This window comes from Seriola dumerili, unplaced genomic scaffold, assembly GCF_002260705.1.
Source record: "Seriola dumerili isolate Sdu_G_001 unplaced genomic scaffold, Sdu_1.0 BDQW01000088.1, whole genome shotgun sequence".
Lineage (NCBI taxonomy): Eukaryota > Metazoa > Chordata > Actinopteri > Carangiformes > Carangidae > Seriola > Seriola dumerili.
In genome coordinates, this window is record NW_019174343.1 from 6,708,164 (window position 1) to 6,765,378 (window position 57,215).

At 39.0% G+C, this 57,215-nt stretch overlaps 3 protein-coding genes across 3 annotated transcripts; 1 reads left to right on the plus strand and 2 right to left on the minus strand.

Annotated features, from left to right (window-relative positions):
• Window positions 1–1,653: 1,653 nt before the first annotated feature.
• Window positions 1,654–14,854, minus strand: LOC111221906. The gene is made up of 11 exons (XM_022745500.1): window positions 14,804–14,854; window positions 10,981–11,170; window positions 10,804–10,895; window positions 10,483–10,715; window positions 10,001–10,237; window positions 9,843–9,917; window positions 9,504–9,720; window positions 7,223–7,431; window positions 5,935–6,007; window positions 3,374–3,491; window positions 1,654–1,849 (listed from the first exon to the last, which is right to left on the minus strand). The coding sequence occupies exons 1-11, from the start codon at window positions 14,817–14,819 to the stop codon at window positions 1,654–1,656; spliced, it is 1,656 nt and encodes a 551-aa protein (XP_022601221.1). The 5' UTR covers window positions 14,820–14,854.
• A 5,447-nt stretch (window positions 14,855–20,301) lies between these two features.
• On the plus strand, window positions 20,302–24,870 carry LOC111221586 (2-epi-5-epi-valiolone synthase-like). The gene is made up of 5 exons (XM_022745039.1): window positions 20,302–20,444; window positions 22,672–23,305; window positions 24,056–24,295; window positions 24,410–24,662; window positions 24,782–24,870. Exons 1-5 carry the CDS (start codon window positions 20,302–20,304, stop codon window positions 24,868–24,870), a joined length of 1,359 nt encoding a protein of 452 aa, XP_022600760.1.
• Window positions 24,871–28,475: 3,605 nt separating this feature from the next.
• Window positions 28,476–52,386, minus strand: LOC111221523 (microphthalmia-associated transcription factor-like). Its single transcript, XM_022744951.1, has 10 exons — window positions 52,361–52,386; window positions 47,013–47,262; window positions 33,597–33,809; window positions 33,390–33,485; window positions 33,146–33,254; window positions 32,652–32,735; window positions 32,241–32,297; window positions 31,887–31,962; window positions 31,495–31,642; window positions 28,476–29,911 (listed from the first exon to the last, which is right to left on the minus strand). The coding sequence occupies exons 1-10, from the start codon at window positions 52,372–52,374 to the stop codon at window positions 29,507–29,509; spliced, it is 1,452 nt and encodes a 483-aa protein (XP_022600672.1). The 5' UTR covers window positions 52,375–52,386; the 3' UTR covers window positions 28,476–29,506.
• Window positions 52,387–57,215: the final 4,829 nt, after the last annotated feature.

The window sequence follows — 57,215 nt, forward strand, 5'->3', positions numbered from 1 at the left end:
CTAAACTTTAAGAACTATTCCAATCTGCTCTTGAAAAATGATGGATTTAATTATATTTTTAATGCATTTGAAATGTAACTGTCCACTATCAAACCACATTTAATTGAAAATATATTAGTATTTATTTAGCATTTCTCTGTCTCTCGTGTTGAGCTGTTTGCATACTAGAATTGGAGAGGTGTTCTTATTTTATCGTAATCTCCTCACATACACATAAGGCAGAGTTCACTGTTATTACCTTTAGATAATAGCAAATAATGTGATAACCTCTTGTTGTAACTTTGTGTCAGTGCTGAAGCTGCCTGTCTTTATACTGCCCCTCAGTGGCAAGTCGGGGGAAAATGCCTACAAAAAAAGACAAGTTGCCTTCTTCTGAACAATTCTGCAAAATCTTGCATGCACACGTTGTGCCAAAGTTCGATATTTCACCATAAAATATGAGGATAAGAATCCCAATAATTCCTAATGTGCCAATACAGCTGGAGATAAATAGCAGAGAGCAGAGGAGATGATCAGATCTCACTCCATATCTTAATGGGATCCTCTCACAAGCCATCCCCCATTAATGACCAATCCCCCAATTATGTAAATCAGAAAACGGTCACTAACAATGAGAAATTGAAGTTGCTCACATAAACACCAACAGTGTCACATTGCACAGAGTGCTAATTGGCCACTACTTTTCACATAATTGCAGTGACTGGGGTTACGTCCTCAGCTCACCTCTCCTTTAAGTATTGTTTTTCAGCACACAAACAGTTAATGGAGCAATTAAGATGGCACTCACAAGCACCACTTGTGGGGACCATTTGGCAAGAAAGAGCTGCAGAGAGGTGGACTGGGATGCTGTAATCCTGCATATGGTACACAAGAGTCCAGGGGGAGCGGTAAGTCAAGCTGGAGACAGTGCACAATACAACTCGCTGCTATCCTGTGCTGGTGGTGGTCACCCCTGAACCGATCACTCGCTATTATAGGCACTGTCTGTGACATTTAAAGCTAATAAACAAGGTTTTACTCCTGGTGCCAATATATACTGTGTAACATACAGAAGATACCACAGCTTAGATGTGTTAGTTTATTTGGTTATGTAAAAATCACACATATAGTCAGTCATGCACTGTACTCATGCACAGAAGCCTTCGTTCATTGCAACTGTCATTCCTTTATTATCCTCTAAAGCACTTTGAACTGCATTTGTATGAAATGTAGTTATAAAAAGATAAGATAAAAAAACTCAACTTTTCCATGATACAACAGAAAAATATCAATTTCTCTCAGTGGCATTTAAGACACTGACAGTCACATTCAAAAAAAACTGTTTAAACAGACTTCAGTGGATAAAAAATGTCAAGAGAATATGCAGCAGAAGTTGTGACAAAACAATTGGGACGGGTTTTAAAGAAAAGTTACAGTTTTCCTTTTCACTCTTGGACTTTTCCCCAAACAAGTCAGCAAATATCCACTGTGTGATAAGAAGACTGATGGCTGTTGCACCGCTATTATTATGATACAGTTTTTTTGATTGCTGACCAAAAGTTAACACTGCCGTGAATGTGTCAGAGGGAGATAATGTGAATGCCACCTATTTCTGAGACTAATCCCAGGAGAGTGAAGAGGAAAAAAAGTTTTCATCTCTTCATCTACCCCCCTCTACCACAGACTTTGCCCACCCTCTATGACTAAGTTATGCCCTGTCATGTAGTCGGAGGCGTCAGATGCCAAGTAGACCACTGCAGCTTGCAGGTCTGTCACTTGAGCCAGTCTACCAGCAGGGATATCTGACAGCCAGCGCTGCACCAGAGGCCTCAGACTCTCCGAGTGGATGAGAGGGGTGTCAACAATCCCCCTGAAAAGAGAGACAGAGAAAGTGCGCAAGAAAGAGGAAAGAAAAAAAAAAAAAAAAAAAAACATGCATACAATGAAATCAGAAGGCATCACAGTTCAGAGCCAGGAGTGACAGCGTTGTTTCAGAGCCACCACTTTGGTGACAAAAATAAACCCAATTATCCTTTGAAGAAAGGGCATGGCATGGCATCTCTGATATTTACTGTGGAACTGGTGGCACTTTAATGACTGGCACATCTCAGGAAGAGCCCACGGGTACGAGGGGACGTCTGGCATAATTTGCTCGTAGCCTTTGGTTAACTACTTATTATATGCAACTCCCTCATATTCCTGATTGAAATGTGCTTGAATTACCTTGCCGAGCTGATGTTGAGACAGATGAATTCAAAAGAAAACAGGTGTGCTGCTTTTCGTTTTGTGTGCGGCTGCATTGTCGTCCAACATCTCCGTGTCACAACAAATGCAGTTCCTTCCACCTCCTCCAGTAAAATATCACAGAGCTTACATTTGAATAAATATGTCAACATGCCCGCTTGTTCCTAAAATGAGACAACTTCTGACTTTCTACATAATCGACGTGACAGTGACTAAAAGCCGCAAGGTCTGAATCATTGTTCGATGTATCCCGGCGCCTTGATATGGAATTCCAACATTTGGCTAAATTAGCACTTCCAAGGAGCGTGTGACACCTTGGTTAACATATTCCACCTCAATTATATTTCTCTTCAGCTGCCCTGTTATCTGGAACCTTTCCTGGCAATCAGAGGTACTGTTTTCCCTCAGCCAATTTTCTAGATAATGCAGCTTATCACCGCTGCGGCTAAAGTTGCCAATGGAATCAGGCTCCAGTCAACCTCGTGAGCGCTAATTGTGTCCCTTTTTTATGCATATTTACCGACTGTCACTTCAAAGAAATCAGCAGCCCATTGAGACACCCAGTTAGCGAGGGGAGAGAGAATTGCTTCTTTGCAAATTAAAATTAGCAAACAAGCTGCCGATAAATAAGGCTGAGCGCGGCGCGTGTGTGAGGGCTTTGTTCTGGGGCTGTGACTGGGCCTGGCTCGCCCGGTGCCACCGGACGGATTTGCTCAGGGATGGCTGGGGCTAAGGGATGCTCCACTTAACACACACACAAACGCACACTCCCCCCTACACACACAGACACATACACATACAGCCCTTCCTGTGTTCTCCTCTTTTCTTCCCCATGCTCAGCTTCACAGACAAATAGATACAAACAAGGCGCTATTGTTGCAGCGACACTTGGAGTGAGGTTGCAAATTTGATTCCCTAATTGAATAGAACAATTAGAGCAAGTGTTTGGTTGATTCATCCCTCAAGACGTCATCTAATTAAGCACTGATGCATTGTTTGAGGACTTAAATTAGTGCATCATTCTCAAATGGGGCTCTTCATATGAAAGCAAACACACTAATCACCACTTCCTTTTGCAGCTCAATCCCTTCACCACACTCAAAAAGGTGGACCACAAAAGAGAAGACGGCCAGGAATAGACAGCACTTACGGTGAGATGCAGTTGACACGCACTCCTCTGTCAATCCATTCGGTGCCCAGGGTCTGAGTCAGTTTGACCACTCCAGCCTTGGATGTGTTGTAGGAAAGCTGCTTCTGGGGATGTGGGACTGCAGGGTAGAGGTGAGAAAATCAGTTACCCTAAATGGACAAAAGCACAGCGACTCACAAAGATAACATTCACTGCATCATTAATAACAGTATGTACTTTTCTCAGGTAATCATTAAAATGTTCTGTTTCATTTTTTACCCAGGAAAAAACGAGAACAACAATAGTTCTTCTCTCAAGGGGGCGATCAACCTATACATTTTACTGTATATTGCAGCCCATGCAGCTTCTTGTGGGCACTACATAAAAGCTCTTCCATTAGCTGCTGGTGGGACTCTGCGGATAAAGCCATGTAAAATTAATTGCTTATAATGTCCAGTTATGCTCTGTCCTCAGCAACAAAGGCAGGGAGCCATTTGTTTGCCTTGACCATCACAGATGCTGCACACTGCATGGGATTGCCGGGACAGGGGCTCATTTTCTGCTGGTTGATTAATCATCACAAGGAAGGCTCCAAGTTACATACAACTTTAGTAGTTAACCTCATCACCTGCCGATCTGACTGCCAAATGGCTTCAGTGTGAGACTGGGATGATAAATACTGGCCAGCTGCAAAGAGGCAGGGACCGGTCCTGGGGAGAAAAGGCCGGAGCATCCTGCATACATTGCTGGGATGGAAAAAAAAAAAGGAGGAAAATGTGCAGGACAACAGGGGTAGAAGTACTGAAGAAATGAGATGTAAAGGGTAGGACAACAGCATCATAGCTGAGTGTGGTTGAGTGGGATTTTGTAGAGTGTGGCGAGATAGCAGAAGGTAAGGTTGGGCAGGGCTGGATAAGGGTAGGCTAGGACCTCAGAGGAGCAGGCGAGGAGGAGCAGAGCCCAGGGCTTACACGCAGATTGAAGGTGAAATCCGACTTATCAGGACAGGAAACACAGCTCAAAATGCCTAACAGCACTAATCCTCACTCAAGACCTGATGATACGGCCCCCAAATACCATTCAGAAAATGCCTTCATCCTTTAAATAAACCTGCATTGATGTTTTCGCCGTCTTAAAGAGCAGTAATCCCCAGAGAAGGAAAAAGGAGGTAGAAGGAGAGCATTCTCCAAAGCCCTCTTTAACATTCACCCTGCTACTTATTGCCCATTTCAAGTGGAAGAAAACATGCTCTTTATCAGACGAGCCTTTAAGTTTTGAATTCTTCCGAGCAGATAAGGAGTTCAAATGATGCACTCTTTTCCCATAAAAGATGCTAATGTGCGTTACCGGGCAGCTGAGATCTGCAGGTGTGGGTGTGTGTGTGTGTGTGTTTGTGTGTGTGTGTGAGTCACAAATCCCTCAGTAAGGTCACCGTGCGGTGTGACCATATCAGCTTGGATATTTCCTGTCTGGGTGTCATTCAGAAAAAAAAAAAAAAAAAAAAAAAAATTTGGGTTGATGTGTGTGTGCGCGCATGTGTATTGAGGTAGTGTTAGTGGGCTCACACACACACATTGTATTCAGCAGATGGACAAAAAGCTGTCATTGTGCATTTTAATTGGGCATTTACTGCTGCTTTTTGGGCTTCCACTTGGCTTGAACAGGTCCCATCTGATTACACATTATGACAATATTACAACAGATGTCCAGACCAATAAAGTAAATTCCTGAAGGACTGTACGTAATGTGAGTAATTGATCATTTTTTTTATGCCGGCCTCTATTTACCAGCATGCTCCTGTTTTACAGATTGCCCCCGCAGTCGGGACTGGGGCCCATATGGCACAGCGGGTTTACTGGCGATTTGACTATACTGCTGATGAAGTGTTGCCGTTCCTCTGGAGGAACCTGTTGGAGGAGGAATATTACACCAGTGCTGCGAATTACAAGGCTTTTACTAGGCTCTCACTAGACTCTAAAAGTGTCTTCCGCTGTTCAAACAAGGCCGCTGGCACAGGCTGAGGTTTTGCCGTTGCACAGGAACCCTCCCTTCCCAAGTTGGACCTCAGGTTGCCTTCCACATCCTCCAGACAGCTCCGCAGAGAGGGGATGTTTATTATGATGCAAAACCGCCTCAGCGAGACGCAATCACAACACTTTGTATTTCCTGCTGTGCTTACTGTATGCAGGAGTGGATGCATCGCTATAGAACAGTTTAACTGGGGTAAAAGTTGCAAAGAGAAAAGCTGCCTAATCCTGTTTTAAATGCGCAGGTTCACTTTAAGTTTTCTCGCAAACACGAAAACTGTAAGACGCACTTAAAGCTGATTCTCCTCCTTGTTTCAGCTTCCTAAATGTAACAATCTAAAGTCAGATATGACGACTTTCTGTCTGATGATAAAAACTATTTAATGTGATGTATACTCCCACACATAGCTGTACAGCACAAATGTATTTAACTCTCTTACTTCCTCCCCCTCCTCCTCTCAGCCTCAACTCTCCACGCCAAATGGAGAGATTAAAAGCAGACATGGAGGGGCTCCAGAGAGAGAGAGAGAGTGGGGGAATAGAATCATCACTCACCTATTAGACTGGCCATGGAGGCTGTGTTGATAATCTTGCCGTATCCTTGCTTCAACATCACTCGACCTGCTGCCTAAGGCGAGGATTCGGGGAAAAGAGCCACATTAAACACCTTATTATGGCACTGATATGCTACCCACAAGCATGAGTACAGATCAACACAAAAACATGTAGTTTATCCTTGGAGACAGACATAGTGGTTAAACAACATTTGGTGCACGTTAGCAGATTTTAAAGCTGCACATAAGGGGTGGTGGGGCAGTGGGGCATATATACACAGACACACACACTAGATAGTAAGGAACTAAATCTAGTAGCTACAGAGTAGGTAAAGCTGGTTGGACCATCAGTAATAAGTCAAACTCTGTAACTAGTCTTGACAGAGATTGACTACTGAAGCAACATGTCATCAAGAATCAGTTTGGTGCTTTCAGCATATTTTCACTAGAAAACTGATGACAGAAATATTTCTAATTGGTGACCAAAATTAATCAATCATTTTTAAAGTTTACATCACTAAAGATCATTTTATAAGTAGGAGAATTCTGGTTTTCATTCATCTGTGCCTGCTGTACAATGTGTCTGAGGAATCATTATTTGTTGCTTTTAAATGTTTCAGATAAAATTATGAGCGAGTGTTCCTTTATGTGACGAGGACATTCTCCCTCTAAAGCCGTTTAAAAATCCATTGGTATATATGAGGAATTGTCACAAAGCTGAAAACAGGGCTGTTTTTTCTTGTGTTGAAAGTTACTGCTGTGGACATACATGCTTTTCACAGGACAGACACATAGTGCCATAGTAGGAAATTTGATTTTTTTCCCCCCAACATGTGTGTATGCAAATAACTACTTTCCCATGACAAAGTTGATATGATCTATAAAAAAAAGACATTTATTTTAATTGATTCTGATTCTGTCTCTGTTGTTGTTTTATTTCTGTTGAGTGAATCTCATTGTTTAGTGAATTGTGGCATCAAGCACTGGTGATTTTTTGGTACTATATCATAATTATGTTCCTTTGTGTTTTATTCCAAAAACCTATAGGTATGGTGGAAAAAAAAAAAAAAATTCTTTCTACAGTGTTTCACAGTAACAGTGAAGAGTGAAATTCTTCTTCTATTCATGAGTTGAACAATTAACATAAATGTAACTTAAACCTTAATTTACTACATTTCATATGTGTATTTTTGTCACATCACACTAGTGCAATAAGGTGAATAAACTGTCAGCAACAGTCTCACACACACAGTCCCAACACTATGTCTTTTCCATCCAGTGATACACACCTGGCAGCACATGAAAGTCCCCCTCAGGTTGACGTTAAAGGTTTGGTCCCACTCCTCTAGACTGGTGTCTTCACTGGCTGAGTTCATGTTGATGCCGGCGTTGTTACAGCCGATGTGGATCGCTCCCCATTTGGAGACAATGCTGTCAATCATCTTCTGGACATCATCTGACTTGCTAATATCAGCTGTGACTGAAACAGCTTTGATGCCTGCATAAAAAAACAACAACACTATGTTATAACACTATGTATACACTGTACCTTTAGTAATGCATGATATAAACAATTTATATCATTGGACATTTTAGGAGTTTGTTTTTGATTACATGTAGAAAAATAAAAACATGAAAAATAAAGCACATGATATAAAATTAAAAAAATCTAATTTAATTAAAAGTACTAATGAATTGTATTTTGCTTCTCTTTTTTTTAATGTGTAGGACCTTTCATTCTGAGGAAAGTAGAGGAAAGATCACACATACAGAAGTTAGATGGAACATGTTTGACCAGGCAGAGTGTATCTTCTCCTGTACTATGCTGCCATCTGCTGGTCACAAACAAAAAACTGACCTCAGTGACAGTTCATGACGTTTGGCACAAATTTAAAGTGTTAGAAAGAATTCATGCAGAAGTACAAGACGTGCCAGTGTTCGTCCCACTAAAGCTTCTTTGCCGAGAGGTACCTTCATCAGTGTGACATTTAATGCTACTGACACTGTAGACTGACCTGTTTCACCAGTCATGATGCTTGAATTCTTTTCACAGGTATTTCATTTTGCCTTGGGACTCTCGAGATGTGACAGATCTTTTTCTACCTTTTGCATCCTTCCTTTGGTTACTGACTGTCATGTGTTTCTGTGAATTTATTGCTCTTTCTAAAGAGCCGCTGAATGAACTCTATTTTATCTGTGACAGGTTAATACATCTGTGTCAATTTCCTTTGGACCTATGTCACAATCCAGGCTGATGTGTGTACATTACAGGAGGAGGATAGAGCTACTGTAGGTACATGCATTGTTATTGTAATTATTATCATCATTATTATAGCCACTTGTAACAACTGTCATTCTCAATAATTAGATGATTAGAGAGGCACTCCCAGATTTTGTTTCAGCTTCAATTAGATCTACAGCTGTTAGTAGAAAGTATATATTTTCTTTACAGTAATCAGTGGTCAGTGGATGTGTTGACTGATGTGACTGTGAGGGGAACAATTATTTTGATAATCAATGAATTGTTTAAGTAAATTTTCAAACAAACATGCCAAATATTTGTTGTTTCCAGCATCTGAAATGTGAGAATTTCCTGCTTAAATAACTTTGAGTTTTAGACTTTTGGTCGGTTGGTGGAAATTGTGATCGGCATTCTTCTGTTTTCTCGTGTTTTACATATAGTGTAAAACACGAAGCTGTATAGTGTTTTACAAGAAGCAAATTAAGCGATCATGAAAAAAATGGTTAGCTGCATCTGCACTGGTTTCTCAAATGAAGAAGTGAATGTAGAGTCATAGTAAAACTAGCATGTGGAAGTAAACTGAAAACATAGATCTGTTTCAGAGCCTGGTGTCTTGGGAGCTGGGGATTTGACCAGCTAGTCTGCACACAATATGGCAATCAAGTACAGTTTCGTTTTCCCTTTGTGAACACACCAAAGTCAGTTCCATTTGGAATATACCACTGGCAGTTTGGAGTTCAAACTAAGATATGCAGTTCATGCTATAAAGTCTATACTTTAGTGATGCATTGATCGGCTCTGATGTCATCGGAAATCTGCATGTTTGCATAAATAATCCACCTGAACAAATTATTTTCATACATTACCATTATTTCTCAGTGGGATATTACGTGTGATGATATGGTAACATATTACACTGAAGTTTGGAGGTTTTCAATAAATACATTTAAAAGTAAAACTTTTTACAGTTTTGGTAAAATGAAATGGCAACAGGTGTTTCCACAATAGCCTGAACTCTGAATTCTGAATGTCTCTGCTACTTCCTGAACATGAACAGTTCAAAAGCTCATAATAACGCCTGGCTGCTGCCCAAAATAAATAATAAATCATAATGAGTTCAGCAGTCCAAACACAGAGTTGAATTTGTGCCTGATGAAAAATGAGGCTTAAAATATGTTACTTAATATTATTTCACCCACCCGAAGCCCATCCACTGTTAATCAGTGTTCATTTTTATGACTCGGCCAAACTTACATTAGCCGCAGGTCCCGCGTTTATAGCTACGATTCACACTTCACTACTATACTTATTGTATTTACATGTCATACCTTTGAGTGAGAGCTCTTTAGCCACTGCCTCAGCTTTAACTTTGTCCAAGTCCACCACAGCCACCTTTGCACCAGCCTCCCCCAGGGCATGAGCGAATGCTCGGCCTATACCCTGACCGGCACCCGTCACGTAAGCCACCTTTCCATCAAGACGCATCCGATCGAGGATGGGGCGCCCCTGGACTCCACGGAAAACCTCATCATCTGTTACTTCACTCTGACAAACAGAAACAAGATAAGCAGACATGATCAGTGACAATGATGCTATTACAAAGAGACACTTGTGCATGTCAGTACGAACACTGGGGGTTATCTAAATAGTACCTATCTAAATAGTACCTGTGTCCTTGTGCACTCAGAGGCCACAGAGACCTGGCAGATAACACTGATGCCATCTCTGAGGGGGATGATGACCTTTAAACAAGATGGAAATCGTTTACATGAAAAAAGGAAAACTTGTAAAAACAAATACGAGCATGTAAAGGTTTGAAACCTACCTGCTCCACACGAGGGTCACTGGAGACAAACTGGTTGAATTCACGAAGCGCCAGTCCGTTGCTATCTGTGGTGTCTTTCAGATAAACCTTGGCCTTGAATAGTGAGTTATCTACACATATGACCCCTCGTAGTTTCAGCAGATTGTTGTCCAGGATGAAGTTGTAGTAGTTGATGTAATTATTCTTGTCAGCATCGATGAAGACCATGTCAAACTGCTCACCTGCAGCAGCCAGTTCCTGGAAGGGACAGATGCTTATTAGAAAACCTGTCATGGGCCCCACAGTTGAAATTATTAACAACGCAAAAAGAAGAGCCTGTGTTGCTGCCTGCTCTGATTATGCAAAGCACCTAGCATAACACCGTAACTACAATTGTAAATGTTAAAAAGGGAAAAGCGCTAGATAAACATGTTATCAGTTTGCGAAACAGTCCTCTTAATCTTCTAAATAGTAAAATCAGTGTTTGGTTTCTTTTCTCTCACTTTCAAGGTGTCCATAGCAGATCCCGTTTTGACAGTAATCTTCTTTCCATGCGGAGACTTGTCAAAAATGGGCTGAGCAAACTCTTTGAGGTATGGCTCTAACTCGCAAGCAACTAAGCAACCGTCCTCAGGAAGCCCCTCGGCCATGGACAGAGCTCCGTAGCCAGTGAACATCCCAATCTCTAGGATCTTCTTGGCTTGACTCATGCGAACCAGCATCTTCAGGGTCTGGCCTGCCAAAAAACACACCAGAGAACATGTTATTAAATGGTAAATGTGTGAATACAACAACAGTAAGCAGTACATATGTAAATGTCCAACCTTCAACATGTCCAGTGATACACTCCTTGGGAAGCCGGAACATAGTTTTGCCGTCCTTGTGCACTTGATCCCAGTCATGAGAAACTGTTTTTCTACAAATAATGATATTAGCAAGAGTTACCTCATGATTCTTATTTCGAGCTGTGGATGATTAATGTATCCAAAGTAAGGACATACTCATATAGCTCTGCCAGAGGTTCACTTTCCTGTGTGGTCATTTTCTCCAGGTAGTCATCCAGGCCGCTGGCGATGTCCACTGCCTTCTGCAGGTGACTGGTCAACTCTTCTGGGACATTACCACTTGATGCAGCTATCTCTCTGGCTTTTGTCAGGAGATCCACAAGGACCTCCACTGGGGTGTCAGGAACTAGTGGAATAACAGAGAGTAATTTTAGTTTGGTAATTGTGAAGGAATTTTTCCTTCTTTAGGTGATTGTTTCCACAGGTCACTTAACACTAAGCCCTAAAAGCAATAGTTAACCGTCTATCTCAAAGATTGCCCTGGAGACGCTGATAGAGTCAAACTGGCTCATAACCCAACAGCAGCTGCCATAGCAACCAAGGTTGTAAAGATATGATGGACAGAGTGTCCGGTTGAAGGAGTGAACAGTCATAATACTGGAGCCCTTCAGGGTCACAAGATACGCAGTCTGCCAGTGGGACGACATTGGTATTGAATGGAATATACAATGTGACTCAGGCGAATATGAATTATTGCTTAAAATCTGGTTCCCAATGGAAACTTCACCATGTATGAATAGGTGCTGTGGTCCAGTGAAGAATATCCTTGTTTGGATATGTAGTAGGTTTTGTAGGATTTAAAATACCCCTTGCAAGGTAGATGAGGTAGAAAGATAACATTCAGAACTGGGCGGGATTACATAGTGTTAACTTGTATTGCTAATGTCAACCAAGCTTCAACAAATGCTTCTGTGCAAGACATCTAGGAGGTCTCCCATCACAAGTTAACCAGCTTGCAAGAGTTCAGGCTGCAATAATAAATTAATAAAGTATGTTCATTACCCGGTGATCTGCGGATCATTTTCTTATTTTTTTCATTAATTGTTTGGTCTATAAAGTTTCTTTTTGACCTGTGACCTCTTATAAAAAAGCAGTGCCTAGCTGGGGCCCCTTATTATGTTTATGGTCCATCCATGTCAAATCAGATAAGGTTGTGTCTTCAAGCCTTGTCTATATCATGGATGATTGTATGACAGAAGATAGTTTTCTGTATGCCAAAACCCTTTAAAGTCTATGCTGGAAGCCATTTTATTTTTATTCTAAGGCCCTAGATCTGGTAAAAATGCAAAATTCCTAAACGAAAATGATATTGAGGGCATTACAAACCCACATTTTTGTGTCAACATGATATCATTTTTTCTTATACAATATTTCATTAAATTTGTGCCAATATGTGAGGCTTCTACCACCAATGAACATGAAGATATGAAGAATAAAACAAGGTGTAGTTGCATATTTTGGTCAGTTTCATAGGACCAAATGTGGTATGTGGTAGCTGATAGGAACATAAAAATGTACATGGAGATTGCTTGATGTATGGTTATTAAGAGTACAAAGTGTCCTTCTGTTTTTCCTTCACATAAAAATAGACATAGATTTGAGATATTTTGCCTGTGGCAGAAAAGCGTCCATTTCAGGACTTCATATTTTGGCATCCTTCATGATACTGAATTACAGAGGATAAAAAAGAGAGGATAAACATGTTTTCAGTATGTTCAACGGAATAGAGCATTTGAGAAACTGTGTCTCGGTAAGATCCTGAATATTATCAAAAATAAGTGTCTTGTCCCCAAAATGTACTGCTCAAGGTATGATCTAATGAGGCCCTGGTAGTAAAGAATATAGCTTGCATTCAAGTTCCCATATTTTACACTTTGCCTGTCTTTTATTTTAAGTTTTGATATGAGAAGATATAGTTGTGGTTTTACACACCCAAAACCATCTCTTAACCATAGTTTTACATTTCTTCTCTCATTGCTTTGCTCCAGAGCATTTTGGGTCTTTTTCTGAGCTTCTCTTCTGATTGGCTGACTGTTTTCTGAGTGGCGCACAGCCAGACCATGCATAGGTGAGAGACTGTAGCCTATTGCTGTAGCTTGGTAAAACTCACCAGTAAATGAAAATGGCGATGGTCAGTCAGCTAAAAATGAACTGACAGTGAAAAAAGACAGTGAAAATCTTACTAAAATACAATGAAATATCACCTTACTGACATCCAATGGATGTGCAAATGGATTTTTCTGTCTTGCAGCTTGCTAGCCCTCCATGCTGGGAGCATGGCTGAGGGTAGTGACTGTGACACTGTGACATCACAAAATTGCGTAAATCCTGATGGCTCTTTTTAAGGCTCAGTTTCTGAATAGAGGCTGTGTGCATTTCTCTGTGGACTGAGCTTCTGATATTTTCACAGTATTTATACGTAACCTATATCTGCATTAAAAATAAAAAGATACATGGAAATCTTTCTATGAGCAATCTAATTTTCTATAGTGAAATGAGCCTATACGGTGGAAACCATGTGTGAGTGTGTGTGTTTAAGTACATGTGCTTGCTGTGCGCACTCATGCACCATGTGACATCTTCACCTCCATGACACAGTGAGTTATTTTTCCCTCCCATTCCTGCTATGCTCACGTTTTGAGACTTTTAAAGTGTGTAATTATTGCCCCTGCTCTCTGACAGCAGCAGGTATGTTACATGAGTGGAGGGTGATGCTTTCACCCTGACCATCCAGACCAGGCTTGGGCCAGGAGAGGACCAAGGTGCAGTTTAGGTTATTTTATCTTTAAATCAGTAAATAGCAAAGCTGTCAGTTTCATAATTAGCATTAATTTAATAAATATACATATACCAGTTAGATGGGAATCTGCATGAGAAATAAAGAAAAAGAAACATAATAATTATCCGCTTACAGTGATCAATTTGTCCTAGACAGATGTGATCACTATAAGAGGTTTCCACTGTAATACTTTAGATAAGATCTATAAACATGGCTGCCCTTATAAGGCATTTTAGAGAGTATATATAAAAAAAAACATCATATAAGAGAGCCAAAAACATATATACAATAATAAAAAATATTATAATACAAACTATTATTTGTATTAGTATACAATAATACTATTACAAAAATATTTTACAGACCTTGTTGTTGAGGGCCAAACATTATACACAAACTCTGAACAAAAGCTGAGATGTTCACTTTCCTGGATTCTGTCTCACTGACACAGAATGACCTACAGTTGTGAGCTGTGAGCAAACATGTCCCCATAGGTTCATTTCTATACATTTTTGATGCCCAAAGATACACAATTGTGAAGCAGAACTTAATTTTTAAAATGTTTTTTTATATTTTCACTCCCATTAATCATCTCATGACCGCTCAAATGTATTTATATTCTTCTTGAATAACCCCTCAGACTTATCTTCTGACTCCTTCAGGGGTGCAGCCCCTAAATTGGAACCACTGTACTAAACAATCTAAATTTAAATTTAGCAGTGAAAACTAGCTCCACCTAAACCAGCTACAACAGTAAAATGGTCTTTACACATTGATGCACACATTTTTTTCTGCAGGACCTTTTTTTTTTTTTACTTTCTATACTGTAAGTGCATTTTGTTGCAGTTTGTTGTTTACGTTTCCACATTTTGGTGTCGTTACTCAATGAGGGGTCCAAAGGTCTAAGACCAGTGGTCTCAAACTTTTGGACCCCACCTTATAAACACAATTAATACTTAGAATAGTACATATGTATTCTGCATGCAAATGTTTTCCTAAGACCACGCACAAGACAACAGGCGTCAGAGCGGCGATAGGAAGCTGCCTGTTGTCAGACACGCGACATTTAGTCTGAAAAATGGGGCACAGATACAAACTGGACTCCAGCGGAGTTTGTTTCCCAAAGTTATAACAGGAGTTAAGCTCTTACGATATTTTCTCTGACCCCGCCACAACTCAACAATTGAGCAACAATCTTACCTTTTTCGGCGGGCATGGTGGCGTTTATGGGCGTGACGAACTCCGGCAGCTGTCAGCCTCGGTGGACACACTTTTAAACGTGGTGGTGGAGTTTCTGTTATATCACAGCAACTATGCAAATTGTTAAGTGAGGGGAGTAACTGGTGACTTACACAACCCAGAGCAAGGGCTCTGAGACAACCTGTCGAATTACATATTATCCAACGGCACGTGGCAAATGTACGGCGTCTCCATTCATCGATTTCCAATACACTGCAGAAAGACCGACAGATAAGGTGGAATGACCACAGGGCTAATAGCAAACGGGGTCCCCCGGTTAAATGTGCAGCTATTCAGGGAGCATCAAAGTGAATTTTTGTAGTATACTGTGGTGCCTAGAGGGGGCACAGCTGCTGGGGGGTGATGGAAATAATGGGTATTTATAGCTCGGACCCAGTGCCCACAGAAAGAGAAAACTGAAAATAGGGGGAGGAGGATACTTTTTGATTTTAACATTTTACTAATGAAAAATTTTGTTTGTGTAGCTTTCAAATTTGTAAAATAGACAACTATAATATTGTAAATATAAAAAAGTGCATGCTGTTCCTTTTCTTTGCCAAATATTTTACTTCTCTAGATAAATTTGACCATTAAAATAATTAAAATGTAACTTTTTTTATACATAAGATTATTATTACAGTTATTTACAGTTGCGAACTCACTTTTTCAAAACTATTCACCCAGTCAGCAAAACAGAAGTCATTGTGGACCAAACTGTGGATCACTTTTCATTGCTGTGACACACTGTGTCCAATGATTACATTCAAAATTCCTAAATGAATTTCAATTAATGAATACATTAATATATTTTGTTTTATTTTCTCACTACAACTAAACCACCACCAAAACTGTGTATATATTTTCCATGTCTACCCACTGTTGTAAAACATAACACATTACTGTAAATGAGACTGACATTAGCTACATTAAATAGAATAAAAAAGAAATTACCTTAACTCCTAAATGAGTTTGAGCACCTGTTTTCATGTGCCGGGAGAGGAAAGGCAGCAGGCGAGGCTGAATCCAGACTGTTTTGTAAATCTATAGGATGACGTGGTGTTTCCCTGTTCTCTCCAGGTAACAGACGGGTTTACAGCCCATCCCAGCATGGTGTCACTTCTCTTTCCACCTTATTCTTCAATTCCTCATCCCCAAAGAAGAATTCTTCTTCTCATAGAGGTGGAAAGTTTTGACCATCAGCCACATGATCAGTGCTTCATGTGTGGACATATAGTATCTGCAGAAGGTTTCCAGGGATGATTCACAGAAATATTATTTCCCAGGTGTATTACATATGAGGACAGAAGGTGTGAACCTGTGGCAAAAAAAGCAGAGGACTGGGTTGACTAGTACTGATGTGTTTCTCTATGGTACACTATGTAGCTGTCCTGTAGATGTATAGTGAATATGTATGGTTTCAGGACCATATCTCAGTGGCTTACTGGGATATCTAAATTCTTAATTTAATCAGCTCCACTTGTGATTTCCTAATAACATCTAATGTGAAAAAAACTAAACTATATTATGAAATGTAAAATATGAAATTTACTAAATTCTTAATATTACCTGAACAGCACTTTCACTGATAAAATTTCTTAATTGCTGAAATTTGGCCTCATACAATTTTGTTTCTCAAATGCAGCTAATTGTTAGCTGATTTGTAGCCTGTATTGTAAATCTGAATTAACACCTTAAAAGCTATGAAATAAGTTAGCAAACAGCTGCTTGTTTGCACATCCAGTTTGGGCAAGTTTATTTATATAGCAACATTCAGACACAAAGCAATTCAAAATGCTATGCAGAGACATTGGAATACATTAAAGTAAAACATTAAGATGACAAAAACAATACAAACAAATTTGAATAAAGAAAAACATGTAAATAAGACATACTAAGAATTCATAAAATCAGATAAGGAACTTTCTCTTTATTACAAAAACTTTTCTTTTTCTTTATCACAGGACACAAATACACCACAAGTTTTGATTACACCCAGGTCAGCCTCTTCGGTGTACATGTGCTGCATTAGCTGTAATCTTTTCATTACTCTGTATGAAAATAAAAGTTGAGCATTCAATGTCTTTTTAGCTCTGTTTTGGTGTCAACTTACCAGCTAGTCAATAAGATTTTAGTCTTTCTGTGTTTTGGTGCTAGTGTAGTGGACTGAAAACCAAAACAACAATAAAGAGTAGCTGATGGGGACTACAGACAGGTGATAATTCTCTTGTAGTGACTACTTTCACATTATGCACATCATTTTGTCTGTTGTTATAAAAAATACAGATTTTTGCAGCTGTAGCCAGGTGACATCTAGGATCATTTACATTCCCGAGGAGGTAAGGAGAAACTGGGTTATAGGGGATAAACAGTGGCATCACACTTGGTGGTGACCTTGTTCTACAATCTCACCGTACTGCGTCAGAGAGAGCTCTTTGTTAATGAGACATTTGCTAGAAGGTCAGACTGTATGCTAGCACCAAGCACTGGTCCAACAGTTATGTCCAACTAAAAACAATGTAATTTAAAGTGATGTCTAGCTCCTCCAAGGTTATTATAACTGTCTTCTTTGTGCTCACCATACCCTCAAATATATGAAGTTATATATTCATGTTATACATAAAATCATAGGTCTGTATACGTGTTATATTTATTGGCTAAAAGGATGAGGGATGTCTGGTGAGGATAGGAATAGATAATGAAATGAAACATTTGATGACCTTGTTCCCCCTATCAGTCTCAATAACCGGGTGAGAGAACTGTTTTCAATTCCCGTGGTCCTTGTTAGCAGCATTGTTATGTAAAATTAAACTGGAACCCGCGCCAAATGTTTGCACAGAGTAAACTGACTTTAAACAACCCGACCTTAAGTCCTAGAAACCTTAACAGAAACGGGATGATGTGAAGCATCTGATTTAACCAAAGAATAACCATTGTGAAGTGTCAGGCTGACAAAAGAGTCAGGGATCACATTATAATAGTTAAAAGTGCTAAAAAAAAATCAAGCAAATATAGGTCTGCTTCAGAAAGCAGCCATGTGTTTACACTGAGCCTCAACTGATGAATATTTTTGAGATGACTGAACACAAAAAACAGTTGGTTTTTTTTTCTTTTGTTTTTGTGTGTGACTTTTGCCTCCCAGCAAAAATGTACTCGGTTCAAAGGCGCCGTTCAGGGGGGGTGGTGTTCTTCCACAGCAGAAACACAGTGACACAACTGACAGCTTTAAATCGCAAATAGGCGTGAATGTGGTGCTCTGTCTGTTTGTGATAAGCAGAATTTATACTTTTACACTATAAATGCATGTTGGGCTGGGGAGACGTCACATGGGGACCTCAAGATTAGTGATTGGTTAGCCTCAGCAGCTTGTTTGTCCTGCAACACCAGTATCTCAGTAAATACTTAAAAACTTAAAAACCTGTTGAGTCTGCAACCCTTCATTGGTCCATGTCACAAAGTAAATGAAATTATGTAAACATAATTACTTATGCTAAAATTTGTATTCAAACAAAAACGGTACAGGGCTGTCTCTATGTTATTTAGTTTAGAATGAGTTCAACTACAACAGGAATGTCAGGAGTTTAAAGCAAGACTCAGTTTTGTGACCGCTGTAACAATTACAGGATAATGGTAAATGCTAAAACATGGCATAATTACATGGCAAAGTTTGCAAACATTAACAATCACTAATGGGCACTGGGTGTATTAAATTAAGCGGGGATGTGTTTTATTTCTAAACTTTTCATTTGTAAGAAAAAGCACATGTCAATTCTTCTTTCAAATGTTACGCATGTCTCACTTCAACTCGTGGCTGTGTACTAACTTGTGATTCCGCTGAACCACATTAAAACTGCAGTTAAACTGGTTGTATGGCACCATAAGTCATCGCTCACACGTGAGTTAGAGAAACAAGGAAAGAGTTTAGCAATGCCACTGGAATAATATACAATATAGTCTAGTTGTACGTTTGATTATCACAAATATATACGCATAAACTATTAATCTTTTTACCATCCTATACTTTTAATATTTTTTTTTGGCCCTACAATGGAAACCCTACAGTGGACTGCATGAGACCGTAGTCCACCAATGAAATGTAAAATGTGTTTGCTTACATTACACGTGTAGCGAAAATTGGTTATACGTCAACAGTATGCTTTACTACGTGTGACTTATAGCCTTCAGTTATAGCAGCAGTTCAACAGGTTTCTGTCTTGTCTTGTCTTGTCTTAACATCTTCACTTATGGATTCTTATAGATGTTTTCACTGTGAAGTCAGAAATCACCTGCGGCACCTTTTGAAATGTAACTTTACATTTTTATTAGTCTCATACACATGATAGTGTTGCCTTCATAGGATCATACATGAATGATTCAATCTTAATTGCTTTAATTATTTTTTTTAAATCAATTTTTAATTGAGAAATGAATAAAATGACTTGTATATGACTTGACTTGTAGAAATGACTTTTAGAAATCTGTCTGTATAAAGAAGTCTTTGATTCACGAGGTACACTGCAGAGTTTTTTGACCACTAGCAGAGCTATGGATCAGTGTTCTTACAGATGGGCCCCCGTTGTGTTTGGGCAAATAGATGTGGTGACCTGAGACACTGATCATGAATTGGTCTGAAGAAAGGCTCAGAGCCTCTCCTCTGATTGGCTCATCGTTAGAAGAGCTCCAGAGAGAAGCCTGAGAGACGAGATGTAAAACTACATTGAGACATTAAAAAATTAGCCACACTGTTGCACGAACCTTAAGCTGCAGCTAAGCTAAGCTAACTGCAAATCTCATAAGTACAGTTTTGGTATCATGTTTCCACACCTCGAGGAAAACCAGGTCAAACCTGTTGGAAAATACATGTAGAGACAACAGCAAGAGATCTGTGCAGAATATGAAATTTTGAAGCTTAAAGATATTTTCACCCAACAGCAACAACATGTAAATGCTGTTGTACAGGTGCTGATAGTTGATTAATGTCATATTACTTTGTGAAATTCCACTTTTACAATCCTGGATTTCTTCTAATCTCACCATATAAGGATTTTGTAAAGTTGTGGATGAAGGAGTCTCCAAATTCAAGTTGAAGACCTTTTCCTAATGTATTACTAAAATTACTAATTACTCAAATTACTAATGTAATTATTAAAATAAGAAGATGTTAAGATGTTATGTCACTCTCTTTCTCTCTCATAACCACATCTTCATTTAATGATTGACATGTTATGTAGTTAGGTAATGCTGAGCATTTCTTCCCCAGGTGTTGCCTCACTGTTACACAAAAATTGTATAATGGTAATAACACGTGATGACATGTGAAGAATACTGTAAGCAAATGCTCCTCCCTTGTCTCGGGGGCATCCTCTAAATTCTATACTCTATTTAAAGACTCCACGAATGGGAGACTCATTAACAGTTACTAGCTCTGTTCACATCTGTAGCCTACAGTCATCACAGCAAAAATGGGGAAAGTTCATTTTGAAGGCAACAATACCAAAGGAAAGAAAACTGAGTTTAGCTTAGTGCGGGTCAAAGGTACATGGAAGCGTAAACTGGGAAAGAAGGTCAATAAGGACACAGTGGACTGTGTCTCTGCTGCAAAAATGTGAGTATAACATTGCTTCCTACTCACACTCACCTGAATTACTTACAAAATGAATTACAGAGAAAATGTGTAATACCAGTGGCAGAGAAAATGGAATATATGAGTTCGTTTATTTCCTTTTTTGTTGGCTTTTATTTTATATTTGTTTAGATTTGTCATTCAAAAGGTAGGTTTTCTTCTACCTCTTCGATGCAGAATTTAAGTTGAGTTTTGAAAAATTATGCCTGACTTATGACTTAATTATTGTTTGCGATTTTCACAGACAAATGGTTCAAGGTGTGACATATAGTGGGTGCAAAGATTTTTGATATAGAAAAAAGAAAATGAATGCAACTGTGTTTTATGTGTTTTTTCCCTCTTTTCTGTAATTTGTTTTTCCAACAGTATCTTTTTTTTTCCAGTGAATTTTTTCTCAGTCACAGTCCTCTCTCACTCTTTTGATGTTGCAGGATGGGGTTAGGGGGGTAAGGGCAAAGAGGCAGTTACACAAGGGTTAAGTTTAGGCAAACACCTGGTTAATGTTGAATACCAGTCATTTTGTTTAGTATGATTTAAATCCCAGTCAAATCTGTTGGAAAATGACTGTTACAACCAAGCTGTTCAACTGCCTGTAAATGCTGTATAAACACTGGTAGTGGATTAATGTATCATATCAATTTCTCCAACAATAAAAACACATTTAAGAGCCTTGTGTTTTTTCTTCCAGTGACTTTTTTTTTTTCACAGTCACAGTCCTCTCTCATTCTTCTGGTATGCAGTTTGAGGGGAAGGGCAAAGACGCACTTACACAAGGGTCAAGTTTAGGCAGCTACTTGGATAATGTTGAATTTAAACTATTAACCTGGTGTTAATAGAATTCACATGAAGAGAAATCATGGAGGATCAAATAAACTGACAGCTGGTGAGAGTGTCAAGAAAAAAACTCTTTTCTAACAGGTAGAGGAGCTCAAGCTGGGGATGAGAGAGAAAGGCAGAGAGCAATGACTTTGTTAGAGAGGTCTACTGTCAAACAGGTTTCTGAGGATTTATTTGACTTCAGTGGATATCTACTGGCTATTATCATGTGATTAAACAAGAGGTCATAAAGTGCAAGAATAGATGTTTTTTCTGGAATCCAGGTCTACTGTCATTTATACGTAGCTGAGAAGACATACAGTTTTTGTCAAATTAAAGTAAACCAGTGTATCAGGTATCATGCTTCAGTTGGAGTTTGGCCTTAAGTTATATAGGTTTTAATCAGAGTCTGCACTATGGCAATGTGACAGCTGCTGCAAAGACCTTGTTTTTTAGGGGAAGATAACATATAATTCTGCTGTCAATCAACCTAACACCTTTTTGAAAGCTGTAAGAGCACACATTTGCTCGAGGGTAAACAGCCATCTGTCTAACCTTGTCAGCATTACTTAGGAAAGTGTAAGTCCAGATTCCTAACAAAAAAAACCTTAAACCATACTGAGCATTATTCTGTGAGCATCGGAGAGGAGCAGTTTAGTGCTTTGCCATGTTTGTTCTTTATGAAGAGTGCACTCTTATAACTTGTTTATTCAGCTGCTAGACAAAACAGGGACAAGGCATTGACGTTTAATCTCTAAGAGTTAAATGTGGTCCTTGAGACTTAGACAGGGCTTCTGTCTGACAGAGAAACCATTTGAGAAACTGATGTGGAAGAGACAAAGAGCCTGTTGATATCAGCTCTTGTTTTTACAGCTTGGTGAGGCTTGTAGGTAGCTGATATGAAGAATATGCACATCGCTGTTCGATTCAGCTGCAGTTTGATAAATGCATTTTGTTTGTTAGTTTTTGCAAAACAAGTTTTTCTCTATTCGTGTTTGATTGCAGGGCTACCCTGTTTCCTGATGCCTAAAGAGGTCAAAACTCCAGCAACACTTGCAGTAAACAGAAGAACTTTATTATAAGACCCAGCCAGAAACCGTAACACATCAGTCTAATAATAAGTTCTTCTGATTTTCCACATGCATCTTGGAAGTAGTTGGGATTTTGCCAGAAACCTCTACTTTGCTTCTACATTTTCCTAGTTATGTTTGACTCCACATACTAAAGTCAGTGTTTTGGCTTCAGAAATGATGCCTGTGTCTACCCAGTTTAATGCAGTGTATTGACAGAAAACCAGTTTAAAACAACTTCTATAATAAGTCCTATCTTACTCTGAAAGCACTGGCTGTATCCATGAGATTATAATGTTTTTCTCATGTGTTTTGTGTGGCAGCTCCGAGAGCATCACAGAGAAGGGTACCAGTTGGACAGTGGTCAGCCCCATCATCTTTACTTACAAGGTAACTGAGGCTCAGAACTTGCTGGACCCATGCAACGACACACTCCTGCTGGGTCACATCACCGACCCACAGCAGGTGGAGGACATTAAAAAATCCAGCAAACCACTCAAACGCTTTGTGGTCGTTGACCAGGAAGTCTACAAAATCTACGGCGACAAGATAACCGAGTACTTAGAAGCCAACAATGTCCTGTACAAGATCTTGGCTCTACCCACCACTGAGGAGAACAAATCCATGGAGATGGCCTTAAAGATCATAGACGAGGTCAACAACTTCTCCATCGACCGCCGCAGAGAGCCCATCATCGCCATTGGTGGAGGGGTGTGCTTGGACATAGTGGGCCTGGCTGCCTCACTCTACAGGAGACGCACCCCTTACATCAGGGTCCCGACCACTCTGCTCTCCTACATCGATGCCAGCGTGGGGGCAAAGACGGGGGTTAACTTTGCAAACTGCAAGAACAAGCTGGGTGCCTACATTCCCCCCGCCGCTGCCTTCCTCGACCTGTCCTTCATAAAAACGGTTCCTCGACGGCACATCTCCAACGGCCTGGCAGAGATGTTAAAGGTACGTTAAATATTTACCCTAAAGCTGATACACACTAGGGAATAATAAAGCCAGTGTATTATAGACTGATATCATTATATAATATTTAATGAGAAAGAAAAGTTATCAAGACTGTCCTCCTGTAAAAACGAGCCCATAGGTCATCTGTGCAGCAGGTTATTATGACTCATAGTTGCATTTTGTTGTTGGACGACACCTAGTGGCCGTAGTAATTATGACAGGAGCGAAGGGAAAACATAGTAGGCTATATAGAGCGATAAAGTCAGCATTAGCAGGTGGATGGGATGAATGGATGGGTCAACAAAACAGAGAGAGCAGTGTTTGGTTCCCATGTGAACATGTGGCAATGTGGTTGTTATTATTGTAACCATGACAACAAAGATCATCTAATCTTCAGGAGTACTTATTTCAACCCAAACCATGATCTTTTCCTAAACCTAACCATGGGGTTTCTGTGACTAAATGTAATGAAGGCATGAACGTTTATAATTGTAGCCATGGCAACAAAGGTCCTATAAGAACTATTTCAAGAGACCCTCCTATGGGTTGTATAAGAAGGTTGTGACGAACGACCTACATGGTTGTTCAGGTTGGAGGACTGGTTGTAGTTATTGTAGACAAGTGGGTGGCATAGAAGTCATAGATTAGGCGCTTGATATTGGTAACTTGATACGCTTACTGACTCTGAGAGACGAAGCGGTGAAGTCTTTCAATATATTTGCTCATTGAAGTTTTCTGTGTTTTTTGCAGATGGCCTTGATGAAGCACAGCGGCCTCTTTGAGATCCTTGAGAAACATGGCCGAATGCTGCTGGACACTAAATTCCAGGCTGATAACAGTGTCGACGGACGCAACCGTGTACAGGCTGCATCACAAGCAACTGGTATAGCCATCACGACCATGCTCGAGGAGCTCGCCCCAAACCTTTGGGAGGATGATTTAAATAGACTGGTGGACTTTGGACACCTTATCAGTCCAGCATTAGAGATGGTAGGTGATCCCTCACTTGTACTTAAATCCTTTGCTGACACATGCTTTGATACATATATTTACAGACAGATATACAGACACCCTCACATTGTCACACTTTTCTTTTCCGTACAGAAAGTTCTCCCATCTCTGCTGCATGGCGAGGCGGTGAACATTGATATGTCTTACATGGTTTACGTGTCTCGAGAGAGCGGTCTGTTGACAGAAGAGGAGAAGCAGAGGATCATCAGCTGCATGGTGGGCCTGGAGCTGCCTGTCTGGCATGAGGCCTGCACCATGGAGCTGATACAGAAGTCTCTGCAGGACAGGCTGAAGCATTCTGGTGGTCTGGCCAGGATGCCTCTGCCCGTTGGTCTTGGGCAAGCAGGTGAGAAACATATTTTTTCCAATGAGATTTATTGAATGAGCTTGTTCTTCAAAGTTCATGTAATATATGTACAGTTTTGTTAAAGCATGTTCTCTTTCTTCTACTTTCTTTTCTTTCAGAAATTTTCAACAACACATCTTATGAGATCCTGCACAGAGCTTATGAAAAATGGAGTGATGAGCTGAGCGTCTCCTCTGACAGCTGTTAACCTGACCATACCATCACTGCATCAGTTCAATGTGTTCAATCTAAAGTGTATGACAATATGTACCCAGTATTTTTCATTCTTAATATTGTTGGGAACAAATCGCTATAGTTGATATTTATGTATTGTATTTTCAGAATATGGACACAAAGGCCAATTGTGGGATAACTATATTTGCTACTTCCACAGGCCTTGGTCCAACATGTGTTTTTACTTTCTCTGCAAATAATGACACCAGATGCTGCCTGACTTGTCGATGAATTTCAACGGGTCAAAACAGATCAAAACAAAAGCTTTGTTATCCGTTACACTTTGATTATCATGTATGTATAGCCAAAGCTAGCAAGTGATGTAACAAGCAACTTACTAACTACTCTCTTGTTATGACTGACAAATATACCAGTAAAGTTTTTTTTATCATCTATCAAAATGTTTTTTGGTGGGAACACTAACAGGTTGTCTACAAAAACATGGCGTCATTGGACCAATCTGTTAACATTGAAATACTGAAATAATAATAAATTTAGAACAACTCACATCCAGCCTGTAATTGTAAAAATAATTTTATGTGAGTCATCTGAGTCTTTGTCAGAAGAATTCCCTGACAATCCACACATAATTATGAAGTTGCTATGGCTAATGTTAAGCAGACAGCGCAACATTAGCATAATTTTGAGTTGTGTTTCGGGCCTCCTGATAAATTTAAGTCCAATATTCCAATATTCAGTCTGCTTTTAGCTCCAACAGCCCCTGAGAAAACATATCTGGGTCTTTATTTTTTCTATTTTTTCTAATTAACTCACCAGCGACTTGCTAACCTTACCTGCTGTTTGGAATTGGGCAGATAACATAGTGAGTTTGTTAAGAGCATTCTGCAGCTGCTGAAAATGACATGACAAATAGTGATACTGATTAGTGAAGCCTGAGGGCTGAGGATCCACTGGTTTGTAATTCCAGGAACTTAACCCCTAAAATGGAGGGGAGCTCCATAAATCATGCTAGCTGTCGAACTGTTGAGTTTATAACCTCTCGAAAAAAACCTGACAGGCATAACTGACAAGTGCAAGGAATGTTCAACAGTTTCATACTTTTAAAAAAAACATACAACAAACAGAAGACATCTAAGCTGTTAACTTTTTTCCTTACTTTAAACAGAATACTACAAACTTAGCATAGCTGGTTCAATGTGAAATATTTCACTTTATTATATTACTTACAACCCAGTAGCTCATAAGAAAAGACTCGGTGCAATGTATTTCAGAAGCCACCAAATTTTGTGTAGTTTGCATATTTATGTTCAGTGACAGCAAATCCAAAACATAATGTCACAGGATGATGGAACACTTCAGAAAAAAGGGTTAGAATAGAGAAGAATAGACCTTACACTATAACAGGGTTTTAGGAAAATAATCAAGATATAGAGGTAACACACCACCTGTCCATGGAAGCTGTGTTTCATCTACAACCCTGGAAATTATGTTTGAATACAACTGAACTTCAACTGCAATGTGCTTTGTACAAAACATAATGATTATGTTCAGAGGCTATATTACAGAGGCATACACAGAGGCACCGTGGAAGTGGTCGGGGTGGATGGTGGGCATACAAAGCACATGACTGTCACACCAGAAACCTCTTGTCTGTGGTTAGCTTTAGGCAACAAAACGACTTTGGTTAAGGTTAGTGGTTTTGGTTAAACGTAAAGAAAAATGTTGTGTCTAAAGTCACTGGGAGCCTTTCCTCACCTAAACCAAGTGCTGTGAGAGTTTAAACACAACCATGAAAAAGTTTAATAATGCTGGCAGAATATGGTGTCTGTGAACATTTTACTGATATGTTCAGTATCAACATATTTGTGACTTGCCAAATATGTAGCTTAGCAACATTTCCTCATCAGGTTCATGTAAAATGTGAACTGGTCATAATGACGTTTCAAAAAAACATTTTAGAAATGTGTCTTTTCTTTTTAAGAGATCTGACAAAAGATGACATTCATAACAATTTTTTTTAGGGATGTGATGGAGGAAGTGTTTCTCAAGTGCACTGCTGCAGCTACAATACGTAACCCCTTATCATTCGTACCAAAGTTATGTTAGCTGTCTTCCTAAAGATGCCATAGATGCCATAGACAGATACAAATGCTATTGCAAAAAGAAAGGACGAGCTCAGTTGACTGAGGGTTATAAATGGATGTTGGATCTGGGAGATATTGCCATAATGACCGTTTGTTCACTGTTCAACAAATATGAGAGATCAATGGCTCTACTGTAGTGTTCACACATGAACTGTTTTTTTTTTTTCTTCTTGTTTTTTTCTTCTTTTTTTTTTTTACAAAAGGCCTTATATACAATATATCAGCATCAAGTGTTTTCTTTTACAATATTAGCAGGAAATAAACACACAACAAAAAACAAAGATTTCTCTCTTTATACATTCAGTGATACATGTGTAACACTTTTCTGCGCTACTGGCTTCATTAACAGCGCCTAGATTTGTTTGCTTTCACTCAATTTTAACCTTAACTGTACTGAACCTTTGATGTGTGTGACTGTCTACTTTGAGAAAGAATAAAAACTTTTCGTGTCTGTGATTTTACTTGTACCTCCCTTTAACTTTAACACCACACAAACCAAATTTAATCACACTACACTCTTTCAAGTTCCCAAATATAAAGGATTTATTAAACCAAAATGTGGCCTATGTAATGTAAAAATTAAAATATTTGACCCAAGAAATAAAATATAGACCCAGATGCCTCTTATGAATAGATTCCACAAAATAACCTAAGCTTACATCTACATCCTTTACACAATTTTCACTCTTTGTCTTTTTAACCAATTATGCAACTCAACAATGAAATTACATACATTACATACCCTTAATGTTTTTTAACACTGTACCTTTTTAGCAGATGAACTTTGCACAAAAGTATCTTTTTCAAACTCACAGACTCGGTGCAGGCCTGTCTGTAGCTAATGTGCGTTGGGCCACAAAGCAATGACGGCCACTGGATGTGACCGCATTTTAACCAGGGTTACTCACCCCTCCAGAAGTTCAGGTTACCTCAGTCTTTCAGCAAGAATGGCGGCTCTTCTCACCAGTCCTTTACCATGGATAGTTACCATCTCTCGCCATTGGACTCCAGAGGTGCGGCAAAGTCCCGAGGCTAACTGGTTAGCTCACCAATAGCTCGCAGCTAGCTACACAATAGCTGGCTGTTAGCTTAGCAGGAAACTCACACTTACTTCGTGGTTAAAACTTTAACTCAGAATAGCATAATTTACTCCACGGAGCTGGATAGCTTTCTGTTAACACTAACAAAGGCACTTTGACAGAATGAAAGTCCATTAAACAGGGAGTTTATCAAGCGTCATCATCTTCTCCGTCCGGAAATTTGCATTACTTCCCCTTTAAAGGTTATAGGTGTTAGAATACCAGAAATACCAATTTAATAACCATAAATATAAAAAAACACAAAAAATATCTTGGGGGTTATTTAATAAAATAACCCAAGGGGTTACACGTGTCTATAAAGCAACTGATACATCTGTGACAAAGGCTTCTGTGAGCCCTCATTAGCATAAAACATTTTTTATTCAGTTCTTCATTTTTATTTTACATTCATCATAAACAAAGAATGATGTATCACATCAGGAATATATAATCAATATAAGGTTAATTTACCCTTTTATTGTAATAGACTACTTTTCCTTCCATGTGTCTTATTTACCTTTAAACTGGGACATAAAGTATAAATAAATGTTAAAGTTCTGAGATCAGAATAAGAAACGATCAATAACTAGTTTTTGGGTCATTATAAATTTAAAAATTATACAGAAAAAAAATCTTAAGTACCGGTACGAACATAATGAGCTCTCAGTGAATAAAAGAAAAACAATACAAAATAAATAAATGATATTAATAATATAATACTTCATGGTGACAATAATAATGCTTCTCATTTGGTCAGTGTTTGATTTGTTATTTCTTTAGAATACATACAAGGACTCGGGGTAAAAAATAATCTAAATTTAAATAAAGAGTTAAGAAACAATTATTATTATTATCATTATGACATTTTGTCTGCAACAATTAAATCTTTTTTATTTCTGGCAAATTTGAACACAAGGCTTAAGTTTTTACACTTCTCTGCACATTTTCACATGGTTGTTATCACAGTTGCCATGGACAGTTCGTTACGCTTTATATTTGGGACAAATATCAAAAGTAAAAAAAAAATACAAGAATTAAAAAAGGGTAAAAACTGTGAAATCATCAAGTTGACCAGTGTTCAATGACAGCATATCGTAGACATACAGTATGTCTCAGTCAGATTGAATTAGATTGTCCTTTGTAGTTGTTCTTAACTGTCCATCTATAGGTAATCAAGATTATAGGACGGCATAAATACTGTGTATAATAGAGAAATGAAAAAAGGTCACAGTAACATATAAAATTTCAGCAATAAATGGACAAAAATAGAGATAAAATATGGAAGATCAAGAGGAAATTTGCTTCTCAGTTCCTTTATCCACTTAGTCATGTGTATACCTGTAAGTCACTTTAATGTAGGTGCCTCATTGATGGGATGCTACAGACAGAGTGTCTCAGTGGTGGTCATGTTGTCCACTGGATAATGCTAACAGCCATGCTCCTTCTCCTCCATACTAGAAGTGGAACTGTGATGGCTGCTAACGTTGTTGGACACATCTGGGGACATGGAGGACAGCAGGGGGTCAGTTGGGGAAATCGACGACAGGGTGTTGTCCCTTACCAACTCCTTCATTTTACAGGTCCTGGAGTTTCCATAAGGGCCAACATCCCCAGCATCTTCAGGGATCTGGTCAAAGGTGATGGTGCCGTTGTTGAGGTCCAGTGTGGTTGGAGGGGACATGTCGGGAGCCGAGCTGTGCTGGTAGAGATCTGAGGGACAGTCGCCGAGGACAGGCTCCTGTTTAATGGCCCGTGCCATCAACTCTGATGTGCAGACAGATGGAGATGACACCACTGTGAGACCATGAGCCCGGGCCTGGATCTCCAACTCCTTGATGAATAAAGAGATAAACAAAACATGAACCGTCTTACTCAATGCCAAAAATTAAAAATATGCACATCTTCATATATAGTTTTGGGAAAGGTGTTTATTTGTTTTGTCGCCAAGAGTTAGATGGGAAAAATGATACCACGCCCATGTCTGTACGATTAATATGAAGCTACAGACAGCAGGCAGTTCGCTTAGCTTAACATAAGGACTGGGAACAGAGGGAAACAACTACTTTTACTCAGAGGTAAAAGAAAAAAAATCTTGCTTGAAAGCACCTCTAAAACTCTCACACTTTAGATGTTTTTACACAGAGATGATAGTTTGTGGTTTTAAAGGGCACTAAGGGGAATGTGGGTTTGTACAAGTCCTACAAAAGTTGGCTGAAACTCATGTTTTCTGACTGTGTGTGGCAAATCAATCAATCAATAAATCAGACTTTATTTGTGTAGCACTCATACAAAAAATGTAACACAAAGTGCTTTATAGAATAAAAACAATACAGAACAATAAATAAAGCAATAAATAAAAAATAAAACAATAATAACATGCAGGAAGTGAGGAAACGCTATTGTGAAACACCAAAGGCAAGAAAACAAACATAAAGCAATAAAATCCAAAAAGAGCAAGGAGATGTTAAAACCAGAAATAAAAAGTAGCATATTAAAATGAAAACAATCCAGAAAATAAAAACAGAATAAATGGACATGCCAGTAAAATAGCATAAATTGTATAAAGGAAAAAGGTCTTGATTTAGGTTTTCTAAAACCACAACATGTCATTTAATTATAAAACATAAACATAAGATTTGCTCTTTTGTTCAGATTAAACCAACAAGATTGATTATATTAACTAGTGAGCTTTAGAGGTGCTGGTAGGTGGATTTTTTTCTTTCCTTTGGACAGGCTAGCTGCTTCCCCTGTTTCCAGTCTTCATGCTATGGTAAGCTAACCAGCTGTAGCCTCATGTTAAGGTATGAGATATGAGAGTGGTAATGACCTTCTCATCTAAATCTTGACAAGGAAGCAAACTAGAGCATTTATTGCATTGATTGACTAGTCCTTAAGTGCAAAAAAAAAAAAATTATGTCAGTTAAAATATATTAAATAATATATTATATTATATAAATAACAACTTCTTGGTCAAGGCAGATAGAACCTGCTTCTGCTCCAGATTTCTGCCTCTTAAAGAGAAGTTTTTCCTGGCCACTGTCACCAATTGCTCGCTCATGGTGGGAATCATTTGATCAGTAACCTGCTCTATATGAAAAATGCCTTGAGATCACTTCTGGTTTGATTTGATTCTATATAAACAAAAGTTGACTTGACTTGACCTTGACCCTACAATATTAATATGTCATTATATGCTTCTAATTACCTGTGATGTTAGGATTCTAACCTTAGCCTCTAGGCGTTGCACAGATTAATGAAATATCCTGAAACTGTTTGAATTAGTGAAGCACTATCTGGGCTCCGTTTACTGAACACCTTTGGTGGTTTGTTCCACTTTTTTCCATGATTTAAAAAATTTTACTTTATTGAACTATTTTGTTACTTCATCTTTTTCGCCGTGTCAGACTGACCCACCTGTATACGAAGCATCAGATGGCGGTTTGCGTGCTCCAGCTTCCTCTGTCTGCACTCGAGCTCCTTGGCTCTCTGCTGCTCCCGCTGCAGCTTCCTGATATAGTCCACTGAGGCTTTCAGAATGGTGCCCTTATTCCAGCGCATGTCTCTGGGGTATACAGGAGACAAAGATCTACAGTCAGAGTCAGCTGACCATCTGACCAGAACAGCACAGGATTCTTTACGGCCCCTCTGAGCAAATGAGCTCTACACTTAGACTTTAAGGACACTTGGACTCATGAAGAGGAGGATGTAAGAAAAACAAAAACAAAGCTGATGAATAGACAGACAAACAGACAGCTGGATGGGCACACTCATTCATACACATAAATACAGAGAAAAAAAAAACTCACGGGTCATTTGACTTGGGTATTAAAGTTCCCAGCTCTTTGATGCGGTCGTTGATATTGAATCTCCGTCTTCGCTCAACTACAGTTTCAGGAGAAAAAGCAGTTAGCACAGCAGCCTGGTAAACCAGTCTTTGCAGTATGCGTAGCTTTGCAGGCCACGGAATAACTCAGTATAATAAAAATATATATATATTTTACAAATGTTTTAACATTTTACAACTTCTTTTAAATTATAATATTTAAATCAGATTTTAGAAATGTAGGTTTTTTTTTCCATAGAAATACTACATGCAAAAAGGAAAAGCATAAAAGCTATGAAAATAGCTGAGCTATAAATATTGGATTGGTTGGACTTACTTAAATTGTGGTTGTCCTTCTTCTGTCTCTCTTTAGCGAGAGCACGAACTTCAGCCTCTGTGAAGCAAAGAGAAATGTGAATGTCAGGGCTTTTGAGAAAACGACATAATTTGATTGAATGGGTAATAAGCCAGCAGGTCTACAAAATGATCGCATGGTAGCATTTGATGTACTGTACAGTAAATCTGTCACCGTTTTCTCATGCTGCATAAACACAGCCGACATGAAATCATTCACACGTTCTGATCGTTACAGCAGAAAACAAAGCTACAATCATCACAATTAGCTTCTCGATTACAGTTTATTCATATTGTGTGCGATTCAGTCATACAAAAAATACTGCAGGTACAGATTGAAAACAGTTTACAAAACATCAGTCATCTTTTTCACGCTTCATTTTGCTTTGCTTACCTACTGGAAAGCCCTCTGGCCTTTGATAGTTTTCATACTGGCCACAGGATCCAGGCTTGTCCAGTACTTGCTTCATGCCAGGAGCTGGAGTAATTATGTGGCAAATAATTGACTTAATGGTATCTTGTGCATTTCCAAATTGCACACAATATCGACACTGGCTTACAGTAAAGCTTTCATCTGTACAGTATGATGGAAACGTGTTTTCTTACTCCTTGATCAAACAATAATTTACAATGCAACTGCAAAAATACTGAATCAGACCTTCAGACAAATTACAAACTTTCCATAGTGTGTGTTTTAATGTGATTTGACTACAAGATGAAGTGAGGTTTATTGCACTTGCTAGTCACAGATAAGCGTACTACATTGACTATCAAGTGATTATACAGTCTGAATTTATAGCTCTCACTTCAACTCAGCCCATATGATGCCTAAGAACAGTAAATCAACAGGGAAAAAAGAATGATCAAGTGTTTCTGTTTGTGGTTTACCTGTGTATTCCCTTTTAATGTTGGGCGGACAGGAGTTGCTGATGGCGAGGCCCGGGAGTGGAAGTCCTTGATTGCCATACACATCAAGAAGGTTGCCAGACACAGGGAGCTGCAGAGCATAAAACAAAATATCCAATGTGTCGTTATAATAATTATAAATAACAGCTGAGTATTGTATATTACTTAAGAAATGGACATCATCCCTTTGAAGTCATATTTACAAGATCTATCCTTGAAAAATTACCGGGTTGTTAATTTGGAGTCCTGGGTCCATGAGTCCAAGAACATCTTCATTGTAACTTGACTCCAAGCTAATGATATCATCAATGACGTCATCCATCTGTGTAACATAAAATCACATTTGAGTTCATGATTAAAAAAAAAAAAACATATTTGTGATTACAGTTGGTCAGGGTTTCTGAGTTTGATGAAGTCAGTGAGCGAGGCGTACTTCTTTTTCACAGTTGGAGCTGAGGGTGAGCAGGGCCATGGGACTGTTGGGGGCGCTGCTGCCGTGCCCGGGCGGCATGCCGTGCTCAGGGGGCTGGCTGGGGCACTGGCTGCCGGCTTTACCACCCAGGGTGGTGGACAGATACTGCCTCACCTGCTGCCTCTGAGCCTGCTGGATGTGGTACTTGGTGGGATTCTCCAGGTGGGACTGAACCTGCGAGAGCAAGACATAGACATTTGTAGAGATTTTCAGTTAATTCTTTCATCAAGTCTAGTATATGAATGTTTTTAGTATTAGTAGATTAGAAGACAAGGATTAAAGACCGCAAATAATGGTTAAAAAACATCAATAATCATTTTTTAGCAATCTGTGGAAACATATTTAAAGGAAACAAAATAACTGTGAATATTTATTTGAAATAAACATTTGAATGTGTTCAATTCAAATAAGTAAAATCTGTAAAACTAAAGATGTGTTTGATTCAGTTTCATGTTAAATGTCAAATCATGAGCTTTGCAGAAGGGATCAAGCTGTATTATGACGACTGGAAACTGAAAACACCATTTTAAAAGCCACCTTTCGAGTCTGACTGCTGTCATGTAATTTGTATAATTATGCTGTAGATTTTGTTGTAGAAATTGTATTCAAACAGATCTTTCTTCTCAAATTACATTTCAAATCTTTAAATTGCACAGGAAAACTACAGACTGATCTGAAACGTACAATGAATATTTTAATAGCGTCATTTTCCCACTGACACTGGCTAACTTTATTTAAGGGAGACTAAAACTCTCCTCTCCACAAAAGAGACACTGTGGAGCGTTTCAGCCGTGTCACATGATCTATGACCAGTTAAAGTCATGCAGCAACTCGACAACTAATGCAGCAAATACAAACAGTTTTGCATCCACTAGCGTCACTGTGTATCTCCGATAGCATCAACAGCTGCAAACAGTGTTGAGGAAGTGTGGCTAACAAAGTCACAGTATGTAATGGCACATAAGTAACTGCTATTTCAAGCATGAGACAGAGATGAAATATTAGCTTTATCTTCAGGTTCTGTCGTAGTCCAAAAATCTGTTGCTGCTTTTTTGTCTTTGTTTGTTTTTTTTGGAATAACATATATGAAATTAAAAAAAAAAAATCAACCCATCTCACCTGATAGTGGCTGTATTCAAGCATCTCCAACATGTTATTAGAGTGGTAATTAATAAAAACAATCTACATACAGTATATAATCCCTTTATCTTGTTAGCCTACAGTGCGGACGGCAAGCTAGTTTGTGCAAATATGAGAGCAGTCACTAGTCCTGCTTAATTTATCCAGGGCTGAAGGCTCATTAGTTATGCAAGTTAGGAAATGGAGGAGGACACCAAGACTCATCCTCCCACTGCTTTGTTGTTCCAGCTTAACTATGAATTTATGTCTTTATAGAGCCCATTTGACGTCACCACCTCCAGCGCACAAAGGAGTCTTTCTACTGGTTGGCAAGTAGTCTGCGAACTGAAGCTTGCTTAAGGCCAACTAACATTTAATCTTTAGTTCTGCTCATCTAGTATAAAACATTATTTGTTCTGAGCACCAGGAACACAATTGACACCACTGTTTCTCAACAGGCTAGCCATATTAAAACCCAAATGTATGGTGTGTTTACCAACCCACCCATTTTTTGGATTTTTAGAGGTTAACTACATTTAACCATGAATTGTTACGCAGTCACATTTGAAGGGTAAACAAGGTGAATGGCCTCATTCAGGCTGACAGCATTTTCAGGCTCAGTGGTTTCTGAGAAACATATTGAATTTGACTCTTCAGATATGGTTTTGTCCATCTTAGGTCGCATCTCTTTGTACTAGAAAGCGTTTGATATCCACCCTGATAGTTACAGCAGAGCAGCAGTCAATGGGAGTTTATCTCCTCCAGAAGCTTTTTATAGGCTTTATTTTTGTGAATCAGTTGATCATGGCGCCAAGCACAGTCAATGGTGCACTGCGAGGGGCCCAGAGGGCGTGGTGATTGACTTCTAAAAAAATTTTGCAGTCAGGGATGCGTGGTGGAGCTCCAGTGCTGGTGGAGACAAGAGTGAAATCACGACACATCCGATGATGCGGTTCCCTTCAAAAGTGGTGAAAGATGCGCAATCAGAAGGAGGGGGATGAAGGGCTGGAACCGTAAATCAATTCAGCTTGGGAGAGCAGTGGGTTCAGCCGTCAAGAATTGTGATATTATGAGGAAGGAAAGGGACATGCCAAAACATCAATATTTAGACCTACCAAGGACCTTCCATTTGCTCTAATATTTCAAAAAAAAAAAGAAAAAAGACCTGACCTGTTTCCCAACTCTGGCTTGAATCACATCCTTAAAGACTTGTAGTGGCTTCTCACATGAGGAGAAGAGCCCAGAAAACACTAGCCAGGTCTCCATAAATAGAAGTGAAAAGTCGGCAAAACGCAATTGTGAATGGTCTGTGTTCCCACTGAGTGATGTTATATAAATAAAGCAGGGCTTTCTTTCCTTGCGATATTGTTCCAATTAAACGTGACGATGAAGTTCCAGCATCTGCCTCTCAGTTGGCACTGGCTCCCTGGGGCATGTTACGGCAGGCGCCACAACTTGAACGCGAAAAAAGTGTTTCCATTTCAATTATGCGAAACATAATTGCTTTGTTGAATAGTCTGAAAAACCACCTCACGTGAGCATATCTTTTTTGTTTTTTTTCTTTACTCAGTTTCAAATTGTGCATTAAGCAGCTTAATGGAAACGCACCTACTGTTGTTGTAAATATTGCGTTGTAGTAAATAAAAAAGCAAATGCTTTCTCTTTTCTCTTGTCACTTAAATAAGAAATTCTGAATCTCAGTAAGTGTGGGTTCATTTGGTGAAATGGAAATAAATGAATCATGTTCAGGAGTAATACACTAACAAAAGCAGGGAAACCAAACATTGAGTTTGTAGCCGTCTGCAGAATGACTGAGTGCACAAGACAAGGCTTTGGCAAATACATCTGCTTTTACATGAGTGAACTTCTGGTGACGCATAAGGCTCTTTGTCCATAGAGTACAAACAGTCAGTCCATTTAACTTGAAATCATGCTCTACAAATGTTTAAGCACACAACCATCTGAAATTGTTAATATAAAAGAGAAAAGTCTTTTTTTCCAGTATTATTTAGTCTACAGTCAAATATTTTCCAATTTGATATGATGTTTAAACTGAAGTTGCATTCAAGGATAAAAGTAACAATGTCCATAGACAACTGTCTTTTGTTTTTATTTGAAATGTTTATTTAGGACATTTTATTCACAATGACTTGTTTGTTCCAAGCTCACAGCAACACTGGATGAGCTGTGTGTGCCAGCAATACTATCACTGTAGCTTTTTAGGCTGTAATTAATACTCCACAGAGGGATAACATCAATGTCACACCAGAGTCTTTTCCAATTTGGGCTCTCTAATTTAACCGTTGAGTACTTTGCCACATTTATTAATGCAAGTGCAAAAAATGCTTTGCTCAACTGAAGCATCGATTATTTACAGTGTTGCAACTTACATTTTGTCACCGTCCACGAAGATATGAATCTGCTTTCATAAGCAGAGCGCACAAAGAAGCAAGGGTTGATATACTGCATTGAAAGCCGATTTTATGCTTCTTTATTCACGATGTTGAAATGTAAACTCCCCACCAGAATCCAACATTTACCCAAGGATTTAAGCTGCCTATCACCTTCCTCACGTGTGATGAAGCCTTATCGGCCGTGCGGGTAATTAATGCAAACGTCTGCCGCTGCATCTCGTGTAACGCTGCTGGGACACACAGCATCGCGTCTTTGTCTGGATTATTGGAAACTCACTAGGAGCTGGAGAGGTGAGCACAAACTCAGGGGATGTGCCTCCTGGCTGGACAGAATCAAACAGAGAGGATATTCTTTGTAAACTCATAGTAGAGCGTTTCTTTGTCTCCCCCTTGACAGTGTGGCCTTTTCCCTCAGCCAAACCTTTGGGTTGAAGGGGAACTATTAACAAGGGATGTATTTCATTTATCCCTACAGCAAGCCGAGCTCTCACTTTATTCATAGACTCTTTGTGAGACAGAGGTTTATTACCTTCTCAAGAAGAGCACATGGGTCCATGTTTTAGACTTCTGCCCTGAGGACCAATAACATTTCGAGAGATAGTCGTCACTCCTTGACCCCTGAAAAGAAACAGATCCATTCATATCTCTCCGCCAGCTCCACTCGGTTTCTTACATCCTTGGCAGTCAGCCACACTTGAGGGCATTTCGTCAAAGGAGGACGCTAAACATTTACTGTCTGCTAAAATTTAATAGGATGGCTACATTAGAACTACTAGCTACTGAGATGTTTGCTTTCAAATCACATCAAAGGCAACCACTTGTCAATAACTCAAGTGCACAGCGAATGATTTAACAGCCACATGAATCATAAAGAGAGACATTTCTGCAGTAAAATATTACCCTTCAATGTCGCCATATGCTCTTATTCTTGGGAGCAACTGAATTCTTAAATGCATTAATACAGCTACAGTTGATTTGATGGTGATGCAGAGATTCAGCTTTAGAAAATATTACATCTTCATAGCTTTACAAACAAAATAAACCACAAATCTAAAGCAACGTTTATTGAGGCCAATATGTACTCAAAAAGAAGTACGTCATGTTGTCCACCATTAGGTTGGCACATGACGTGTTGATATTTCTTGTGTAAAAGTATAAATTTTGGGATAATGGTGGAGCTAGAGGATATATAACAGAAGTCACCACAAGACTCATGTTTCAGGAACAAGGCACAAACCTAATGTTATTAAGGACCCAGACCATCAGTTCTTTGATAACACACACACACACACACACACACACACACACACACACACACACACAGGCACACAACATCTACACTCATTACTCTGGATGCAATAAAACCTGAGTAAGTCAAAAGCTGGTAGCAGTAATTTATCAAAGCACCTGTTCACAAACATTAGCATTAAAACATTATTTTCAACTGCTTTGATTTTTCTGGGTGCGAACCAGCCCATCCTCCCTCCACCAGTCTTACCAGTCCAGCAATGGATTCATATCATTTACTGTTTTTAAACTTCACTCTGTTTTAATTTCAGGAATATAACTAATTTTTATTATGGATTATTATTACACAGTAATAAAAAAAATAACTGATAAGAGTATCGATAAAATCCTAATGATGATGTGACTTCCTCAGGTTATATTTTCTGTCCGACCAAAAGTCCAAAGTCCAGTCAGTTCCTCCAATGGCTACTAGAGTCTGGCTCAATCCCCATAGAATCACATGTTAAAATGTCCAACTTTACAGCAGAAATAAACACTTTTACAGCCTGGTAGAAAAAACGGTTTTGGTCTCTATAGCTAATTTCCCCCTTCATGATAACTGTACATGGTGTGAATTATTATATAATTATATATAATTATACAATACATAATCATATAATTCACCTGTTTACATTTTATTAAGACTTAAAAGTTGCAAAATTGAGGTTATGGCCTTGCTTTGAGTGACAGGTGGGTGCCATCACAGCTGACTTGCCACTAGATGTCTACCCTCTAGCTGTCTGCTGGGAATTACCTCAGCTAATTCAAGTAAAAGAGTGTGCCCTTTCATGTGTGTTTGTGGTGTCGATGCCTTTAGGAGGATTTTTTATGCAAATATCAGATAAATAACTTCACTTGTTGTGCAGTTAATTGACTAACAGAACATGAGCTTTTTGAGGTGAAGGAAATTCTATAATTCTATTTATATGTTATCACTAATTAGGTTTCTGCATCAGCACTCATTATACCTGGCTTCTTAGCTTAGCTCGCTAACAAGCTAATTATAGAGGAAATTAAGTAGCCTTAGGTTAGCCTTCAAGCAAGAGAGCTGTGCTAACGATGCAAATGGGGCCACATGTTTGCCACAGTTATTGACCCAGCATTGACCGAAGTCTCAGCTTCCGCATACCCCACCTCTTTACCCATTTTTAGATTAGCTGGGAGTTAAGCAGAGTCAGACACTGCCAAGATGGCACCCGCAGAGCAGCCCACTCTGACCATCAAAACTCCTCAGAAACCTATGGATGACATCACAGATACTATTTCCATCTTTATATATGGTCAATGTTTTTTTCTCAATACAGGCTGTGGGCATTTCTCTGTGGATTGAGCGTTTCTTTTGTTACAGGTATTCATGTGAAACCTAGACCTGCTTTACAATCAAAATAACACATTGCACAGTGCAAATCTCACTTTCTACAATATGTGGCCTTTAAATTGCATATTTAAAAGTCCAGCTCCATTACAATCCAAAACAGTGATTCATATGGCAGAGAGGTTAAGATGAGGTTCTTTTAACTGCCACCAACTTGTTGCTTCCAGATTCCTGGGTTGTTTTCAGCTGATCTGAATCACAGTGAATAATGCAATGTAATGTTTACTGACTAAGACATTTGGAGTGGCCAACACCAAAACTGCACAAATGTCACATCAAGCAACCTGTTGTGGTGGATCTACTTAGTGTTAGCTGAAGGAATGCTTAGACAACATAAACATGACTAATATAGAATAAACTACTATTAAATAAAGTTTTTAAATAAATATAATAAATGTGGTTGGTAAAAGTTTTTTTCAGAGTAGAGCCAGTCTCACTGAACCACATGTAAAACAGACTGTAAGACCTGTATTGTTGGTGATTCTGGTTTCTACTGTTCACTCATTAGCATCTGTAGGTGCTAGTAGACAGAAGTAATCTGGTATCAGCATGTGTTTATTTAGACCTCATAGCACTGAATGGTGATATTTATCTGCTTTGAGGGAAATGACAAACTAAAAAGTTGCAAGATCAAGATCACTGGTGAACTTTTTTCCACTTTTACAGATTTAGATCTATGAAGAGGAGACACAGTGTTTGTTCTATAGCATACAACAGCAGAATGTTTTCTACTCTCATCTCTGATCCTCCACTTCAGCCCACACGTCAGATAAAGAACACGAGACCTATCATTAGTGGAGTTTGTATGGAGTTCGCTGTTGCACAAAACTATAGACTGAACCTCCCTTGTTGGAAACAATTGTGAATAAGGTTTCTGCAAAATGTCAAAAAACTTTTGGACATCTTGGACTTTCGGTGCTACTGGATCTCCAGGGGCCTCTCCAAGGATATTAGCATCTTAACACGTGATGGACTTTCACCAGTTCATAGCGGTGTCACTGTATCGCCTCTAAAGTCGGACCAATAGACCAAAACCATTAGAAACCTGCGTACGATGGACATGAGGTTGGCATGGAGGAATGCAAATTTGGATATGTGATGTTTTTGTTTTTTTACCCATGGTGAGACCCCTGGTCTCAAATTGAGGGTAATTTGTTATTGTAAAGTTTGGAAAATTCTGAAACACAAGAAAAGTTTTTTTGTCCGTTCAAGCTGTTGTCAACAGTGGTGTGGCAGCAGAGTGCTGAACCAGAGCTTTTCCTGATGGGCTGCTACACAAACTGGGCCGGTGGCTCAATGTGAAAAAAAAAAAAGATGAAATATCAAAGAGAGACAGACAACAAGCAAGAGGGAGAAAGATAGATGAGGCTGTGAGGCTTTGATGAGCTGATCGGCCCAGCGGAGCCCACTCTGGTTCTATGTGACCGCCATCTTCCTCACGTGTCTCCCTCTCCAGCTAACTACGTTCTGTTCAGTTGCCCAGCTCCACCCACACTCTTACTTTTCACATGTTTGTATCTTTATCATCATTTAAACACTGAGGCAGCAGTGGACTGTGGCTGACATGTTTTACATGGTTCAGCTTAAAAAGATACAGAGCTGAGGAAGTTAAAATCCAGAAAAATCCAAATGCTTCCGATAGTTGTGCATCAAGCAGCAATAACTGCAGATAACAGGAGGAGCAGAGCTCCCACTACAGCTCCTAGTAGGTCCAGTATAAACACCAGTCAAGTTTTACAGCACAAGCAGTAAAACATTATTTTAAATATGTCTGTTTAGCAGGATAATGTTGTATAGCTTTGTTTTCTGCTCTGGTTTCATGAGAAATTTGAATGCACTAATTTAAGTGTAAAGTCTGTGTGATCAGTTCAGATCTCAGCATGTGTATTCAAGGTAGCTAGACGCTAGAGTGGTGCTCTTCTTACAATCTTTGCACAATTGATGAAGCCTATAGAGAAAAGTACATTTGTGCATATTATAAAACAGATACAAAACATTGATGTAACTAAGGAGCCAACATTTAGGCCAAATGTTCATTTTCCAGGAGGTTTAACTGACTGATACCAACAAAGACACTCTCATAGGTCCAAAGTGATAATAGGAGCTGGATTTTAAGATGAATGAGTACTACATGTGCTGATTTCCGCCATCGCCTCAAGGAAGTAGATTTTGCTTTCTTGCCTAATGCCCTTAGTAACAGTTCTCTACAGCAAATAACAGCTACTGTAGCAACAGACCTCTTCATCAAGAGGAGGAGCCTGGGACAAAGAGATGTCTTCTCTGCTCCTTAGCCTGTGGCTAAAGGGTAACATTAGCAAGAATGTAACATCCTCTTCCAAGAATGAGGCACATTGTCCGAGCCGTGTGGGATTAAGAACATGCACTTGCTTAAGTGACAAACAATAAACCTTAATTTAGCAGCTACATAAATACACAAAGCCTGGTTATAATGCCCAGTGCAGGGCGCTGCACTCTGACAGTGATGCTCGCTGCAACAGAATTAAAGAATGAAGCCATTCAAACAACATACTGTACATTTGTACTGTACTGTTATTATTTTTATTATTATTAATTGGTGCTGCTGTAACACTATTACACCCCAAAGTATCACTGTTACCATTACAACCAGACTGACAGTGCTTGAATACAGCTGCTCCTAGTTTCCTAACTCTCTCCTCTCAACCAAACCGATCGAGGCAGACGGCCGTGCACCCCGAGTCCGGCTCTGTCCGAGGTTTCTTCCTGTTAAAAGAGTTTCTCTTCTCCACTGTCGCTGAGTCGCATGAGTGCTCATGATGGGAACTGTTGGGCTTCTCTCCGTAATATGTGACCTTACTAAGTAAAGTACCTTGAGATAATGCATGTTATGATTCTGCGATATATTCAAAACTGGGTTGAATTGAATATGTTCCCCACAAGCAGCAAGGGTAAGGTCACAGAGTGCAGCACTATCGTACTTTACGAATAACATGCTGTTCTAAAAAACAGAAAGCACAAGTTTGTCAATGTAAAACAGCAAACTGCTAGAGAACTCTTGCAGTGGATTTTGAAACTTGTACAGACATGTCTTTCTCTTTGAAAACATTATCTTGAAGAATCAACTGGAAATTTAGAACAGAGCTTTAGGTATACTCTGATGAGTCAGACAAACAAAAGGCTCTCTTAGCTCAGCTTCGGCTCAGTCTGAGACCTCAGAGTTTTCCCCCCGAATATCAAAGAGCACAAACATGTAGCATTATTCAGCTCAATGTGCCTGGAGTTTGAGGAAAAGGTCAGTGTAAACCACTAATGCCTGCACGTGGAGCTGAATCTGATGATTTTTAAAAGTCAGGGTTTTTCAGGGCCATCAATAAATATATGACTGTATTTGATCCCATTAGTGAATATATCCAAAGTCAATCATGATGTCTTTGGGATAGATCAATTTTATGCTCGTTATGCCCTTTAGCATCTTTAATATGTTCATATACTGGAAAATAGTTTTAGTATGATTGGAATGGCTGAATGCAAAAGCTGTTGTTATGCATAGACATTTAAAAATTAGAACAGCGAGACTGGTGAGAGTGAACCAAAGAATTAAAGTTGCAGCTGAAACGATTATTAGAGCTCAGGGAGAGTGCAGTCAGGTGATAATTCACCATGAATTTGTTCCCTTCACATTTCATGTAGTAAATATTGATTCATGCAGCTTAAAGTGTTTGGAAACAATAAAATTCTAAATGGTATAGATTTATATTAAGACTGATTTATTTAAGAGTTGATCCAAGCGTAAGAACACCAGGATAGGACCCTTAAAATCTGAAGGCGGGTTTGTAAGTAAAATAACACAGTCAAGTTAGTCAAGTTCCAAGAGCAGTAAACTGATCATTGATGTGAAAAGAAATTTAAACCTTAGACCTTTCTCACAGCTGCCACTCTGACATGTCAGAGAAGGAAAAGCACAAGTATATCATTACATGCATTCCATGTAGGTGAGCCAGGCCCAGGGCCCTGCTATGTTGCACATGGTCAATCACTCAGTCAAGGCTCACTTTTTTTCATGCTATGACAAGTCAAAATGCCTGCTGTGAAAAAAAGTCTATTCATCATTGATTTTTCTAATGGCAATTCAACATTTTTATGACAGTGTTTTGGCTGTTTTGGTCCATAACACAAATTTAGAATTTCTTTCTAAACTGCCACTGGTGAAGCTCCTCAACAGTCATTGTTCTATAACAACCCTGATAACATCTAAGACGACATGGATGTACGCACAACTCAGCTCCGAGGAGAACAGTTGCAATACACAGACAAGAAAACTTTCCTAGCTGTAGTGTACCGTGGAAGCAAAAGAAAGGTCCCATTGTGTGAAGTCAACTCTGACTTAACCCCGACCAATAATTTAGTTTGATAGTTTTTAGTTTGATAGTTCTCGTTGTGATGCGTCTGGGGAGAACTGTGGATCATGGATAACGCTATAACTTTATAATTGATTATTTTAAATGTAATGTTTTTCTTTTGTTAGTTTCTGTGGAGATTTGACTGTCACTGTACCGCACTTTATCTGTGGAGTTTGTCACTTGAGGGTTAGAGGAGATGAGTTTTAAAGGATCTTTCCCACAGTTAAGCAATACAGGAAATAGATTTTGGACAAAATATTGCATTATTCACAGTAATGCATGTCTGCAGGGGATCTTTACAGTGCTATGTGATAACTTAACACAGCAGCTGTATGTTGTTCCAATAGTAAAAATTCACAATTGCTGTTACTTGTACTTGCTGTCACACTTTTGTTGATGTTAGATGACAAACATATTGCTTGTAGATTATTCTGGATCAAGAAATAAATCGATCAAGTATCTTAAACTAAGATAAATGCTTTGTTATATCCTGTCCAGGTCTACAACACAGATAAAAAAAAATCTAAACTGTAAATACTTTTTTAAAAAGCTTAAGGGTAAAGACATAGAAATAAATTACTCTATTATATGGAAACAAAGTTACGCAGATTATCTCTCTGAATTGACAGTTTCTTTCTGCTTGGAACTTGGAGGTGCAAAAAGGGTGAGGATGGCAGCTGTGATAGTGACTGGCTTTAGTTTAAACTCTTTTTCTTACAATATTTTTACTGTTAAGGCTGATTTTTTTTATTGTATTAGGAGAACTGAAGGGGGGCTGTGGAGGGAGAGTTGTTGGCAAAGACACTACATGAGGTGAAAGGGGCAGGTGCATGGTAGTGTTCCTAAAACAATGTTAAAAAAAACAAGTTAATTATTTTAGTTGAATGGTTTATCAAGAGCTGCCGCAGTGGCTGTGACACACAGCTCACAGAGGCACTTTAAAAACTTCCACACCTGAATTTCTGTACCACAATTTGCATATAAAATCTTGCTCCTTCTTGGAGTCGTAAGTCCAGGTGCTCCTTCTAACTGTGACTCAGAACCTGCTGGAGAATCATCACATTTTTTACTTTTCTTCAGTATCAGAGTAATCCAGTGATGCTTGTCTGTATATTCATGGGTACATGGGCGAACAAGAACCGCTAATAGCCAATTCGGCACACTTTTGATGTTGCTAACTTGCCAAAATGTAAATTTAGGCTAAAATCTGAGTTCAAGTTGTAGCCGGCAAGCAACTATTTTTACTTTACTGTCTGTTTACATCCCCCAAAGTTATGGAAAGTGAGAGTGAGAGAGGAGGCTCACTCTGACAGACTTTAATGATTTAATTATCTTGCAATGTATCAATTAATTTCTTTCTTAAATGAGCTCATGTTTGAACATATTTGTTGCTGACTTATGAAGTAAGTGAGTGTCTAATAAATGTCTGCCTGCCTTTGCCTTGATCCCTGATCACTTGATTCTCAGAGGGGTCAGAGGTAACCTGGCTAATTAAGGGTCCCTCCTCCCCTTCTGGATAACCTCATCTGAGCTTTATGTTTTCACTTTCATGGTCCAGCAGTTCTGCCTGGTACTTCTAAGCTAATTTTGCCTCGCCTGCACGGTTTTAGGGGGGTCTCTGATAATCCACAGACAGGTTAGGTTCAAACTGTCAAAAAGGGTTTGTCCAGGAAACTGGCATTGTTGTCTAGAAAATGATACAGTATGAGAAAAAGTTCCTCCAAACTGTTTCCCCAAGTAGTTTTCCTGCTTGAGTATTAGTGCAACCGTTCTTACAGAGGAAAAACAGTATAATTATATTCCAGTATAAGCCTCAGAGCATCATCCCACTGCAGTCTAATGTTATTATGAAGGAAAAAAAACAACAATATAGTAATTTTCTGTTCTGCACATGGACACAAAACCACGTGAAAATAGAGAGCCATGTACCAAGTGACAGTGTCGCAGGAATGGTATAGTGCTAAAGGATTATGTTATTGTACAATCAATAAATACACTGATAATGTCAAAGATGAAAATGGTACTTCATACAAGTTGACAAGTGATGTCATTTATAACCTTATTTCCATCACACAACAGCAGAGACGTTACACTCATCTTGCAGAACTTATTGGACTTAATGATATCACATGCATATATCTGTGCTAACTGGCAGAAATGAAGATTTCTTTTTTTAACTCATATGGACAGAAAATCATTAAACCGAACACAGACAACTATATATCAACAGTCTGACAGTTGGAATTTTTTTCACAGCCATTTGTAATTCCTGTGGAGTTGAAAATTGATAACTGGTCCTGATCTTTATGGCCTCAAAATACAATGATTAAATGTAGTAAAGATGCATTCATCTCAGCTATCTAAAAGATACTGTCTTCCAAAAAACCATCTTTGTATTCTCATGTGTTATTTGGTCTATTTGGTCACACCAGGAATAAAATGAATGAAAATATGTCAGTATAGTGGAGCAAATAGGATTAAATGAGTTGAATGCCAAATGTCTGGAAACAGGAATTCTGTCAAGAGATAATCCCCCCTATGGATTTAACACAGTCCACTCTCAGAGGACTGTATTTGTCTCTCAGGCACTGACACACATGGAGGAATTCCTGAAGCCAAAGTCCACAATCCTGTTGAATTTCTAATTTAAAGAAATGGAAATTTTGCATGCAATTCAATTTGCAATACCTGGAATCAAGGATACACAAGAGAGCTTCCACTGCTATGTTGTTTACAAAACAATGTCACCTTTCACATCACGGCTCTCGCTCACACAGGTGTACCAGACTGTTGGTGGTCTTACCTTGAGAACTTCCATGGGCGACTGGCTCACAGCAGGCCAGCCAGGGGGAGGCGTGACATGGACAGTGAAGGTGTGCTGGTTGCCGTGGCGCTGAAGGTCCCTGGTCCTCCTTTCTCGGTCCTCCCTGCGCTCTTGACCCCGGTGACAGGCAAATACTGGCTGCTCTCCGAGCCGGACCTGTGACGTCACGGACGGTAGAGGGGGGGGACTCTGGAAGCGTTTGCAGAGGCCATGCAGGTCCGGGGGAGCACTGAAGACCCCAGCCCACCCAAGGGCAAAGAGAAGAGGGAGGAGTTCAACAGACCAGGCTAAACAACATGCTGGTGTGCACAGTCACTGGCATTACTCTGAGCCATCCTGAGCGAGTGAGCAATATGTGGTATTGTAGTGGAGTACAATATGATGATTGAGAGAGAGGGAAGCCAGAGATTCTTTTACTGAGAGTAAGTTATTGTTCTGTGAATGAGAGTGAAAGAAGCAATATGAGAAAGGGGTGTTAAACATCAGCACAGTGCTTCCTACACGTTAGTAATTCAGACTGCTCTGACTGAATATGCGAATAAATGTAAATGTATCCTGAATTACAATAATAATCATACTTCATGCCCCATTGGGCTGCATTTAGATTATAACAAGCTGTAAACACTGCATACCAGCAAACAGTTTACACACAGCATTTACTGCACACACTCAGTAGACACTGAGAAACAGCTCATTTGGAGTCATGTTTGTGTCCACCTGAAGTATAAATCCAATAGTGATTCTCCTTTTAGCTCTGCTTTAGTCTCCACTAACTCCTGAGGGAAACATCTGCCTCTTTAGTAGCTCAGTGCTCCACTATGTCCACTAGCTAGGTCCAGCTAGATGCTAACTTGAGCCCCTTTTCCACTGGTCAAAAGTTTACGTCATGCTTTTGCAGGCAATGGAAAATGGTTGAATCGGTAATTACACCTGGGTCAAATGACTCTGCGGTAGACGCGGGTATTTATTGGCTCTCGCACCGACTGGCAGTGATGTAAATGTAAGACCCGGGTGAACCCGCTAATTTACATCCCTTTTTTTTTCCTTTTTTTTGAAAGAGTGAGCTGCAGCCCTGAAATAAGTTGTAAGAAAACACAATCACAGATCGAAGCGTCTCACACAGAGGCTCCGACATGTTTACAGGAGCACAGAACCGGGGATGAGATGTGACAGATACGTTTTACCAGTCTGCACGGCAGCTAGCAGGTTACCCTTTCTCTTCTGCATCTGTGTGTGTGCTCTATAACTGCACGTGATGACATCACTCCTTGGAGTTGTGTGTGTCCTCAGTCTAAACAGAAGTGGCAGTGGAAAAGGGGTCAATAGTGGGTTAAAAAACCTGCTTATACCTGCTAATTTTGGTGTATATGTCTGGTGCTGCCGCGTCTGAAAACAACACTAATGAGAGTGCTGAGACTGAACCAAAACATTAAAGTTCAGTGATAATTCTTGGTGGATTCATCAAGACATATGATCCCTTCTACATACACGTCCACTGTTGCATGTAGAAATATTGATTAGAGCAGCTTTAAGTCACAATTTGTCATAACTCCAAATTAGCCCATATTCAACAGAACTGAAAGCCAAGTCCAAAGAACTGAGTCATTACTGCAGTTGTTAATTCTGTTAATTAGCCCACCATCAGCAGCCAAATTTAGTTCACCCTCCATGCTCTGCCAGCTCAAAGAATGAATGAAGCTGGTGGTAAGCTGGTGTGGATTATGTGCCACCAGACTCCAAAGGTCTGAGGCAGCACAATACCTGTACCCCTTTGGAAACCATTTAATCACTTCACGGCTTTACTCATGCAATAGCACACAAAGCAAAAACTCAGTCTTTCCGATCTGAGTTCACCCTCTCAAATGTGCAGCATGTCTGAGCGGACAGCGCCTGCACATCCCAAACCGAAATGGATCTGGCAGTGCACACGCTGTCAGGATGAGGCATTCCCTGGGAAAATGATTCTTTTGATAAAAACCACTTCAAATCCTCTCAGCCTGTGCAGCTGTGTGATAATCGCACTAATTAGGCTGGTATGCCAAATCTAGCCCCGGTCTACAGCTATCACTTCAACATCACCAGTGGCAGTGCTTCAGGACTGGGATAGAAGCTCAATGATCTTTTTTGTTTAGTTTTTTTTTCTCTGAAGAATATCTCAGTTATTCACAAAAATCTGCACCTTCTTTCTTAAAATTGTGACGATTCTTTTGGATGTTGCTCGTGACTAGTGCTACTTCACCATTGTAAATCCTATCCCCAGATCCTGGGGCAAAAGTGTAATTTATTTAGTCAAAGTGATATGAATAGTAGTTTTCTTAGGAGTTTGTCTAATTGTACTGGCTGTGACTGTTCATTCATATTTCTTTCATATTTCCAAGAATTTTTTTTCCCTGTAGATTATTTCCCAAGACAAGACCTTCACAGAAACATTTTTAAATAAATAAATAAATGAAGATTAACAGCAATAGAGAGCAGGAAATTTATTTGTCAACCCTTGTGTTTTGTTGATATTGGCTTTATTTCTCATTATTATTTGGTAATGGTAAATGGACCGCACCGCGTTTTCTAGCCTTATCGACCACTCAAAGTGTTTTACACTACAAGTCATTTACACATTCACACAGCGCTTCTCTATCAGACACACACACACACACACACTGATGATACATCAGGGGCAATTTGGGGTTCAGTATCTTGTCCTAGGACACTACAAAATGTGGACTGGAAGACCTGGGAACTGAGCAACTGACTTTCTGATTTGTGAACAACCCACTCTAATAATGTAATGCTTTGTAGAAAGAACTGTCAGTAAATACAAACATCACTGTATTGAACCATGTTTTACAGCTGAGGTTTTCATACTTTCATTTTCTGTACTTCTGAAGCATGTCATCAATTCAAAATCAGGTTTATACACAGTTCTCATAAATTTAGGAAAACAAATAAATTAAAATAACAATTTATAATTATATGTTTATTTTACATTGTTGTTCACTGGGTTTGGTAAGTTACAAGAAAATAAACAGTAATTTGATTAATGTAAATTACATTTATTGATTTACTGCACTTTAAAAATACATTGATATCCATGAGAAAATAATGCATTTTCATTTTTTAAATTAGACTTGTGCATGTAAGTGAATGTATGTAAACAATGGGTGATAATTGCATTTTAAAGAGGACATTAAATGTTATGATGTATGTCCAGATGACCTCACAGCATTGGTTATGGCCATAATCCATGTCAAGGTCAGTAAAACCAAATTTTGAACCTTGAATTTTGGATGCATGACTTTTAGCAGTACTAAGTGAGTGTCAGTCTCAGTAAGTCAAGTGACCTTAATGAAGAACTGTGAAAATAACTGTTAAATCACCAAAATGTCATTTGACTTTAATTTACTGACCTACAACTTAATGGGCTATGTGGACTGAAATTGTTGTATTTGTGAGCATGGTGCTAACAGTCACTGTAACCACACAAAGCAGTGCACAACTGAAATGAATTAACTTAAATTATTTTGTGTGTGTGCGTGTAAAGTAAAAAATCAATTCACATGACGTTTTCAAATTTTGTTCCAAAGTCACAAATGTGGTGTTCACTGTTTAATTCGGATGTATTATTACCATTAAATTCAAGATAATCGGGTATATTTATTCATTGTATTAACTGCTATTGTCTGCACTGTCAACATTAGTTGATAGTGTATATACTTTGATCCAGAGGTTTTCAAACAACTGTTATACCAGGCTTGGATGACCAGAGCATCCACCAAGTGCATTCAGAAAGTATTCAGACCCCTTAAATTTTTTTCACATTTTGTTATGTTGTAGCCTTTTACTAAGATTAAAAAAAATATAATTTTTCCCTCATCAATCTACACTCAATAACCCATAAGGACAGAGTGAAAACTAAACTGAATTTTAGAATATTTTTGCAAATTTAATAAAAAGGAGAAACTGAAATATCATATTGACAGGAGTATTCAGACCATTTGCTGTGACACTTGACATTTAGCTCAGGTGCCTCAATTTCTCTTGCTCATCTTTGAGATGTTTCTTGTTTGATTAGAGTCAAAATGTGAAAAAAAATAATTGAAGGGGTCTGAAAACTGCACTGTAACTGTGGAGTGGAACTACAGTTACATTCATTTATGACAATTAACAAAACACAAAGTTACCTTACTGACTTGAATCTTTTCACTTCAGTTAAGTTGGTGCCCTGTAGTCCTTTCTCATTAAATATTTGCAAAGCCATCTTTTATTTTAAATCCTGCCTTGTTCACATCATGTTTGCCAGCCGGCAGTCTTCTTCTTCACTGCTTTTGTGGGGACTTAGCTTCTTTGCACACTGTTGCCACCAACCGTCAATTAGCAGAATTGTCTGCTATCTGTTTTATTAGTCCCTTTCCCAATGTTATAAAAACTTAAATCAGTACGTAATTGTTGGATGGGGCCATGATATTCATGTCAATGTTTCAGCCTGTAAGCAGTCAGCATAAGCGAGAATACATCGAGCTTGACCTAACAATCAACAGTCTAATGACATGTATCCCTGGAAGCCTAAAGAAGATAAAAACACAATTTATATCCATTAGTTATGTTAATAGTTAATGAGTATGTACATATGAAAACACTCATCTCAGCACAACTGGCCAAAAAAAGAGAAACAGCATAAGCCATGTTCTACCCATATCCACTCTTGGTAGTTTGTTCCTTAAATATGCATTAGGAAATATGTTAGTCACTTAAATTGCAGAATCCAATATCTACGATATCTAAACAAAATAGATCAATGAGCTGACGTGACGCTGGACTCACACATGACTCAGCTGACTGCTGCTGACCATTCACTGCTCATGCTTTCGCAGAAAAGGCAGTGACACTTCCTGACCACACTGCAACACCTTTACCCACAAATAATGTCAATCATCTGTTGAAATGCTGCATCTCAATGGGTAAATTCACTGTGTCGCCATCAAAATCAGTCCCATTGACTTGTTTGTAAACTTGTTGACAGTTAATTCTGTGAAAACCGCAGAAAGCCATTTCTTCACAGTCTGAATTTAACAAAGCGTGGTGAAGATGATTAGTGTGCATATGTAGCACAGACACACAACTGATATGTTGCCAGTTGTGAAAATGTTAAAAGCTGAAGTTTAACACACTTATGCAGTTGCTTTTAAAAGACACCCATCAGTTAAACATGGAAAAGGACACATGGGAACACAGGATACAGCATTTGTCACCTTTATAATCAACCAAAAAGACATGAATGTCCAAAATAAAAAAAAATTAAAACTTAAAGAGGATAAAAACATGTTTCTTACCTTTTTATTTTCATGTTTGTCCCTAAGGGTCCCCACTGCAGTGTAGCTGCGGTTTGAGGAATTAGGTCCTTTTAAAGTGCTGTAGGATGGCAGGACTTCCTGGTGTGACACAATAATGTCTCACTAGCAACTTGACACAGTGACAAATCCTAGATGTCTTGACATTTGTGGTTTAATTGGACATACTGGTTTAAGGAAGGAGGCCGGGCAGTTTTGTAGTTTTGCAACATGAGCAGTTATCTAGCACACAATCTCCATTCACTGCAACTGGTGAGTGGAGCGAGGTGCGTGGTGGATTACAGAATATTGTAGCTAAGAGGTTTTATAAGGTTCAAACAGTACCTCAGTGTCTGCAGAACCATGACTATATCCAGTGGGTATTAGGAAAAAAAGTGTGAACAGTCCTAAGAAAGACAGAAAGATAAAATGATTTTTAAGAAAATCAAATGACTTTGTAGTTGAGTTGCTTTGAAGTGCACAAAAAACCCCATAAATAATAAGATACCAAATTATGCTGAAATTCTGGATTAGCCCATAACTCATTCTTACTCTGAAACACAAAACAAGCTCCAGAAGCCTACAAAATAAAAATACTAATAATAATTTTGGTAATTCTTTTGAAGCTATACTGCTCTTAGTTTCACTTTATTGCATAAAGTAACTGTAGATGAAATAACCCATACCACTGTTATCTGTGCATTAAATATAAGGCTACAGCCAGGATCCGATGCTTAGATTAGCATAAAGACCAGAAGCAGGGGGAAGCAGCTAGCTTGTCTGAAGGTTACAAAGTCCCCCCCATAGTGCCTCAAAAGCGCATTAACAACATGCTATAACTTTTTTACACAAGATATTTGAATGTTAGTTCATGAGTTTTAGTGGTGCTGATGTTTTATGTTACCTCTGCACAGAGCCAAGCTAGCTGTTTCCCCCTGCTTCCAGTCTTTGTTCTAATAAGACAATGTCTCCCGGCTGCAGCCATATACTGTATTTAATGGAGAGACATGAGAGTAGTATCTAATCTATATCATGGCATGTTTTAGGATTGTTTCCTCTATTTGTGTGAGTACAGTCTTTGAATTACTGCTATTTAAATCAACTTTTATAAAAAGCCAAGTATTCATTTCAGCATTACATTTACAGCCTCTATTATTCCTTTACAAACTGCTCATAAATAATAATAGTTGATAATTTCAGAATCTTATTATGTCCAAATAACATCAGTGTGAGAACCTGTAACTCTGGAGAAATCTCAAATGAAAAGCACAATAAATATAATCAATGGATGTGCTTTTTTATGCTGAATGTTTACACTCAGGTCTGTTTCACAGTGGTGACACCAGCTATGACTCATGAAGCAAACCGTGATATTTATTCCACAGGCTCATTTTCCTCGTTCACCTCGTTTTCAATAGAGGGCCTTGTCTCATCTCCAGTTAAAATGGCTTGTTCACATTCGTATGCCAGACTCATAAGAACGATTTCAATTAATTTATTTCTTGTCGATGTTGTTTTACCATGTCATCATGGAGCGTTTATTTGCATGTAATCTTTGTGACCTCCTCTTTTAAAGGGAATTATTCATGTATTTTTCTTGTACAGCAAAGCAAAGATCCCTGACTCCACTGCAAGGACGCAAAGTGGACGAATGCCTGTTGATGTGACAAATATGACAAAGGACAGTTTTCCTGTAAAAGCTCAAATTATTCAGAGATTGTGACTGTAGCACAGCTATTGCAGCCACTGGAAACAGGAAGAATGGAATGTGATTCAGCCATTTCCATGCTGAAACTCAGCTCTAAAATTGGTGCCTTCTTTTCTAGACGGTTTCGTCACCTTCCTCCAGTTGCGTGAGACTGTTTTTTACCTTCACAAAGTATTTCACAACACAGAAGTAGTCCTAAACCTACTGTTTGACAGTCTATTACAGTGGTTTTCAAAGTGGGCCCCCCCCCCGGCACCCTGGGGGGCCACCAGGGGGCACTAGGGGGTCCTCAGCAAATTGGAAGGAAGATGAGAAATAGTGCAATTTAAAAAAATAACATTGAATTGTCATTATTTTTATGAGCATTATTAAAAAGTATCATTTATGATAGTACAACATATTGAAATCTTATTTGCCATTCTAATCTTTCTAATTGCCTGCCATTCAAAACATCCTTCATCACGTCATAAACTGTTAGTGTTGACCTGCCAGTCTGCGCCTGCCACCAAGCTGCTCTGTTCCAGAAATTGCTTGCTTGCTAGCATGTAGCTAACTAGTGCAACACAAATGGAAACGTTTTTGAAAAGGAAAAGACCCGACGAACAGCCCGGCTGTCAAAAACTCAGCTGCAAAAAATGCGATGAACCTCCTGGCAAACTAAAACTCGAGTATGAGGCTGCATACATTAAGTATGGCTTACACATGAAAATGGCTATGAGTGCCCGAAATGCGTCCTCTGCCTCGAGACCCTCTCAAATGAGTGTTTCAAACCATCTAAACTTCAGTGTTCTTTGACACAAAAACGTCCAGCAGAGCTGACTCTTTCAAACGTAAAGTAGAGCATTTGGCCAGGCAGTCAGCTATATTCACACAGCAAACTACCATCCCTGAGCAGGCCCTGAAACACACACACACACACATACACATGCACGCACACACACACACACACATAGTCGAGTAAAAGTTTTCTGGAGTCTGGAATCCTGCTGTGCAACATAAAACTCCAGCTTTACTAATACTGAAATGCCCCTGTGTGAACCCCTTATCTCACCTCAAATATCTCACCTGTTGTATTCATGGTTCCCGCCTTTTGTTTTGTACCTGCCCCTCCTCATTGCACCTGCTGTTACCTGCTCCCCTTCCTCTCGCTCCTTATCACGTCCTTTTAGTTTCCCTTGAGTTTCCTTGCACGTCTGTTACTATTCTCTAGTGTTTTACTGTGTATTTTAGCTTAGTTCCTGTATATCTTGCCTTTTTGGATCCCTTGCCACCCAGGCTGGATTTGTTTCACCTTCAAAGTAAGACTTTTGTGTTTTCATTGTTAAATAAAACCTTGAACCGTACCAGCACTGGCTTTGTTTTGTGTCTTCAGAAGTCCTAAAACATAACAATATATAATTTGGGACACTCTAATTATCAGCAAAAATCACTATTTAGCAAGTCGAATAACAATAATGTCTGGCACATACTGTGGGGAGTAAGAAAATATGGCTTGTCAGATGTGTTTTGCTTCGTGGAGGATCCAGTGGAAGAGATTCCCCCCTCTGTCCTTGGACTGGATGAGCCATAAAAATTAATTTTGTTGGTTGATGTGTGGGGATGCGACTTCTTACAAGGCCAGTTTTCTGCACACAAAAGGACAATTCATAGCAGCATCTTGTGTTCTTTCCCCAGGATAATGAGTTATTCACAGGATCTAATGCAGAATAGTACAGATAATTTTCCTTTTCCTAATTATCTAACCCGTCAATGTGTGGTGTAGGAATGCACAATACTGCCAGCTGAGATCTAAAAATATATTTACTGCACTTTATGCATCAAATCTTTCTTTTTTTTTATCTCAAGTGCAACTAAAAACAGTTTGTTATGAGCCTACAAGTTGATGCATGTTGTGCTATAACTCAGAAGGTGGTCCTTCTCTCTATCTGACAGGTTTATCACCAGAAATATTTGAGTAGAATAGAAAAGAATAGAATGTTTTCTTAATATTTGTCCAGCTGATCCTTCACTGTCCTCTGTACACTGTGTGCATGTTATACCGTTGTCACACAGATGACCAACCGCTACAGCCTAGACCTGAATGACCATTTTCTCCTGTTTAATCAAAATAGATTCTGTGTCTTATTATTATTATTATTATTATTATCATCATCGTCATTATCATCATCATTATCATCATCATTATTATTATTATTATTATTATTATTATTATCATTATTATTATTATTGTTGTTGTTCAATTTGCACAATGTGTACATTGTTAAAATTGGGTTATTACATTATGCACAAAAAGGTTACTTTAGTGAAAAGGAAATTGAAGATAGCTGTCTACATTACCTGTCCTGAGTCCAGGTGAATCGTTCGGTTGGGTCTGGCTATTTCATAGTGAACAGTCACATCTATGAGAGGGAAAGACTGGAAAAAAAGACACAGATCTGTGCTCTATTTATTTCCGATGAGATTTTAACTGGGAACAAAAGGTGAAGTTCAGAGTGAAGAGGTAACTGAACAGTGTGCAGATTCAACTTTGTTCAGGCTGATGTGAGGAAACACAGCAGATGAGTTTGTGCAGATTTAGCTGGTTAGCGTGCTAACTTCAGTAGAAGTAAAGACATAATAGAGACAAGACTTTGCATTGCAGTTGCTTTCCACCTCTGGAGACAGCTCTTGGTAAGTAAAGGAATGAAGTTTGATGCTGAACTCGCAATGTTTCCTCTAGACTGGTAAGTGAACAGCTGCTAACGCTAACACTGGCTATGTAGTAAATGAGTCCACGTGGTTGTTGTTTAGTTCCAGCAACCAACTCCCCCTAAAACTACAAATTGCCATTTTTTCGTTTATGTTTGTGCAGATCATGAACACATGATGTATAATTTATTGATTAGTGAACAGAGGTGTAAGTATAATTTCTTAATTTGGCATGAGTAAAGTTGGTTGATTTCCCAAGAATCCACTTAACACTTAACTCGGCTAGTGGCCTCCCAGCTCCAGCTCTGTACTAAACACACAGTAAGTAAGCGTGTAAACGACATAGCCCATAAACAACTTGGGAAACGCTGACTTTCTCTCTCTAGAAGTTTGTGAAGTCATGCCCAGAGGTATATGTTTTCGGGTTGTCGGTCCGTACCTATGGTCGGTACATACGTCCCA

Coding starts and splice junctions, on each gene's coding strand:
- LOC111221906 (XM_022745500.1), bottom strand. Junction 10,896..10,980: donor CCTCTGGCAGAGCTATATGA/GTATGTCCTTAC, acceptor CATTATTTGTAG/AAAAACAGTTTCTCATGACT. Junction 10,716..10,803: donor TATCACTGGACATGTTGAAG/GTTGGACATTTA, acceptor GTTTTTTGGCAG/GCCAGACCCTGAAGATGCTG.
- LOC111221586 (XM_022745039.1), top strand. CDS start 20,302: ATGGGGAAAGTTCATTTTGAAGGCAACAATACCAAAGGAAAGAAAACT. Junction 20,445..22,671: donor TGTGTCTCTGCTGCAAAAAT/GTGAGTATAACA, acceptor TTTGTGTGGCAG/CTCCGAGAGCATCACAGAGA. Junction 24,663..24,781: donor CGTTGGTCTTGGGCAAGCAG/GTGAGAAACATA, acceptor CTTTTCTTTCAG/AAATTTTCAACAACACATCT.
- LOC111221523 (XM_022744951.1), bottom strand. Junction 33,810..47,012: donor CGCCCATGGAAGTTCTCAAG/GTAAGACCACCA, acceptor TTGCTCTCGCAG/GTTCAGTCCCACCTGGAGAA. Junction 31,963..32,240: donor GAAGGACAACCACAATTTAA/GTAAGTCCAACC, acceptor CTGAAACTGTAG/TTGAGCGAAGACGGAGATTC.